The sequence below is a fragment of the Phalacrocorax carbo genome, chromosome 4, assembly GCF_963921805.1.
Source record: "Phalacrocorax carbo chromosome 4, bPhaCar2.1, whole genome shotgun sequence".
Lineage (NCBI taxonomy): Eukaryota > Metazoa > Chordata > Aves > Suliformes > Phalacrocoracidae > Phalacrocorax > Phalacrocorax carbo.
Window position 1 is genome coordinate 59,240,755 of NC_087516.1, and position 72,089 is coordinate 59,312,843.

At 41.8% G+C, this 72,089-nt stretch overlaps 1 protein-coding gene and 1 long non-coding RNA gene across 2 annotated transcripts; one reads left to right on the top strand and one right to left on the bottom strand.

Annotated features, from left to right (window-relative positions):
* Nucleotides 1-9,535: 9,535 nt before the first annotated feature.
* ENPEP (glutamyl aminopeptidase) lies at nt 9,536-46,649 on the top strand. The gene is made up of 20 exons (XM_064450117.1): nt 9,536-10,385; nt 15,311-15,452; nt 18,044-18,175; nt 22,306-22,426; nt 24,578-24,732; nt 25,359-25,472; nt 27,154-27,288; nt 31,458-31,523; nt 32,915-32,980; nt 34,259-34,410; nt 38,124-38,203; nt 39,871-39,998; nt 40,117-40,172; nt 41,003-41,153; nt 41,896-41,969; nt 42,067-42,168; nt 42,279-42,449; nt 44,376-44,516; nt 45,388-45,466; nt 45,718-46,649. Exons 1-20 carry the CDS (start codon nt 9,772-9,774, stop codon nt 45,865-45,867), a joined length of 2,829 nt encoding a protein of 942 aa, XP_064306187.1. The 5' UTR covers nt 9,536-9,771; the 3' UTR covers nt 45,868-46,649.
* LOC135313129 (uncharacterized) lies at nt 14,417-54,118 on the bottom strand. Its single transcript, XR_010372729.1, has 5 exons — nt 53,966-54,118; nt 51,651-51,782; nt 41,106-41,215; nt 14,726-14,810; nt 14,417-14,563 (listed from the first exon to the last, which is right to left on the bottom strand). It is a non-coding gene; the product is annotated as an uncharacterized LOC135313129 (long non-coding RNA).
* Nucleotides 54,119-72,089: the final 17,971 nt, after the last annotated feature.

Sequence of the window (72,089 nt, forward strand, 5' to 3'; positions counted from 1 at the left end):
AGGACTGTGGGGTAGAAATAGGTTTCAGTGTCCTTTTACATTAACAACTTTATAATTGACTACAAAGGCAGTATTGTTTTGAGCCTCTCCGTAACTTGTGATTAGCTTTAGCTCCTTTTCCATTTTTTTCCCTCCTATGGGCCATGTCTGAAGACTTGAACGTCTCTCAATACTAGAGATATTACAGATCAAACTAGATGGAAGGAAGAGGGTGGAAAAAAATGGCTGACCCTCCAACTGGAGTAGGCAGACTGAGATCTTGTACAGAGATGTCCTTATGTCATAGTCAACTCGGTGCACAAATTTTTATGTAAACTTAAGAAAATTATTAAAGTTCTGTCTCTGAGAGAACTTCTTGTTGCTGTGTATCACTGTAGTACAGTATTGTCTTCAAAAAATGTTATTTCCATTGTAAAAATCAGATGGAACTTAAAGATATGAGGGGAAGTTAAGTAGATTACACCTTGCTTTTTTGTTACCCTAAGTATATACTTCTGAAACAACTTTCTTCTCTTTTAAAAGGTAAGGTATGATAATTTTAAAACTATGCTGAACAGTTTGTCCTTTGACTTTTAATCTTTAGACTGACTCACCAGAATTGAAACACTGTTGATTGCACCATAGATATGAGTTCTGATAACTCAGCTGGCAATTGCTTTGTCTGAGAGTCCAATCAATGGAATTATTTCATTTAAAAGAACTTCATTTAAAATCCTGTGTCATCATGTGAAGCAACAGAATGAGAGCCTGCTGTGTAATATGAATTTAATGTAATATGAATTACGTATGTTGGATTGCAAATAATCAAGATGAATAGCACATACCTACCTGCCTACATGGCTATGCTGATGTAATTGTCCTATCACTTCATTTCATTCTCCCTTTCCATTTTTTAGTACCCTACTTTTTTCTTGTTTCTAATACCAGCAGGTGCACTCTCTGGGCAAGGACCAAGCCTCTACTCCATCTAAAAAGATTAAGCTGCTCTTGAGTGTAAGTATATAAATAGAAGAAAGTTCTGGGAGGAAGAAACATCAAACATCTTATGTCCAAACGTTCCCCCAGACATAGTAATAAATGTAGGCCTGCAACTTCTTTGCTCTACTTCTTGGCCTCTCTGCAGTGAATGGAAACATTATTATTGACTTCAGAAGGAACGAGAAATACCCTGAAAACAGCATATACAAGTAGTGATGTGGGTTTCTAAAAGACATTAGGACAGAGGCTGAAAAGTTGTCTTTTATACCCATTCTCATTTATTAAGTATGTTGGTATTCTTTGTGGTTTCTATTGGCAGAAGCTCTTGGAAGGAAGTTCTTAGTAAAGGAAAATTCCTGCTGAAGTCTTTCATTGCAGTTTGAGGAAAAGGAAAATTAAAAAGTAAATTATAGTGAGAAGGGAAAGAAGGGTCTGCAGGAAATACCTGGCTGTACAACTATATCCCATCCGGTAGCTTATGTAAATACCAGTGCATAAACTTCTCCAGGGACAGCAGAGGCAGCAACCCTGCAAACTTAAAAGTGAATTGGTGCGTAAGATCAAATCTCATTTGACATCTGATTATCAGTGGAAGAGGTCTTGGACAAGGATTTAAAACCTTGAACTAGATCCAGATAGTCCAAGACACTATTTGATTATTTCCCCAACTCTAAGCCTTTTTGGCTCCATTTGGTGTTGGATATAAAGGATGTGACTCTGCAGCTGGTTTTAAAAGGAAGATGAAATATTGCTTTGATCATTTGTAAGATCTGAAATTCCTGGGTTTCTTTGATTTTGCTTGTGCTGCTTTTTCTTCAGTGCAATCTTTACCAAGTGCTGAATTTTTCTGGTCTGTTCACTTATGCTCTTGGCAACCTGTACTGCTGCATTCAAGCTCAAAATAACATGTTATATGCCTGAAGAGTAAAGATGCCCTCATCCTTGTGTAGAAACACCTACCATTTTAGTTGCTGCTGCTCATAATAAAAATTAATTTAGATATGAGGACTTACTGTCAGCCAATAAAATTGTACTCCCAGATTAGCTTGCGTTTTCTAAAATAGAACAAAATATTTTATAGTATTCTTTCTGTGTGAAAACATTTGGCTGGTTGGTGTTCCAAAGGACATGACTCCCAAATAACATCAAATAAATATCACTTGTATCAGAGCCCTCCTCCTAATGTGACACCCCCTTTCAGGCAAACTTGCTGACTGGTACTCCAGTGCATACACCTCACCACCCCTCAGATATATACCTGTCTGTGAAAGTGTGTGTGGTGAGTGATTTAGGAACTTGCATGGGAATCAGCTACCTGATCTCTGTCTGTCTCCTGCTCTACTCAGTCACTGCAGCAGCTGTTGGCAGTGGCTGAGGGTAGGTAAGGACTGATGAAAACAGAGCTGGTCCTTGAGAGAGAGATATTCCATGCAGGGCAAAACAGATGAAATAAATGTGGTTGAAGTCCCAAAGACATATCTTGTTCTATTTCCACTTTGCAGGCAAATAGATTCAACTGGGATGGGAGGAAGGGAAAGAAGCCAGATCTATAATTGTGGACTTTCTTTCGTCCCTGTCCTGGTTTGGCCTGGGATAGAGTTAATTTTCTTCCTAGTAGCTGGTACATTGCTGCGTTTTGGATTTAGGATGAGAATAATGTTGATAACATACTGATATTTTAGTTGTTGCTGTGCAGTGCTTACGCTAAGCAAAGGGCCTTTAAGCTTCTCATACTTCCCTGCCAGTAAGAAGGCTAGAGGTGCACAAGAAGCTGGAATGGGAGAGAGCCAAGACAGCTGACCCCAACTGGCCAAAAGAATATTCCATACCATATGATGTCATGCTGAACAAAAAACTGGGGAGTTTGGCTGGCAGGGTGGGGCTGCTGCTCGGGAACTGGCTGGACATTGGTCAGCAGGTAGTGAGCAGTTGCATTGTGCATCACTTGTTTTGTATATTATTTTATCATTATTATTATTTTCCTATTAAATTGTCTTTATCTCAACCCATGAGTTTTACCTTTTTTCCGATTCTCTTCCCCATCCCTCTGGGGGAGAAGTGAGCGAATGGCTGTGTGGTGTTTAGCTGCTTGCCAGGTTAAACCATGACAATCCCCCAGTCTCTTGATTAATTTTCAAGTGCCTTAATATAACTACAATCCTGCTTAAAAGGGGGAAAACCAATTTCTTTTATATAATAGTAAATGAAACAGTTTATTCCACTCCAATTGTTTTCTCTTTTATCAGCTTCATCACCCTGGCCAAGAAAATGAAACAGGTAACAGACCTGGAAGTAACCTAAATACATGTTGACAGACAACTCCCCTGAGATTACATCACCAGCTGAGCAAAAATGTTGAACTGTCATCTTCTCTGCCATTAACTTGGTTTCATTTATGAGACTTTTCTAATCCTGGAAATCATAAGCAATAATTTTTCTGTGACTTGCCATGATTTCTGATGCACCTTCAGCAGAAAAGGACTACATGAAGCAGAACAGATCAGAAGTCTTCTTGGTCCACTTTCTGCTTCTCAGTGGCTTTCATTAGATGCTTCACAAACAGCATCTATGGCCCCTCACTATGAATGCCACTATGAATGAGATATATGTGAGATTAAGGTGAAAGGATTTCTTCTAATCTGTGTCAAATTTACTGCCTTTGAAACCACTATGAGTTTCCTTGCTATTATATTATGGGATACGTAAACTATCTTAATCTAAGCTACTCATTATTTTTCACTATTATCATATCCTACTGCTCTTTTTTTCAAGTTCTCAAGCACCTTGCTATTGACTGTTTTGGAATTGCTTCCAGTACACACAGTTGTAAGACAGCAAGATTCAGCGTCTTAATCTCTTTCAGTGATTAAAAGGATGATTGATCCTTCTATTCTGTTTGTCTTGCCACTTAGTTCAATGCCTTCTTTTATTTCTACTATATCTTTTTCAGTAAGGTGAGAAAACCACAATTTACTGTAAGTGAAAACATGCCTTCAACTGAAAATACTGTTTTCCACAGTAATCTCCATTACCTGCTCAACAAATCTGGTATCATACTTGGATTTAGTACTATTGCTGCATGCTGAGCAGACATCATCACTGGGCTGACTAATGCTTTGTTATCACTTATTTGCCCTCTGAATTTCCCCCTGCTTATAAAGGAGAAAGCAATACAAATAAACCTGCCCTGAAGGTTAACAGTTTCAGGCTGGAGCCAGTTAAGGTAGGAAGGAAATTTTACACCTCTCCTCCATCAAAATACTTTTCTTCTCATGCCCTGCTATCAGGATGTACAAATGGTTCAATATAACTGCATACCGAATGACACAGCAGTGCTCAAGGGCAGAGGTGGCACCTCTGGGAACTGCAACTCATATCAGATAGATTAAAAGTAGTGCCCTGAATTGCAAGTGGAGAGAGGAGGTCTTCTAAGGAACCACCCTCACTCGCAATAACAAGCGAAGAGAGTGGAAAGCATGTTTTTCATTCTAAGAGGATAAAATGCCCCCAGAAATTCATTGAGGTATTTCCCCCTGAATTTCTAAACCACAGTATTTGGTTTTCCTGTGGGTCTGATGGTGTCCCAATGTATTCTAGAGGTTACACTGTAAAAGCTTGTTACTCTTCTCACTTTTGCTTAGAAAATCATTAAACAAGATATATGTTGAGTGAGTTTGAAAAAAATGTCCACATAAGTCAAATTGTATTTTGCTGATCCAGTAGAACTCTCCTCAGGCATGTTTTTAAAGACAAAAAGGAAATTTCATACTGGATGCTAAACTTTGAAAAGCAATAAACTGTAAGTACTTTAATGACCAGTGTTGACAAGAGATAGGGTACTAAAATGTAAAAATAATAAAACATGCTAGAATTGGAAAGTTGGAACTGTATTTACCGGTATCCAGACTACTGTTCTGGTTTGCATTAAAGGCTGATGACTCGAACGAAAGAACCCAAGCAAGCTCATCTTGGTAGCAATGCAGTGGAAGATGAAATGATAGGATAGGATAGGATAGGATAGGATAGGATAGGATAGGATAGGATAGGATAGGATAGGATAGGATAGGATAGGATAGGATAAGATAGGATAGGATAGGATAGGATAGGATAGGATAGGATAGGATAGGATAGGATAGGATAGGATAGGATAGGATAGGATAGGATAGGACAGGATAGGATAGGATAGGATAGGATAGGATAGGATAGGATAGGATATGGCAAAACAAATTAATACAGTTTGACTTGCTTTGCTTGCACAAATAGTACAAAAGATGACATTCACATTTCGAGGCACAGAATTTGGAATTTGAAACAGGAAAAAAAGAAAGAAAGGATATAAAATCTCTTCTAAAGGTAACTCACAGCACTTCCCTGTGAAGAGGCTTTGAGGTAACTCCCTTCAGCCTTGACCCTAGTGATAAATAAAACATGCAGTACTGATCTGCAGGGAAAACACAGCAGAACCCAGGTGGTGGGACTGCACTGTGCTTCAACCAATGTGTTATGGAACTTGTCAGTCTGCAAGTGGAAATAATGCAGTCCTCTCGAGGCACTGCAGCCAACAGTACTCCACACCTGCGGCCAGATTTCAAAGATCTAAGCAGGGAAACAATTATGACTGGAGAAATCCTGACTGTCTTCCTCAAATCAGTTCAAAATATTTGCATTTCCAAACAACACAAACCCAAAAGGACTTGTTTTGTAGTTACAAACTGACATAGAGAAGATTGTGAGTGGAACAAGGACCACTGCACGCCAGTAATTACTAAGGCTTGTGAACTCTAGGGGATTAATGATTGCTAGAGGGTGTTCGCAGCCAAAGATGGAGACAAAATCAGTCATTACAGATGTAGGAAAACACTGGACTAGGGAATTATTTCTGACACAGTTCATTTGTGACCTGGTGGAACACCACAACCAGTTTCCCATTTCTCAAATTAATGTCCTAAATATTTTTTGGTAGAGGGCCACAGGGGAAAAGAGCAGCTTTACCAGAAAACAGTCACTACAGCAGATTGCTTCATGCCTTCTTTTTTTTTTGCAATGACAAATCTAACACGGAGTGTTAGTTTAGCATAACAAGAGCCAAATTCCTCCTGATGGAGTCAGAGAGGGTGCATTTATTACGGTATCCCTAAATCTCATAACAAGGGCAGCTCAGAGAACAGAAGGAAATCAGAGGTCTGTAGACTCTGCTGCCCTCATGTTGCCTCAATACCCCTGGACACAGGGAGCCAAAGACCTCCTTGGCATAGGCCCAGTAATTGTTTCATGTTATTCCAAGGATGGACTTGGCTCGGAGGAGTTTCATTTATTGTGAGTTGCAGTGGAATTTTTTGTGGGTTGGTGTTTTTTTTTAATATACTTCATTTCTTTTCATGTTTTTTATGCTTTCCAGAGCAGCTCTTTTCTCATTGTCAGCTTCAGTTAAGGTTTTCCTGGGACTATGTGACTTCTCCCTGAATGCCAACAGCAGGCCTGTGCTAGTGCTGTTCCTGACTGTCACTTGTGGAAATTTTATTCCATTTTCTGAACTTAAAATTGGAAATTATATTGGAAATGAATGGCTGGAAATTTGGGGATAAGTGTTAGGATTCATTCATATTCCTGGTAGTTGCCTGAGAAGATGTCTGGAAATTACTCCTAGAGGCACATACATGTCTCCACAAGCAATGTCATGACAGAGCAGAGTGACTTCATACTCCCCTCCATTTTAGGTAGCCAAAGGGGCAGAGTTAAGTTAGTGTGGTAAAACTGGTGCAGACTAAGAACTAAATCCTAACGTAAGGTGAAATTTCTTCCATTAAAAATCAACACTAAAAAAATTATAGCAGGTGTTAGCACTGTCCAGGTGACTGATAAGATTTTTTTAATCTCTTTTCAATTTTCTAGAAATTAAAATAAAACAATTTAACCCCCAAGCTTAGCCAGCACTTGCTTATTTTTTGCCAACTCGATCCAGCCAATTATGCTGGAGCAGTCTGGGGTTAGCTTTCTTCCACTTCCCATATGGGGTTTCATCAACTTATGCCCATGGGGAGAGAGTAGACAAATTATCTATACCTTGTTGATGAGGGCTATGGTGCTTTCCTCTCTGGGGAGGCAGTTCCTGTTCCCTGCCCCTTTCTACCTGAAGGCAACCAAGCAGGGACAGCACTGGCATTGCCTTTGGGAGCAATGCCCTCTGTTATTGCTCCTATGTAGAGGAATTAATAGTTTGAGTCTTGACTTGTCCTGGGTCATTGGTCCCTAGCTGTCTTGGCAGCTAGGCAGCTTCTTAGCACTGCTAGCTGACCCCAGTGGCGTCAGCTAGGAACCAAAGCATATTTCTGATATGGGAGGGATAAGTCTGCTCTTAGCTACCACTATCAGAAATATATTAAAACTATTTTCGGTTGTAACTAGGCTTGAACCTCAGTTTTTATAAAGAGAAGATCAATGCTAGAGCTGCACTACTGCTCTTGACTGGCAGAAGACAGCAATAATCTCTGCTACTTGTTGAGCTAATTTGTTTGTCACTCCTAATTAGCTTGTAATGGCTTTTACTGCTAGTGTGGTTGTTAAGACTTAGGATAAGGAATATTTTTGCTGTTTAGGACCAGTTCATCCACATATGTTTTTTAGCTCTTTCTGAAGGATGTAATTGTTACCAGTGAAGAAATCTGGAAGTCTCTTCATAATTACAGTAAATAACCTGCTCTGCAGTCTATAAACTCAAACAGCATTTTTCATCTTCGGATTAAAAATGTAACAGAAAGCCTCACGGCTAAGGAGAATGAAAATGGGAATTATGTAAAAAGCATGTCTGAAATCAAGACACATTTACTGTCTCATCACTTATGGCCTGCTCTGGCTTAAGATGTCTTATTTAAAATCTGTTCTCACTCTTTTTCCTTGTCCTGTCCAATCAGAACAAAAGAAAAGCTGAAATGGATTTAGATGTTAAGAACATGATCTTCCATGCTGGCTCTGTTGCTAGAAGTTAAATTCTTACCCAATCCATTAAAGGGCACTGGTTTCCCATGTCATATCTAGTTTTGATCACAGCAGAGAAATGGGAAACAATAAAAACAGACATAATGCGAAACAGATTTTTATCTTTCTGCATGATTTTTTTTTGCATTTGTTTTTCACATTTGACAATATCTGAGTAAGAGTTAACTTGATGCTGTGCAAAAAAGACCATTTCTTCTCAGTGCCTGTTGGAAAACCTTGCCTTTAAAACAAGATGCTATACAAATAGTAGTTTGCTCTAAGAGTGCCGATGTGGACTGGGTGGCTAAAGTTCCCTGTGGCGGCTGGTGATATTTCAAAGGGAGAATTAAAAAGCTTGAGAGCAGGTCCTTTTCTAAATAGACTGGATGAAGTCTATCCTGGAAAGCTCCTTCCCTGATTCAGTGCATCTCACTCAGAGCATGTGTTGACTGATTCTAGGGCCTAAGTGAGCCCATCCAGGTTGACTTCAAACATCTCAAAAAAAAAAAGTCTAAATAGTCAGAGAGTTGTAATTGAATGTGAAGAGTGATGTTAATCTGTCTCCTAATAATCTAAAACAAAAGGCATGAAGCCAAACTGACATACCTGATTAAAAATCTACTCAAGTGTGCTCCATAAGTGGAGAAAAAGGGTTAAGAGATCCAGGGACGGAGGTTTCTATTCTACACTGTTTTCCCTTAGTTCAGCATCAAACAAGGTCAAGGCTACTGCTGCGCTCAGTTTCATACTGCATTAACAATGTCTTGCTTGCAGGCTTAGCAAGGCCTTACAATAAGTTCTCCCAAGCAGAATCAGGCTCTATTCAACTAATTTGTTTCAATGAAGCGCCACATCTTGATGACATGCAATAAATGCTAAATTAGATCTTTAGAAAGTAAATCATATAACTGCATATTTAGAAGTTTCCCTCACTGCAAGGGTTCACAGGCAGCCCTGCAATTGTGCTGACTGACAAGGCAGTGCTATCCCAGGCTACCAGCCTGCATGCATGGTTATGAGCAATCTCCTGGAAAATTGACCCTATGAGAGGGGGAGAGGAATTAGACATGTTTTAAAGTTTGAAGTGAATGATCAAAATCTATTGTTCCACTGTGCATTCTTCTAACCATGACTGCCTCAAATTACTTGGCAAAGGTAAATGAGCCTAGAAAAGAAGGGAAACAGTTGAAAAGGCCTTGAAAGATATATGTGATTTTTGCTGGATTTTTGAGACTTTGGAGATGTCATTTCACATACTATAGGGTGAAAGTTCAAGGAAATCTTTGCTAGTAAGAGGAAAACGTAAAAAAAAAAAACCCAAACCACAAAAAACCCAAATAAGACAGAGCAGAGGAAAAAAAAGGAAGAGGTAGTGGCAAAGGTTGAGGGTTTGGAGCAGCTACACCTCTATCTGCAAAAGCTGCTGACAGAGCTTTGGCATCTGATCATCTCTTAACTGCTGATTAACATAGCACTGTTTTATATTTAACTCAGGCCAGAGCAGGAGGGGCTGGGGGTGGGGTTGTGCTGCTTATAAGGGGAGCACGGCAGGAACAATGTTCTTCTGTGTTGGTTCCCTCCATCTCCCAGCCCAGCCGCGCTCCTTTTGATCATTCACATTTCCTCCAAATGCATGTTGTCTTTAATTAATTGAGTGTCTTGTGGAAAGCTAGGTGGGGGAGAAGGGCAGAGAACAGCTATAGCTGCACAATTAAAATACAAACCAAGTCTGCTGAGTTTACTGAATGCAAGTGCTGAAGTGACTAATAAGCTTTTTACGGTTAATGTTTTGCTCTGAGAACAGACCCGGGAGCAGAGATGGAGGGCATGGATTTTGAGGACAAGAAGTCCAAGAGGTACTGCATGAAGACAAAGCATGTGGCTGTCATCTGTGGCGTCGTGGTCGTTGTAGGTCTTGCTGTGGGACTTGGCGTTGGATTAAGCAGACCTAAACCTCAGCAACTGCCAGAGGGAACAGTTCAGCCAACAACCCTTCCGTCCCCAGTGGATTTGGGTCCTTGTCCTCCTAAAAATGATGAGACTGGAGACTGGAGACATTTTAGGCTACCCACTTTTGTCAAGCCTGTCCACTATGATCTGGAAATGAAGCCTGAAATGCAGAAAGACATTTACACTGGGACGGTCAGTATTTCTATTGCTTTGGAAAAACCTACCAGCTACCTGTGGCTCCACTTGCGAGAGACCAAGATTACAGAAATGCCCACACTCCGGAAATCCTCAGGACAGCAGATTGCTCTGAATGACTGCTTTGGGTACAAGCCGCAAGAGTACATAGTGATGAAGGCAGAAGCAGAGCTCTCTGTCACTGATGAAAGTGATCCCTATATACTCACCCTGAAGTTTCAAGGCTGGCTGAATGGTTCTCTGGTTGGGTTTTATAGGACCACCTACACTGAGAACGGAATGATCAAGTAAAGCAGTTTTTCATTTATTTATTAAACTTTCTTCTCTATTTCTACTTGCTCAGGCCTGCTCTGTTCGTGTTTCAGCTTCTCAGTCTTGTCTCTCACCAATTTGCTGACATTTCTGGGCTGTTCTTTAATTTTCTCATTCCCTTAAGGAATATGCTGTATTCAAAATCCTTTGGCTGTTGACAAGCGAATGTGGGCTGGAGAGATGAGGGGTTTGTTATTATTATTCTGAAAAACCTTTTCAAACTCTACTGGTCCCAGGTTACCTTTGAGCTTTACGAGTGGCTCCCTCAGAGAGTTGGAGGGATCGAGGCCTGTTTTTATCTCTGTAGTACAATAAATAACACACAGCTCTCACCACTCTCTCCTGTCACTCCCCAAGGTAAAATTTTTGGTATAAAATGCTCTTGTGATAGTTTTCCTGACATCGTGCTTCCTTGATGTTGCAAGCCTGAGGAATATCCAAACCAGAACTTCCCTGTCCCTCCTGCAGCTGGTTTAAATTATGGGTAAAGGTTATGATGAACCAAATGATGAAGGTTATCTTTGACACAAGTTTTTTGTGCTCCAGCTTTTCCTTTTTAATATACCAATAGTTATTGAAAGATTACAAAGCCTCTGCCAGTTCAGTTAATCCATTCCACTTCCAAGGTTTGCACTACGTCAAGATGAAAGCTTGAAAAAGCCATTGTCCGCTGCTCAGAGGCATTTCTTTGCAGTTAACATATGGAGAGGACACTCATCTGTTTTCCAATATTCACGTTTCTGAAGTGACTCATCCCAGCATTTACAGCTAAAAGATAAACTTGGCTAGACTTTTCCAAGGCCCTGTAGCGGGAACATAGAGACAAGCACTTGTTTGCCCTCCTGGGACAACGGTGTTACGAGTGAGAGTCAGCTCCATTCAGCTGCTGACAGGCAATGCCAGGAGTAGCAGCAGTGACAAGCACCAGCAGCAGCAAATCCAAGAGGCAGAGGAAAAAACAAGCATTGATTTTTCATACTTAAACATAGTTATCTGATCTGGGAAGAAGCCATGTAGAGAACAGCTCGAACCCCAGCCAGCTCTTTCCCTCTTGTTTTCCTCCCTCTACCACCTCAGTATTGCTCTGAATCGGAAGGTGCTTTGGTTTTATACTTTGAGCATGTGACATTCCCACAGCAGCTTTAAAGTATAAACTCTTAGCATCCTTCTAAGAAGAGGTGTGTTGCTTCCTTTTAATTGGTAAAGGATGCCTAGATATTAAATTAATTGGCCCAGGTCTGTCACAACAGCAGGACCAGAACACAGGTCTTCTGAGTCACAGAGCAGGAGGAGTGCCCATTCCTCAGATCCAAACAGTGTGGGAAGACAAGGACCAAGCATCTGATGTCAGGAAGAAATGAGAAGTTCATAAGCTAAAGAAAGCATAAAATGTGAGCTCACTTCAAGAGGGTTCCTACTTCTTGATTTGGATGCTGAAAGCTACAATTTCAAGGATGATCCTAGCCAGCAGTCTGAAAACACTCAATACAGAAAGGAACTTAAGCATGTGAGTTAGTTTGTTAGGCTTGAGGAGGGCTCTAATAAATGAGTGAATGGTGATTTCTAAAATGCTTTTCATGTGGTTAAGTTTGGGCAGATTGTTTGTGGGGGTGGGAGAGGCAATGTACATGATAGTGATACGTACAGCTTTGAAATGAAAGTAACCACCAGCCAAGCTGCTGCTATGGGGCGTGAGGGTAGGTGATAGGATGGGGTGAAGAAGAATGGTGAGGGAAGGATTTTATTACTTATTAAAACTGCATTTTCCCCTGGATTTCTAGTCAGAAAAAAATGCTGATTGGAATTAGCTTTTTTATTTTGCCTTTGCCTGAAGCAAACATCACCCTTGGAAAATTTCAACCCGAATAGTTCCTCTTCTTTTGTCATATTGTAAGTAAATACAAATTGAATCAGGTAATAGCAAAAGTCAAGCAAGTCTATTAATAGTGGTTGTTAGAGAGAAGGGGGCTGAGGTGAAAATGAGAACCAATGTATAACTAACCTACTCCCCTATCCCTTCCGGGCAGTGTTAGAAGCAGTGGGACCATTTGAGAGAATTAATAACACTGGAAAGTCAGCTCCCAGGCCTGAGCTGCTCCCTGGCTGGCTGTCTGTGAAGGCAAAGGTTTGCCAAAGCATTGCTATAATGCCTTTTGTTTACAAACTGGGCACAATTCCAGGCTCTGTTGTTGCTTATATTCAAATCTCCCACCACATTTTGTGGAAAACAGGTAGGCGTGTGCTGAACATCCCTGCAAGTCTGGGATCCTGGGGAGGCTCAGGGAGGAGAATGCTTAATTTGGGAATCATGTTCAGACAGATCACACAATCCCCATCAGGACAAAGGTGCTTTTGGACATGCCCAGAACCAGATCTTGAGATACCTTGAGAGTAGAACTATTTAAATTGATGTGCGTGTGTAAGTAGGGAGCAGGAAAACAGAAACTTTGCGAATGCAGATTTTAGACATAGACCTGCCCAGATCCTCCTGTGGGTACCTGAATCCAGCTGTAACCACTGAAGCCCTTTGGTAAAGCTATCCCTCTGTGCATTTCATTTCCCCATTGGTGAAAGGGGGATAACGGTCCTTCCTTACTTTGCATGATTCTGTGAGCATAAATACATTGCCGTTGTGTTATTTTCAGGTATTATGGAAAGGAGCAAAGCAAGAGTCCTTGCCTGGTGTAATGGGTTCTTTTAACTAAGTAGTTCCTCTCAAGGAATGTGCAAAAAAATCCTGTTATTTTCTTCTTAATATTACTGATAATACAAACATGTCACAGCAGCTGGTTTTGATTTTGCATTACTATTAGTGACAAAGTATGGTTTCCCTTTTATAGGAATTCTTTCTGTTCTCCTTAAGAGGAGAACAAGAAGCTTATAAGATGCTCAGCTGGGCATATCTCTAGCAGGGAGAGTTGCATTTATGATTTTATTGATTAGGGAAAGGTAGAATATTCTTTACTGTACACAAGTAACACCCCTGGATTTCTTCCTCAAGGAGAAAATTTTCTAAGCAATTAATCTGAATTTAGAGAAATACTAGGAGAAAAATGCTTTATTAATGCTTTAATTAGCTCAAGGGAAAGGGTTTTTGCACCAACTCCCCATGCTTTGGGGTGGGGGGCGGAAAGAAAATTCATCATGGCTCTAAATGCAGCACTGCTTTATTTTGGGAACAACAGCTGGATGCAGTCTCAGGCAGATCTTCACTTCTTAATACTATGATATTTACAGCTGTCACCTCCAGTTCACATTTAAAGGTCTGGACATGAACAGCAAGTAGAAGGGCAGAAGCCACATAAGTGAGGAAAATTTTATCTAATAACTACATTATACAGTTTGAAAGGAAATTACAACCTTTCACGTTTCTAGTGCCCCTTCTATGCATGCCATAGCCTGGAGTCCTCATCATCTGTCCCATAGGAATGGTACTGCTAAGGTTTTACACTGCTGATGTCTCTCTGCCTCCACAAATATATGAGGGCAGATGGATTATCACCTTATAAATCAACAGAAATATCAGAGTGTTATCAGTCTGTAGGAACAAGATATAAATGTGTCAAAATATATAGCCAAATTTTAAGTAATAGGTGTGAAGCATTGCCCTGGGGACTTGAAGTTAACTTAATCATGAAATAGCTTTCAAATCCTACAAAAAGTAGAGTGACATCAAACGACTTACCAAGCAAAAGAAACTCTATTCAGCCTGAAGTTATGTTAAGGTGAATTTTCATTGTGCTTTCTGCCCACAAACTTTTGAGTTACTATTCCAATGAACATGAATGATATGAACCCAGACATATTACCTCCATCAGGCTTCTAAATGACCCTTGCTGCTACAAGTTCCTAATGACCAGTTTAGTATTTAACCGTCACAAGGAAATGCCAAGGGCAACAGAAACATTGAAAAATAGTTTGTCAAGCGAGCTTGTAGGATTGCTGCAGATCCATAATTTATGATGTACACTTTTAATTACTTTTTGGAAAGAAAAACTACCTTAATATAGTTGGAGCAGCTGTAGAAGTGCTGTCAGAAAATGCTCAACATTCCAGATTAATTGAAGAAGCATCTGTGATCCCTTTCACCATCAATCACTGGATAATATGCACTGCCACTGTATGGTTCATTAATGGGGGGAGCCCAATGCCACTGTGGGAAGCAAGCACATGATATGAACGTTCACAGCCTTCACCTTATTTTTTTTACATGACCCCTATTGTTTAGCTCCTCCAGTTGTTTTTGCATAGCTGAGATGACTTCTAAACGCCCAACATGGCTAGCATAGCATTAGTTATGTACTAGGACGTTCACCTGAACTTTCCATGCTTTCTCCAGCAGTTTCATTAATGAAGTCAGGGGGCCTTAACAGCACCAGCAGAAAAAATGTACATGGTACCTGCAGAAAAAGAAACACACAAGCAGGATGAGATTTTAGGGGCACTTACGCAATTCCCAGGTGTCTTCTCAGGAGATGTTCAAGACTCCAATCCCAAAATATGCTCTAGTGGGTAAACAACGTATGGAGGGACTTAAGTAAACATCCCTATACCAGGACCTTCATTTCCTTTCAGATGATACCACCAGTAGTTTCTTTTAGGCACAAACTCATTGGGAAGCTCACCAGGAAGGTGAGCAAAATTTTTACCGTCCATGAGAGGTTATTCATATCTTATTGCCTGGCTCCCAAAAATATTTGATGACAAGCAATTGACTTTAGCTTTTGCTCTGAAACCTACATGCCTATACGATGTCAGCTTGTGCATTTCTGATGTCACCTACATTTATGAATGGACAAGTACACACAAATATTTGTAGTTGACATTAGTTTGTGAAATTACTAAAAAATTATGCTTAGATAAAAATTTAAAAGGTTTGCCAACGTGTTGTTTGTTTAAGGAGTATTGCAGCTACCGATCATGAGCCAACAGATGCACGGAAATCATTTCCTTGCTTTGACGAGCCCAACAAAAAGGCAACTTACAACATATCTATCATCCATGAAGACACATACCAAGCACTTTCAAACATGCCAGTACAGGTATGTATTTCCCAACTCTGCTGCCTAAGTGGAATGGTTCTGTAAAGCCACTGGAAAGGCAGCATGGATCACAAGGTCCTTGTGCATTCACAGACTCTACAACCCAGACACTGTAAAGCTAGTGGTTAATAAATATTCCATAGAACAGGACTGGTTGGTTGGTCGGGACTCCCAGTGGTCCACCAGCACACAGCATGGAAATACAGAGGCAAATCCAAAGCAGAAATGAAATGTCTCTTCTGTCCCCTGCTAACTATAAATAGGTAATAACAGGTTCTTCAGTCAAACCAGGTGGACTCTGAGAAGGAATACTCCGGAAGACAGCTGCTTCCCAAATGGGAAGTCTAAAATAATCACTGAAACTACGTAATGTTCCAAAGTGAGGGTCTGTTGATCACAATCTAATGACAAAGGATTCTGCTAGCAAGAAAGTCTAGGATTATTATTTTTAATAATACAGGATCTGAAATCCCATCTGTCATCTCATGGGTGTGGACACTTGTCGGTTCACCATGACTGTAATTTCCTAAATAATCTATTTCTGGACCTGGTGGGTCAAATTCCAAGTTTTGTATGAAATTCAATGGCGTCAATTATCTACCTCTGGGCCCTCTGGAAGAAGATTGAATGGCTTTCAGCTGAGAGAGTTTCTAATGAATAGCTTAACTGAATGTGTAGTCCAATGCATAATTTCTAATGAATAAGTTCTGAAATGGGAGATAAAGTGCCAAGATTTAAAAAAAAAAAAAAAAAAGAAAAGATCTTCCAACCTCCAGGCTGTTGACATTTGCATGTTCCCAATCAGACTCCCACCCAGAAAACAAAGGTCTGCTTTACTGTGTACTGTTTTATTTAAGGAGTCTCCCAAACTTTAACTATCCCCTAGCAATGCAGCTGAGAGAACTATTACCAATCTGATACAGCTGCTTCCCAAACCCTTTGCAAATTTAAATCTCTGAGCTATTGTTATTAAAAATATTTCTACCAACACCTAAAAGAGCACCAGGCACTTTGATGAGCAACACATGAAAGGAGGGTGTTTGCCGTACCTTTCCTCACAGACCTCAGACAAGTGTGGATACCAGCAAGGGAGGTGAGGGGATGAGACTAGATGTTATCAAGATTTAGTGGGGTTTGAGATTTGCTTTACACCTTTACATGTGGACCTTGCCTCTAGTATGTACATACAGAAATGAGCTTTCAAAAGGGTGGCTACCGCTTGTTAATTAATTTGCTAAAACCCAAATACAAGTAGAGAAATGTAGATTACACTGAGTTCATACTCAGGTTTGACTAACAGATGATAGGAGGGCACTTTTTCATCTAGTGTGCTCACAAGGTCAGTAGCTCTGTTCTTAGTAGTGAAAGATCTTTGGGAAATCTTTTCAGCACATGGAAATGTAATGGTTTGTAAATGCAAGGCACGTTGTGCATTACTTGTCCTGTAGTAATTTTGGTGGTGTGGAGCTTTATAATCGACATGGTGAAATCAGCTCAGCAAAGTCAGAAACTTGCACATTTCACTTGCATTTTTCACTGCAGTGCTTTTTTTTTTTTTTGCTTTTTTTTTTCACTGAAGTTCTGACTTTGTTGAAAGAACAAAAGATATCAAAATAGAGTCAAAATGAGTCAAATAATGGAAAAGTAGATTGCAAATATCTCTGTGAAAGAGTTTTGTGAATGTATCTGTGGAAAGGGTTTTTTTGCTCATGGAATCGTATTACCTGTAACATTCACTATCTGTGCTTTATTTATATTGTCTTTATAACAAACAAATCTCATAGAGTATTGTATCTCTAGTAGAAGGTTACTGGTGGTTATATGGTTTACTTTTGCCCTATTTAAGTTAGTCATCTAATCAGAAGCATAAAAAATTATCAAACAGGCAATAATAGATAATGATTACCAGAAATAAATATTTGGAGGATGAATCACATACAACAGGTTTCACATTTGGTCATATAGTTCAGCTGAGAGTTAAGGACATTTGGGAAAATCGGGAATGGTTTTTAATTGATTTACAAAATAAAAGCTTTGATCAGCACTAAACCTTATGTACATTTAAACAACCCACCGATTAACAGTGCTATTTTTTATCTGAATTAGTTCAGGATAGATTCATTAGAGTGGTCTTTATCCTAAGTAGCATCTCTGCAGTCCCTGACATGGGGATCCCCAATACATGATGCATGTATTTAAGAGAGGAGAGAATCTACTCTCTTCTCTGATCTGTCCAAAGTGACGTTATTTTATGCAACTATTTCAAGAACCAAACACACTAGCATTCAGTGGAAAACTCCTGTTGGCAAAATTCCTGTGCATGTGAATGATTTCAAATCCTTGACGCAAAATTAGAATCAGGTAAACTTATTTAGTGCAGAAAAACAAAGTCCCATTTCGTGCATTGCAGTATTGCAGAAAAAACATTTTGTCTGTTCTCATGCCATCAGCAATGGGATGCCAGAAGAGGTGAACCTGGAGAGGTAATTTATCATTCCTTTGTAGTTGCAGCCTTCAGAGAAATATTGTACCCTCTTCTGCATGTGTTTGCAATTCCAAAAATCAAATTAATTATTTTTCCATTTCTGCAGCAAACTGTACGGCTGAGCGATGGCTGGATTCAGACAACTTTTGAGAAGTCAGTTCCTATGAGCACTTACTTGGTATGCTTTGCAGTGCACCAGTTTCACTGGGTAGAGAGAATATCCGCTAGTGGAAAACCTGTAAGTCCTGTTGCAGCCTGAACATGGTTCAGATGATAGATGTACTGTGATTTGCATATTTTAAAAAATGAATAATCTCTTTTTATAGTACAAACAGGAACATATTTTTCCCTTTCCTATAACCAATTTTATGCAGCCTATTTTATCAGATTATGTATTCACAGTGGTCCCTCTGACTTTGATACATGCAATGTTTTGCAGTCCTTCCCTGTCTCCCATCTCGGTGAGATCCCAGTCAGTACCTTCCATACAGGCACAGGGGTGAGGAAGGAGCCCTATTTCTCCAACCTCACCCCTGACTTGAACCCTAGAGTCTAGGGGAATGTACAAGTCCAGGGTGCAAGAGAGTCACAGACCATGGATAGAAATAATTCACAGTTTTCTGTGGGTTCTAACATTGTAACACCTTTTAAGGTGTGAATCTATGCACTTGATGTCTTCCTACTTACAGAAGACATAGGACTACAACGCCATGTGCCATTATGTATTGGCGTTAATATTCTTTATTTTACAACAGCGGCTAAAGGCAACTGCCCAGTGTAAGTTCTTATCAAATAAGTAAGAGAAGTGATAGTGCCTGCTTAAACAGCTGGGTATTTGGTAGGTGCCCTAATGAAGTGAGTATGTTTGAATCTGAATCCATAAAATTAAAATAGCTCCTCTATTTAGATGCAACAGGCAGTCCAATCCAGTTCTTGCTTAGATTCAAACCTCCCGAAGGTGTAGCTGACCAGGCACAAGGACTTCACAAGACATTATGTTGAATCACAACCTGAAAACCTAAATACAATTTGCCCCTCAACATAAACTGCTCACTTAGCCTAAACCCTAGTCTGGGTTGCTCAACCCATTGTTAATTATGTATTGGTTTACATCTTTTTTACAGCTGAGGCAGAGGATGATCCCAGAGTTGTATGCTTTTGCTTCTTCCCCTTCCTTTCTCCTTAGGGGTGTAACACATGGTCTTGTGGTTCAGTCGAGCTGTCAGCGCTTTCCTCCTCTACTGGAGGCAGTGACACCAATGGACAGGGAATCTAGAGCAAAGCCCCAGCCAGACCACTGTTCCCCTAGCAAGTAAGCTCTTCCTGAGTTTCTCTAGCCGAAAAAGCTCAGCAAATCCTTCCCTACTTAAGGATGTCCACTGATGTGAAAATCTGCCTCGTATAAATCTCCGAAGTGCAGATCCAGTTCTTAGCAAAGACTTCCTGGCATAGCGCTGTGCTGAGGCCTCTCTCCTCTACGCCCTCACTAGCATCATGCTGTATGCTTATATTATTTCTTGACAAATGACTAAGGCTAAATTACACTTAGCCAAGCAAAAGGAGCCTGGTTTGAGATACGATGCAATATTCTTAGATCCCTGCTGTTTGGCTGAGTAATTTGCAAAACAGGAGAACATTTTAGGCCACCCAGCTACGCAATTTTGTTAACCAGATGCTCTTCAGCACGTCTGCTCCATTTATTATCAGGGACAGGATTTTTGTTATTTGGCCTCAACAGATATTCTCTGGAGTATAATCATTTTAAGAATCATAATTTGTGCAGCTTTCGTAGAACATGTGCGGTAGGGGGAAAAAAAAGTGCTGAAGGTGTATGTAAAACTCTTTATTTTCTAGACGCAAAAGTTAACATTCTCTGCTTGTCCATGCCACGCTCCAGAATAAGGCTCTGAAAACAATATTTGGGATTTATCCCCAAGCAAAACCCACAAAATCCTGACTGGTTGTAGCTTTTGTAAATAAAAGGGAATGTTCCCTGAAACATGGTAATTAAAGTGTGTGTGTAGAAGCAGGGGTATTCATGTCAGTACAGAGGTTGCCTGAAGAAACATCTTCCAGTTCAGGCCTTGATTATTACACATTTTATTAACGCTATTCACTAAACAGTTGTTTGAGGACTTGCCTGTACTAGGAAACTTCGTTTTTATGTAAGGTTAAAATCATAACCATTCCTTTTCTCTTAGCATGGACAGAGTTTTACCAATATAAAGGACAGGTGTAAGATTGTTTTTAATCAAGACAGCCACATATACTCCATCACTAAAATCACCTTTTCCCTAGGAAAACCAGGTCTTTAGAGCTTTTAATCAGATATTTAGAAAGTCCTTCTCCTAACCAGTTTCTTTCCAAAAATTTTGAAGCCCAGCTGCACTGAAACTGCTGAAAAGGACATTCCGCAGTTTGCTGTATAAATTGCTAGCAATAAATCCCTCATCCAACAGAAAGTATCCATGTGATCCGTATATTGCTTTCATAAACAACAGCAACAGCATACAGCTCACTTGACTCAGTAAATTATTTAAAAACTTTGCCGTTCGCTCTGAAAACTGTTGCCCTAACAAAGACAAAGGCATTAATAGAATCGATGGTGGGAAATGTGCCTACAGCTGGAAACAATGCTCCTGAGCTGATTACCTGTCAGGTACCAAATGTCTGGTTTGGAAAATCACAGAGGGATTTTACAAATGAAACCCAAAGTCAGTTCTGATGCATGCTGAAGGTTTTGGAAACCATTAATACGGATCAGCTAGGGAACCAAAGACTGCTAAATTGGGTAAAGAGCTTACTAAAGTGGAAATTGTAGATTGTAATTGCAAACTGACCCTGAGGGAAATCCCCTGGCTGGAATGGAGTCCCGATTGAATTTCATAAGTTTTTTGGGGGGTTGTTTTTTCATTCCAGCTTTATTTCTGACCGCTTACCCATCCTCCCCTCTCGTTGGAGGAAGTGTAATTTCATGGTATTGAAATCAATGTGTTGTCAGGCTCCAAGAGGGCTCCTAGAGCAGGCCAGCTCCTTTGCTCAGTTTGGACCCTAAATCCGTGGCTGAAGGCAGGACTGAGGAGTAAGCAAGCCACACAAATGCAGCCAGGAGAATGTGGCCCATTCATAAGCGATGCAGAGCCTGCAAACTGAGGTGGATCAGTTTTCCCAAAGCCAGAGACTTCACTGTCCATTAAGACCTCTTACTTTCTATGTTGGAGATTTTGGGGGACAGTGGACAACCTACAGCTCCTGACAGTGGCCACTGCAGTGCTATGGCTGTGCTCTGGGGCAGAGATCTGTGTGAGCTTTGGGACAAAGATATTGAGTGAAAGACCCCCAAAAGACTCCATAATTCTGAAGTCAAACTTTGTCTTCACAATGAGGAGATAGCATCCAAAAAAAACTTTTTCAAGCTGTAGGCCTCCTCATCATGGTTATGCGTGCCTCTAGTCCTCCAGGACTTGAGGTTTCCTATTGCTTGACAGTAGTAGCCAAAGCACTCCCAGGCACCAAGACTTAGGGATGGAAAGGTCAGCACTCAACACACTATTTGATGTGTTCAGGAGAAAAAGCATGCTCAGATATGCAAGAGGAGCCAGAAATAGTCACTCAACGCACACAAGGCTACCAAACATGCCAGCTTTCCTGGACCTGCCTGGTGGGAAGAGAGAGAGCTGATTTTTGCCTGGGATTTCCAAATGTGCAGCAGCCCAGCAGGCACTGGGTCACTGTATGGCCTGAGAGGTCCTGGGCAAACAGCCACTCAACCTGCCTGGGCCAGCATGTCCGGGAAGACTTACAGATCTGGAAAAGACACTATCTTCAAATGGTCTGAGATCTTCAAATGTACAAGGACAAGAGAAAATTGGGTAGGAAAGTTAGGAAGAAACTGAAGAATATAAGGTGTTACAGGCTTCAGACACATGTCAAGACAGATGTGCTCCTAAAGATTGGTATGATGGGATCAGTCCAGCTCAATGTACTGCTGAGAACGAATGGATTCCCTTCTGTTGTACTTGCCCAGGTTTCCTTCTTGAGAAAAGCAGGCCTTGGGAAAGGAGGGACTGGTATGCACCCAGGGCCTGCTCCAAGCTTGGCCACTTCTGGACATGGGTCTTGTCAGTTTTGCAGTTTAGGCATACTGAGGAAAACCTGTACGGATTATGCTGACTTGGCCTTTCTTATGTACAACATTCAAAAAACTTTGTTGCATAAATGTGTTAGGGAACAGAATTCAGTGTTCAGGCCAGTCTCCTGGAGAAACCTACAGTGTTATAGGTACGTATGTTAAATGACTTTTCAGTGCTTGCCACCTCCTAAATTCTTCTAACTGAAGACTGTTCTAATTGTCTCTGTATTTTACAGCTGAGAGTTTATGCGCAGCCACGGCAAATACACACGGCAGAATATGCAGCAAATGTAACAAAAATTGTATTTGACTTCTTTGAAGAGTACTTTAATTTGAGCTATTCTCTTCCAAAACTAGGTGATTATTAATACTTATATTTTTCATTTTGTTATTTCTCTTTCATGTTTATGTTTCTTCTACAGGTCTCTGTGCTTTGGAGGAAAACAGAGCATGAAAGCAGTTCGTTGCTAACTGCTGATATTATGTCAGGATGTTTTAAAACTGTACCCGTGTAGTTCAAGATGTTCTTAATTGTCATGAGGGAGGGTTGGTCTCAGTAACAGTGTAGTTACCATTTCTCACAGTTCAGCTTGCTGAACTGAAGCACTGGTCCTGGCATCGTTATTTTAAAGTGTCTTCTGAAAAATCAGGGGAAGTATTGGTGTCATCAGCAAATGGACATCATGAGTTAAATAGAGCCAGAAGAAGTTTGAGAAAAACATGAACCACTTCCATGGGAACTCCTGGACAACAGTCAGCAGTGAGATAAGTGAAGATGTAAACTGCCAGAGAGTACGTCATACCATTTATTAACCTTAGTGCAAAGTGGGTGTGTATCCACTTCCTAGAAAGATTAATGTGGTCCAGCATATAATTTGTAGTTTCTATTGCTGGGCTAAATGGAGACCCAGAGCTAAACAAGAGTGGCACACTATCAAATTCTGCCCATGGTTACAAAATAAGCAAAGAAAAAGTTGGGCATCCTTTCACTTGGGCTATCTGGATTCTGGATCTGATCTGCACAGTTTGAACTAATAAAGTTGGGAACATAATCAGAGTTTTGGAAATGCCCCCTCCTAAGACCTCCAAAGAGGTAATTCAGTTAGGTTCATGAACGTAAAAGGATGGAAAAACATTGACTGCAAACAAGTTAAAGTGATGTAATTAGGAAAAACAAAACAAAACAAAACTTTGAAGACAATTGACAATGTTGTGCAAACCTTTTATTGGCTATTCATACATGCACCTATGAGGCTAACCTGTATTACTTTAACAACAGATTTTTACCCCCTTCTTTCAAAACATCATCTGAGTTTACTGTTAATATCTCTTTGCATTTCAATGACAACTGCATTAGGGAAACCAGTATGATAAGTTGTTCTTTTGCATGCTGGTGCCCAGTAATACTTGGGACTATATATCAACTATGCTTCATATTCAAACCTTCACTTCCATAAAAGCCTCATGATTTTGCCAGGTCAGTGTATGGATAGGGACCAGTCTGTGCTACAGAGTGGAATGGTAACCCCAGGTCAGCAGTATGACAGGGTAGATGCTCTTGTAGATTTTATACTGTTTTTCTCATAATGTCTATTTATTGCACCACAAATCTTGACTTACTATGTTGTTCCCTTAATATTGGAACTCATCTAGATCAAACCTGATGAATCAAATATGTTTCTGCATAATGGTTTATTTCAATATTGTATTTCACATTGATTCATGGTTTCTGGCATTGCTATTCTCCTTGTGATCCTCATTTTGACTGTCAGTGAAGCCCTTGTTAGACTATCAGCTTTGATTCTGTAATTAAGTTTTTTAAATTAAAATAAGTAATTCCTACTTTCTTTTAGGATGGAGTGAGGGTTGTTTGTTCTATTCAGTTTTAAATCCATCTGTACTTTTTCACTAACCCACACAGAAAGGCTGTGGTCATTACTTGCAGAAGCAAATGCCAGTCCAATTGAGTCTGCAATTCTCATTTAAACCTGTATTGATTACTGACCATAAATGAGTGACCCCCCACAAATTGCCAGGAGTAGAAGCAGATGTTGTTCACTGCATGGGGGATTTACTTCAGTTAACATGTCAATAAATATTTTTAATGCAGCAGTGTGACAATGACATGCCTGATTATGCTATAGATAGTTTCAGGAGGTTTACTGCCTACAGCACATCCCCAGACAATACTATTAATTTCTGGAGCCAAAATTAATTAAGGTATGATACGCATGCTCCCAGGAGGTGGCATAACATCACCTCACAGTACAGATCCTTGGCTATCACAACTGATCCTAGCTCTATTAATCTCAGCAGAGCCAGGGTGCTTGCTATCAGCTGCTGTAGGCCAGATCCTTGCTTCTTAAACACAGGTTATAGACTGCAGTCCACAGCAGTAAGACAGAATCACAAATGGTAAGCAAAACAGGCTGTGAATACACAGAAAAAGGACAAGCTAAGTGGCTTAAAGGATACTGCAGTAATCATTTTCTCTTTCTTTCAATGCAGATAAAATAGCTATTCCAGATTTCGGGACAGGTGCTATGGAGAACTGGGGGCTGATCACATACAGAGAAACAAACCTGCTGTATGATCCCAAAGAGTCAGCCACTTACAACAAACAGAGAGTAGCTGCTGTGGTAGCCCATGAACTCGTTCATCAGGTACGTTTTAGGACACAATTCATTTGTATAGTGCTTCAAATGTGTAGTCACAACATTTTAATCTCAAAAATACTGTCATTAACTCCATCTCGGGATCTTCTATGTGTGCTCACAATTTGATTGCAAAATATCATGTTAAAACAGTTCCCCATTAGAGCTTTGAAGTACCATAACTACTGCCTTTGAATTTTTCTCAAGAAATGCTTGGGTCCAGACTGTGAGCCAGCTTAACAAAAATCTGTCTGAAATGCCTTAAAGGAACTAATCTGCATGTGCAGATGTCTCTTTTGGGCAAGAAAATAGGGACAACTATATACTAAGGAGGCTGTCTGAAAACATGTCCTTACAAGCACAAATCATCTAATCAAGAGGAAGAAACTAAAAATATTTTCAGTGGCACATGAATCAGTAACAGTTTCCCCAGTAATATGTAATCTTATAATAAAAGTGATGTTTTAACACAAGGCAAGGCCTGAATTCCTATATAAATCCCAGAATTATGGTAGTTTTCATCTGGCAACAGGAAGAAATGTGAACAAATGAACGTTCTGTGTGGAGATGTGAGATACTGAAATGTATATTTACCATTTTGCTAACACTACATCTTTCAACGTTTATAATTGTAGTGGTTTGGAAATATGGTGACCATGGACTGGTGGGATGACTTGTGGTTAAATGAAGGATTTGCCACTTATTTTGAGTTCCTGGGAGTAAATGCTGCAGAACCAGATTGGCAAATGGTAATTATTTCTGTCCTGTGGAGGGCTGTTGGACTGGGGGGAATATTTTGGAGGGGAGTAAAGATTAGACAAGGATGATGAAGACTTAAAGTATATTTATAGAAAACTAACAGAGTCCAGTGCAACACAAAGAAATAGTTGGTTTAAGCTTTTCCACCTGCCTATGTTATGGTCTGAAACAAATCAAAATAAATTTTATATAGTTAATCTGCAAGGAAGACTCATTCTTTTTTGACAAGTGAGTCAAGAGTTTGGTTATTATTATGGCAAATAATTCCTAGGTGGATTCTGGACAGAGCCTTAGTAATTTTGCCATGTTGTGTAAAGGTCTAACCCTGGAAGACAGAGATTCCCCTTTATTTATTTAGTTGGGCTGTAGTGGCCCTTCACAGGACTTGTCTTAGTATTATCTGACCTGGTGAGGGTTGAGGACCTGGGCCTGTCTCCACAGCTTGGGCTACTGGTCAAGGAAAATATCAGATCCCCCATTCAGCTGCTTCCAGCATTTTAACTGTCATTTCAAATGCCCCAACTCAGACAATCTCTGCTCTGCATAGTGCAAAAATAGGTACTGCTAGTGGATGGCCCACAGTACTAACTGTGCAGCAAAACAACTCCAGTCACTTTAATGTGGTTGCAGGCAAAGAGGGTAACCTTAAATATGCATTAGATGCCCAGGAAAAAAAAAAATAGTGTCTGAATAAAGAGATGTTTCTTGCTCTCTCCTTCCCCCCCTCCCAAGCATATGTGATGGCGCATAGCATGCATATTTCCCCCAGCTGTCCAGGTATAATGAGATTCTGGCTACTAGAAAATATATAACATATGCCAGTGGAAGGAAGCAGGTTTTGCATAGGCTAAGCCTGTTGTCAAAATATACTAGCCCCTGAGCCTAGTCACTTTAGAAACAGGCAGTGCCTACTTGGTGTTTCCCCTGCCTCCCTCCCCATAAATATTTCTTCTCACCCATGTTATGTGAGGCTGAGAACAAAATCATTCCTGGGTCACCTTTTTTACACTTTGAAGTAGAGGATCTGTTGTGCTAACTACATAAGAAACATTTTAATTACTGAGCCTAGAATTTAAAGACCCTTTTGTGTCCAGACACTATGTTCATTTAAGATCTAGAGCAATTTCAGTCTTATCATCCTAGTGAGTATTAGAATAGGAAAACTAAATCGAAATTTAGTTTTTTTCGTTAATACTGATTAGAAGTAAGGGGATTTTAACTACAGGCCACTTAATCTTTTAAAGCAATTATCATCACCTTAAAAAAATTATAAACCTTGGGATGGGGAGTGCTGCCTCTTTTCTCCTTCCTTCCCTTCCTCCCTAGCTCCATTCTTGCAAGAGGAGCTCATAATCCATTCCAGATATTGTCACACTGCTGAAACTGGTAATAGAGGCTCCTTTTTTTTGCCTACAGTGGGGGTTTTTGTGTTATGATACACACGGGAAAATAGGACTTGCAGAAGGCAATTTATCTTAGTTAAGGAGAAAATTTATCCCTCCCCTCTCGGATATAAAGTAAGAGTTTGCAAGTTCTTCTTTAGAGGAGGTGAAATTTCATTCCATTTCCAACTGCCTCCCCCTAGAGAAGCTGCAGTTCAAGCTACTTATTTTGTGAAGTTAGACATATAGTCCTGCCTTTGTTTCTATTTTAACATCTTCTCTTTCTCAGCTTGATCAGGTTTTAATTGATGATGTGCTTCCTGTAATGAAGGATGACTCTTTGCTGTCTTCCCACCCAATTGTGGTTGATGTGTCATCTCCAGCTGAAATCACCTCTGTGTTTGATGGGATATCCTACAGTAAGGTAGGATATCCTCCTGTTGTGACTTTGGGTGCAAAGAAAGTGGAGGCTTGGGAGAGGAGATAAAAGACAGGGGAGCTCGTAAGCATAACTCCTAACCAACTTGGGCTGTGTCTGCGGAGATGTTTTTTTCTGGGACATTCCCAATTGCTGTCAGTGATGATTTGGTCAAAAACAACTGGGAGGAGCCATGCAGCCAGAGCCTCGGTCAGCCACTATATGCCATGCAAAGCTGCTCACAGCATGCAGAGGTGCAGGGAAATCACAGTGTCAGCATCTTCTGCTGCTAGAGTTGTCAGGTTTAAAATTATCCTAAACCAGATACTAAGCACAGTCCTCTCCCATCACCTCATGTGCTGATGCCGCCCAGTTATGTCAAGCCTCACAATCTAATGCAAGGGCAGATGTCCATGTGTCCTTTCTCTCACTTCCCGATCACACCTTTGGGGCAGTATAACTTCTATTTTGAGGAAGCAAGACAAGGATCAGGAAAGCAACTTTCTCTCTCATGATGCTCACAATATCCCAGCCACCCAAGAGGCCTTAGCAAAGATGGGGTACACCAGCCTCTACTGGCATTGGCCCTAAACCGGGAGATGAGTTAACTCCACATTTCACTGAGAGCTTAGGATTGACTTGCAGCACAGTAGCCTGTACCCACAAGGTGGTAGAGAACATGCCATTAGGTGTTTGACAAGCTTTTTGCTCATCCTGGGGCTGTCCCTGTCAGTGGTGGTGGCAACCTGTGCCTATAAAGGCTCTCTCAAGAGCCAGCCAGAAGCGACTGGAAGAATACTCTGAGTCTGAGCAGCAAGATGCCAGGATGCTGGTGCCATGCAACCGCTGTTGTGACCACAACATCTGGTAGTACTAGCTGTGCGGGGCAGCAGCCAGGAGCTCAGCACTTGTGGAAAAGTGCTTTGAGGTCCAGAGCATTAGAGAGGCCAGCAGCTTTTCTGAGGGTCACCACTTTGATGAGGTCAGCAGGATCCAAGCTAGTAGGCTGAAGCCGGCTTGTCTCCCTCCATATCAGGTACAGCCAAAGCCATTTTGTCCTTAGATATGGAACAAAGCAGGTCTCTCCCAGACTCCCTGGTATCTAACCAGGGAGCCTCTTGACTCAAGCTCCCTGACAACACTGTTGCTTCTAGTATTTTTTTCAGTACATTAAGAGGAAAGTCTGAAGAAGCAAGAAGGAAACACCCCTGTCCCTCTTCCTCACCACCACATATGTCATCAAGGTGAGGAAGGAGCTGGGATTCTGCTCACTCCTCAACCAGCTATGTCCCATGTTGCTTCTGACCCTGATACACCACATTTGTGTTGACAGCTTCTTGTACAACTGTCAGTGTTCCCTATCTGATGCCATAACAAGTATCCACTGAACACACAAAATCCACCATTATTAAATCCTGCTTAATGCTTTCCCTCCAAGCTCCCATTATCATCTAAACATAAAGTATGTATTGCATTGCCTTTGGCTTTAGCTGTGCTAGAGTAGAGTCTGTAGCTGTAGATATTACTTTTATTAGCTACACTTGATCCATCCATTTCCATCAGTTTTCTGTTTTCAGTTGTTAAATCCTCTACCCAACAATACAACCAGTATTTATTGCATCATAAATGCCTCACAGTCAAATCATAAACCATGTGAAAACCTGCATTGTGTAACACTGTTCTTAAATCAAACTAACAAAAGTCAAGAAACATGCAGAGCTAAATCAAACACTCTGGACCAAAATGTATTTTAGTGGTGAGCTAAGCAAGAGACATACTTTTGCATGGTCTGAAAAAACAATGGAGAAAAAATTCCAGCTTTTACTCATCACTTTGTGCCCAGATAATTGCTACATGAACTCATTTTTTTTTAAGCGAAAACACTTGAGGACTCATGCATTGTTTGGGAACACTCTGCCTGGGATATAATTTGGCTTGGGATATAATTTGGCTTGAATGAGAAAGTATTCATGTAGATTTAGTTCAAATTACTGTTGGTATTTATATATAAACGCAATACAAAATTAACTTGTTTCTTTTTTTCTTTATTTTGGCTTCTCTTTTGCATTTTTCTTACAAAAACAATCTCCTCATGGTAATATTCATCACTAAACAAATAAAGCATAATTTGGAATGCTCTCCGTTAGTTTTAACAGAGCAATTACAGGGCTTATACAATCCTAGAACTCTAATGAATTGCCTAAGGGTCTGTGGAGTCATTGTAGTGTATTCTGTAAGGGAACCTCGAACTGCTGTATGATCAGTAAGGCATTATGCCCCTAGGAAAGCTGGACTAGAGTAGAGCTGGTGACTACACAATTAATGTATATTATTTTTTTAATCTGCTCTTAAAAAGTAATTGCATCTCACCTCTTTTCCAGTTCAGTCCTCTCTTTTAATTTGAAAGATTTTATTAATGTAGCAATGAGATTTGTTGTGTTTGGGGTTCAAACATTGATTACCTTTTCAGAAAACAGATACTTAAGTAAGTTCTGCTAGAAATTTGCTCTTGGGCCCCAACGTTTTTGAAACCTCCTAGCTAAAGAAGTTTAGGATTAAATGTTCCACATTTCTGCCACATACAATCTTGTCATATACTTGGCAATTACTACACCTCTCTAGGAGAAGTTATGTGGGTGTTGATAAAAGACTCCCCCTTACATCCCCATCAGACAAGGTCAGCTATTCAAATCAAGGTCACTTTCCTGAACATCCCCAAATAGCTGAAAGAAAAGAAAGTTATTAAATCACTGGAGTGCCTATAACTAGTAATTTTGTTAGGATGAGTTTTTCTCAATGCGCTCCATCATGGACTACAGAGGAATGACAAGGGTAGGGGGAAGAGACTGAAAAGCAGTAGTAGAAGGTGCAAGGGGCTAAATATACATTGCAATTTCAAGCAAAAGAAATCTCCTCAGTTCCCAAATGCATGCAGAAGTGTGTATTTCTACTCCGACTTTCAATATAAATGGGAGGGGATGATCTATGAGAGGTGATATCAGATAAGAAGTGGCTTATAGATGAAGCTGAGGAACTGAGGTACCCTAGTGCATACACATGGCCTTCTGATCACCATTAATCGTAAGTAGCCTTATGATTACCACTCACAGATATCTGTTCTAAAGTTTACTGAATCTTTTTTGAACATATTTCATGGCAAACACATTAAATTAATGTATTAGAAAAGAGTCATCTGCTGACCACCTTGACTCTGCAACAATAGTCTGAAAAGCAGTTTGAGGCATATGTGTTCAAACAGTCCCTCTGCCATGGCTTGTGCAGTCAGGTTGTTATTCCCAGACACATAAATAGGGGAGACAGGATTTACTGACAATTCAGATAAAGTCCTTGTTTTCATGGGACAACTGGATTTTTAAACCATTCATAGCATTGGACTCTCAGCTGCCCTTTGATTTAGTTTGGAAAATGAAAGCATGCTAATCCTAAAATCGTATTTTGTGTTTTAGATTGGGTTTGCAATGCTTTTGTTTTTCATCATTTTGTGCCCACTCTGTTCTTTGTTCCACATGACTCTTCTACTTCTCTCTCCTGTCTTCCCTTTGTTTCTTTCTTCTTTCAAGGTTCTAATTGTTTTTCTTTCTGTGATACCCAAGTAAATTCTCTGATGCCAATTGCACTGTGCTTCAGAGGCCAAAGTTCTCACACCAGTCCTCAGCAAAGCTCATTCTGAATCTTGAGATGGCATCCCCAGCATGTAAAGCCTCGGAATTGCAGCATTTTTGGAGTTGTCTACCTGTTGGGCATTCTGCAGAAGTCACTTCACCTCATCAGGCTGTGCTGCTGGACAGGGCTAGTTCCCTAGGTGCCCTTACCCCTGCCCTGTTCAAAGTGAAACAGGGAGCCCTGCTCACAGAAACAGGTAGAGCGGCAGAACAGCAACCTCCAGCAGCAGGGCTCAGGAGTTCTTCCTCTGGCACAGCTGAACTTGGAAACAGGTGTCTGGTCACAGCTAAGGACCAACTCTCACATCCAGAATTAAGCTTTGGCAGGCATGCTGTGCCAAGAAGGAATTAGAAAATCCACTTCCTTCATCAGATGGATGGTTTCTATTTTTGCATTACAAAATATTCATTCATATGTTACTCCTTACATGAACAGAAATCCAGTGTTAGAGCAGCGTGGAATGACCCTCTCCCCTTTCCCTTTGTCCTCAGGGTGCATCGATCCTCAGAATGCTTCGAGACTGGATTACACCAGACCTCTTCCAGAAAGGCTGTCAGGTAAAGGTGGCACCAAAACATGCCAGAAATGTAGCCTATCCTTGTATGACAGTAGCAAAGCCATTATTCAAAAAGTAAATATCAGAGTTCCTGGTATTAGTAGCAAAAGTATTTAATGCATTTCAGTACTGAGTGGATAACATCAAGGGGAAGAAGTTCCATGCTCCCACAAAAGCAGGAATGTGAACTGCATTAAGATTTGATAGCCTGCCAGTGAGGATCTAAATTCACACAGCTTTTAGTAGAGAAACCTCCTCCACCCCACTGTTATCCTGTTGTCAGCTAGGATCCCCTCGTTCGGCTGTAAATTATGTCTGCAGCTTCATATGGCCATGATCCTCCAACCCACCCAAGCCTGCTGTGCAGGGACACTCTTACAGGCATAAACCCTAGGGAGCTGCGGTAATAGGGGGTAGAAAAAGGAGATATTGCACAGTTCATAGTCCTTTCTCATGGAGGAAAAAATGTGATGCTACAAAATTATGGAAAGAAAAAAATGGGAGAAAGGATCCCTCCCAGAAAGAGTAAGGTTATCTGCCTTTTCCTCTGAACCGACATCTGTAATCTGTGAAGTTACAGCACAGGTTTACCACATTTGTTCTTACCTCCCTCTCTCCTGGAGACCACATTTATGGGCTGCTACAAGACAGTTGTATTTTCCTTTATTTTTCCCTTCATATATTCAGTCAGGACAGTTCCACAAGATGGGAAAATACAGCCACCTTGTCCATTTCAAAAGACTAATACTTCCTCTCTACTCAGTGCCTTCAAGAACATTACAGTAGGTAGTTGTGGCTAACAATGAAACAAACAGCACCATCTACTGACTAAACATTACCAGGATCCAGGTAAAAGGGTAGGAAATCACTCATTAAGCAGCCAGGTAAGACACAGGACAGGAGTAGTGTTTAGGAGGTGCAAACACTTAGCTGAATAGCATTATTCCTTGTAACAGTCATTCTGATCACACCTTAAGAGTTGTCTAGACTTTCCTACTTCCACTCTGAGTCCACAGCTAGTGAAATCTCCTGAAATACTTCCTCTTTCTAAACAACCCCTTACATTAGACAGAAATTTGCAACAGGGTATGCTGGTGTCCATACAAACAAAATACAAAGAACTCTTCAAGTACAAATTTATTTCACACTAAAAAGTCACACTGGAAAATGCTGACTTTTAGCATTACGTGATTCATTGGAAAGCAAAGGAACTTCATCAGCTGAATAGTGATCCATTTAGCCTCCTACTCACAGTACTACTGCCCATGGATAGATACTCTGTACAACTAATCTGCCCTCTGTGTATCGCTGCACAACTGAATATGTGTATTTTTTTCATAGGCCAAAAAGAAAGACCTGGTAGTATTTTCACAGTCTTCTACCTCTCTTTAGGAATATTTGAAGAAACACCATTTCCAGAATGCCAAGACGCAACAATTTTGGGAAGCTCTGGAAGCGGTATGTTTTGCAGCAACCCAAATCCTTGATAATAAATGTTTCATATCTTACCCACTGGTTTCAGTTTCCCAGACTTTTTTCTATTTTGTACCTCTCCTGTCAATGAGAGATCACAGGCTAGGCAGCCTCCCAGTATATTCCAACACATCTTAATTCTAGCAAATATATATTATTTCCTCATTTTTCGGCATACAACTGTGGGAGCAGAATAAGAAACAAGGAAGGATGCCTTGATAACAAACAGCCTTCTACTGAAACATTCCCCCCACAACTCAAACTCATCTTATGGGTGAAAACACCCCTCATCCACCCCTCACATGCACCTCACACTCTCCCTTATCTCTAGCCAGATTCAACTGTTTGAAAGCTCTCAACAGTATCCATCCCCAAGTAATTTTGGTGCTTATCTCCATCTCTAGCTTCTGAGTCCCAGCTGGGACATTCTCTGTGCCACCATTTTCTGATTTTCCTTTCTCCTTGAGGCTGGGCTGTTTCTTTCCATTGTTTATCATTCACAAAAGCCCACCTGCATGCTACCAGGTTCTTCCCCTGCTGGTATTTCCTTTCCTTCCACCATTGTGGACACTCACACAGCCCAAGTTGCACTTTTGTGTCTCCTTTCAAGTTCCTATCTTCTCCTTGGTCCTAGACATCTTCCTGCTCAGCAGGACTTCTCCCTGCTGTCTCTCTGGTCTCTGCATCTTCACGCCTGCTGCTTCATCTGAAGAAGGAAACAATGACCTTATCTGCCTTCCCTCATAGGTGGCATCCAGGGGAGGAAGTGGCAGCTTTCTCCAGCTTCAGTCTCTAGGACAGAAGTTCATCATCCACAGAATGGATCAAATTTTACGTTAGTGCAGCTGCTGGTGGTTAATACTGGCTCCTCCTTCACATGCAAAACAGGGCATGCTGCAAGGAGACTTCTGGCTTTGAAAAGTCTCTTTATGTCCTTTCTGTCCTGTTTGGTTATTTCCTCAGAAAAAATGGAGCAATCTTAGAGCATACAAGGGGCCTCAAAAGTTTCTCAGTGTTCCTTGTCCATGTTATTGGCCAGTGTCCTGCCCATATCTCATTTCCTCTGTCCATGTTCAGATTTCCAGCTCATTTCTCCTTTCAGTGACAAGCACAAAGAAAGGATTTAATGGAGTGTTTTTGGTACTGAACCTGCTCTTTCCTCTGCTCCTTTCTGCTCTTCTTCCTTTGTATCAGAGATACTTTTTTTTCCCCTCTTTGGACTGAATTTGCTTTTTCACTGCAACCTTTTTCCATCATTCATAGGCAAGTAATAAACCTGTGAAGGAAGTCATGGATACATGGACTAGGCAGATGGGCTACCCTGTTTTGGAGATGGGAAGTAATTCAGTATTCACACAGAAACGTTTTCTCTTGGATCCCAGTGCAAATGCTTCTCATCCTCCTTCTGATCTTGGGTAAGTTCCTGCTGTAAATGTCTATCCAAAACTGGTAGAAATACTGTACAAATACTCTCTCCAACTGACATACATGTAGGCAGTGTTATACTCATTCTTACTAAACTTACTCTCAGCATTTGTTTTCAAAAAGAAACCATCAGGAAGTTAGATACAAATATTTCAAATTTAAGACAGCATCAGCCCTTAGTCTCAGGGTTTCTTTCTCAAACACAGCAGAGAAGAATTGGACAGGGTCTCCCAGAAAATCTTGCTTCCACAAGACAGCTCAGATGATTGCAAATCATCTGTTGAACAACTGCAAATTATAGTCTGCCAGACTAAGGAAAACTGACACAAAATGTCTCTGTCCAGAAATCAGGTACTTTGATCCAGGTATTTTATACGACAATAGGTTTGTTGTTGTTTTTTTTCTGTATGGTGTAGGATCTATAATACGTCACAAGGTCTTCACATACAATACAAGGTCTTTACATGTCTCAAAAACATGAGTTACTGTGAAATAGCTAGTTGCGTATAAATGTTATTAATCCTCATCAAGAGGTATTTTTTGTCCTGTTTCACTCAGGATGGTATTGCTTAATTTTACCCATCTAAAAGATAGGTATCTATTCAAAGTTAGCCATCTTGGGCTTTTACATGGCCAGACAGCCAGCTACACACATTAATCTACCCTATTCACAGCAGGTGGGATACTGTACAGGAGCATATTTGTTAATTAACAGATGATTAACCTGAAGGGAGATGAACCCTACCTGTGGGTTGGTGGACCTGCACAGAAAAGTGGCCCAGCAGCACCATGACATTAACCAGCTGAAAAACTGTTCAGAGCTGGCATTGTGTATATTCTTAGCCAGCTCCAATTTTGAGGCAATACAACTTTGCCAACATTTCAGTGGAAGAGATTCAAATAAACCCATATTAGGAAGGTTTCATTCTTTGAACTATCCCAATCAGCTAAAGCAGTAAAACTTGCCTGTATGAACTAGAACTAAATCTACCCAAATGCATTTTTCCATTAGCTTCTACTAGTTATTTTAATACAAAGAGCAAGAACAAGGAGAAAATCAAGAAACAGTTGTGGCCACTTTATTGACTTCTGATTAAAAAGAAAAAACTTGAGCAATAGGAAGGCCCATGGTACTGGAAATTTTGGATAGGTATCAAAAGAGTTGGGATGAGATAATTACCCATGTATTTGCAGTGTTGTATTTCTCCCAATAAGCAGAAAAGTTTGCAGGCTTTTGAAGCAACTCTAGCTGCAAACTACAGCACTGTTCCATCTGAAGGCTGGTGTTACAGACCATTCAGGCAAAAACAGTTCTTTGTGTTAAAATTTTTTACTTATGGCACTATGTTCTGAGGTAGCAGACTCAGGAATCCTACTTTTGCTTGACTTCAAGACTTACAGTACATTGTTATTTGTCATTTCTTGAGTAGAAATCCCAGCACTGTTCCTACCTTAACCTGTCAAGAAGCTGAGCTCTGAGAGGGAAATTTGTTTATAAATGGCTTAAAAATAAACTGCAGTAAAATATATTATAATACTGATAATACCTATCCTTGGACAGACTTACTCCCTTGCCTAAAAGCCAATCCAGTGAAAATCAATACCTCCTCCTTCCACATAACAGGACTGGCCTATTACATGTCCGGGTGCAGGGTTTTGATTTGAGCAGTGAAAACTCCAAGCCTTGTGTATGCTTTATTCTCTGAATTCTTTATTGCAGGGATAGCCTCCTGAGCTGCCTGCTTGTTTCAAGCTTCTTCGGCTTGAAAGAGACCCTCCTGCATGCTGGCACTCAAAAGAGATGGAAGTTCAAAAGCTTGTGCTCTTAAAACAGTGCTGCTGGGCAAATATGTAGCTAAAGCATAGCATGTCAGGACCACGTTCTCAATATGCACAGTTAACAGGACACAGCCATTGTATCTTATGCTCAGGAAAAGTATTTATGTATGTAATCTCAGGAACATATAAAGAAAACTAAATAAAATCCCACTCATTACATGCATTTACAAAACCAGGGTTTTAAAGAAAAAAATCTTTTATGGGCTTTCTCTTGGGGAAACCCAATACTGGGGCTTCTGGCCAAACAACCTTTCTAAGTTCCACGGCAGTAATCTCCATAAGAGAACTAGTAAAATCTAGAAGTGCATACATTTATTCAGATATTTTTGTTTAGAAGATACAAAATAATAGCTGATTTTTCTTCCTGGAGGCAGCAGGAGGTACCATAGCCTTCATTTTGGTATTTTCTGGAAGTTAATGACCATTCACTTGATCTAGGGTTGTAAAGATGACTCAGATTTTCCTGTAGCACAGGTCACCAGGGGGTCTAAGATGAAAGAAAAGTCTCCCTGGGATGGACTGTAATATGCTAACATGGAACATCAGCTGACCGCTCAAAAGGGCTTAATAATTTTAGCAGCCATATGCAGGTGGCTGTGCAGGTACGCTCACGGTATGCTCTGCCATCCTACTTCCTTAACTGCCTGGTCACGGTCTTGGTCAGGCTGTGCCATGGCATCCTGCCAGCCCAAATGACTCCGCTTTGTCCTGGGTATGCCCTGGACTGAGGAGCCTGCACCTACCCACTGAGGGTATTCAAGGAATTGAAAAGCAAGAGGTAAGGTCACTTCTGGCTCCCAGTGTTTTATAAGGGGGCAATTAGGGTTGTCTTGGAGAAGGAAAATAGGCTGGAAAAGGCAAGAAGTCCTACTGACTGTATCGCAGTGGTTGCTTAAGCTCTTTCAGTTTTCCCATCTGTGAGAAAGGTTTCATACTACTTAACCACTTATTTCAAGTCAGAGTTGCAAAGATTAACTGCTATCTGCACAAAGCCCTAGACACATCAACATTAACACTGACATCAACCATCCATATATAATCATCTTGTACTAAATTAATTGCTTTGTACCCTGCTAGATTATTATCTGACATGACATGAAGATTTTGCTTAGCAGGGCTGCATGTTCCAGAGCTGTGGTAATAAGCTACACAGTTAGCACAATGGAAATTCATTCACATCATCTCTCTCTGATTATGGGTAATTATTACCATCTCCAGCACATGGAGTCACCAAGAGGTGAAGGCTGCATTCAGAAGGTCATGGCCCTAGCAGTTCCATTGATTTTCAGAAAAAAAAAAAAAAAAAAGAAAAAAAAAGAACCAGATAAATTGTGCAGCTTTCAGACTTAACTTTAGGCATGTAATTAACACAGTCCCATATTAACTTGACTAATCCATCAGCATTGGACACTGGACAAAATCTTACTCCATTCCCTTACTCAGTTCACCAGATGCGTTTTGAGAACTACTGGCAAATACAAAGTATTGAGACAAGGTACCGCTATTCCCCATCTCTAGAGCATGAACATGCTCAGACACTTCATGCTTTTTATTTTGCTTTTCAGGGAATATAACTGCCCCAATCATACCACACTGCCCCAGTTATACCACACCAATATCTGACGTTTTGTTGGCTGAATAGAGTATCATAGCACAGAAACATCTTTACAACATAAGCAACAGCTATTGGTAAAACGCTGCATTTTGTTACAAGGGATATTTGGTAAATGTATATGTACCAACACAGTTGGCTTCACAAAACAAGCTGTTAACATTAAACCAAATAAAAAGATACATTGGAGTTTTATTTTTAACATTTGGTTTCAAATGTCTTTTGATTCTCTTTCCCTTTAAATAATTTCAGTTACAAATGGAATATACCAGTGAAATGGAAACTTGGGAATTCAACAGATTATACTTTCTACAACACATCAGATTCTGCAGGTAAACTTCCCCTTCTCTTTTAACAACAATGAATGGATAAAGGCTTTCAATTTCTGTAACAAGAAATAAAACACAGAATTAACTTTCATGCTTTTCAGTTTTCAGATCTAGGAAACAGCACACAGCTTGGTTGTGCTGGAGTTAGTAGTCATTTCTGCAATAAAATGATTGTTTCCCGTATACACACATTATGTCAGTTTAGGCCCAATTCAGTAAAGTGCTTAAGCATGTGTTTATATTCAGTCTTATTCAAGGAAGCATCTAAGCATGCTCTTAATTATGATGTACTAAAATCAGTGGGACTTAGATGCCTTTTGTCAAGTCTAAGAAAAGAGGTGAAGTGTGAGGCTGCTAAATGCATCTGTGGCATGGTAAACTGGCAGTCTGAGTTCAGTTAAAGAGAAGAGCTACAAATGATTAAACACGTTTTCTAATTCTGATTTCAGGAATGAGGAAATGCCTGCATGGGTTTTTTTTATGATTGCCTTAATTATGCAGTCAAATCTTAATTTCTCATTCTACAACTCTAGTTCCCAAAAATGGGGAAAAAATGGAAAAAAGGAAAGAAATAAATTACTGACTTTCTGAGTTTTTGAATTACATCACATGTTGGATTTTCAGGAATATCATAATCAGCTCTTCTCTTCTTGTACTTTTTTGAATGTTACCTATTTAAAATGTAATTTGTCTTTTGTTCTGCTTTTTTTTTTACCTGGATTCTTTTAGTATCCATGAAAAAGCAAACAAAAAATTCTTATGCCATGATACAAGTCAGAGATTAACACAAAGAAATTTTCCTTCTCTAATTTCCACATGACATTACAGTGGGCTGCAAGGCGCTAGTAACTTGACAAAGCCTGCAAAGGCATGATTAGGTGTTTACTTCTACATCTGTATAAATCTTGGCTAGTAGGGCAAACAGCAACTGTAGGGAAAAAATGCCTTTTGAAATACCTTGTATGGATCATCCAAACAGAAAAGTGCTTTTAATTCCAGCCACCCTCAAACCACAGATCAAAGACCACTGGGCAGCAGAAAAACTTCATAAATAGCAGCACCAACTGGACCAGGCCAAGCTTCTGAGGCAGGAACGTTTTTCAAGGATTCATTTTAAATGGGAAATTCCTTAAACATGAGTGCTTGAGTAAAGTCTCAGCCTATTTTGTAATTCCTGTATATATAGTTACAAAAATTGAATCACAGAAGTGTACAGGGAAGAAAACCCTTTAAAAGTTATTTGAAATAAACCAAAAAATGAAAGGAACAGAGGATAAAATATGAGAACTTTAAAACTAATAGAAATCATGATGGTGAAAAACCTTTTAAAAGAGTTATTTACAAGAGCTGTTTCTTTGCAATTTTTTTTACTTTTCATAATGACACTAATTTTCATTATCCTCACACTAATCACAATGATCTCCATTTTAAATTTAACAAACTAGCTGGTCCAAGCAATTACCACAATTCACTATTCTAAGACAACTGCTGGCATTCATTAAAGTCTATAATAACTCATCTTTACTCACAGCCATTTAAAAAAAAATTAAGGTCTGGATCTTATTTTGTTATTTATTAAAACCAAATATTAGTTTTGGAGTTAAGGAATCTCCAGTGAGTTCTGTATCATAGAAGATGCACAAAGTGATCACTGTTTGTTTGTTTTGCAGGAATTAACATAACATTGCCTCCAAATAATTTTGCAAACATTAATCCAGACCACATTGGATTCTATCGGGTGAATTATGATAGTGAAAACTGGGCCAGGTTAAGCGCTCTTCTGGTCAGAAACCACAGTGTGAGTGTCTTAACATTAATCTGTCTGGTGGGTCTCTTATAGAGACCTGTAGAGGCTTTTTTTTTTTCCTGCAAATAATCTACATATTCTTGATCACTCTTTTCCTCTTTTCACACAGAAATTTTCAGCTGCTGACCGTGCAGGGATATTGGATGATGCCTTTTCTTTAGCAAGGTAAACTAATTCCCTGCAGAGATTTCAACACAAGTTTTTCAGTTTCCGTTGCCTGTTACTTAGAATTAACTCAACACAGGTGGTTGAAAGAAAATGTCTTAATTTGTTACAAATCTTAATTGTTTATCGGCCTATGTTGTCCTACAAAAGGGGCAAATTCATGAATGCACTGGCAGCTTGCAGTGCCAATGCGGTGAAAAGAAATGCTCCTTTTCAGTTCAGTGGCAGAAAAAAAGAGGACTTTAATTGCACAGGTCTTAGAAAGGGGTCTTTTTGCCATGTAAGTAACAATAATAGAAGCAGTCCAGAAGAAGTTGGGTGTCCAGAAAATCAGAGGCATGCCTACAATGCATAGCATGGCATTAGAAAGTTACCACCTCAGCTATCTTATTTAGAAACTTGCTTGGAAACTTCTAGCTCTTGTACCCAGCCACGCTAACACAGATAAACTTTAGCCGACCTTCTGTGACAGCCTGTAAGTCTGAATCTCCTCAGCCTTTCAGGATGTCTCCAGAGCTAGCAGTCTCTTTTTGTGTAACAGGTGTTAATGTAGTCAGCTGAGGGCTACTCACTTCTGGGCACGCTGGGCTGCTGCACAATGTGAGCAGCCTCCTCACGGCAGTGAGAGCTCCTACGGTTAGGCGTTGACCAACAGTGATCCTCAATGGTCTCACTGGAAAACAGCTCCTAAGTTACATTCCAGACTATTTTCCGCCTCCAAACATTTATTATTTCAGACCTTCTAAAGGAAATAGTGTTCTAATATCTTTAAAGAAACAAGTTCTTCAAATTCATTAAAATAATAGAAGTTATGTTTTCTCCTTCCACAGACCTGGACTCGTGAATTACTCTGTTCCCCTAGACCTCACGAAATACCTAACAAAGGAAACAGACTATTTACCTTGGCAGAGAGTAATATCATCTGTAAATTACCTCGCAAACATGCTTGAAGATGATACAAATCTCTATCCCCTGTTTCAGGTGACGAAGCAAAAAAAATCAATCATTCCTGCATGGGACCACTGGATCTGAAAATTCAGGATCTGTAACAGCAAGAATATTGAAGTTCAAGTGATTTTCAGTGTTGCTGAGATATCAGTATTTACTTCTTATTACTGCACTCTTTTAAACATGCTGAAAACTGCTTAGTATTGATCTCTGAATTACCTGGATTCTCAGTTCAGGAGTATGCACTTGAAGGGTAGAAATTATGCCTAATTTTTCTTACAATCCATCACCATAAGTACAGACCTTTGTTAGTCAAGGCTGTCCTCCATCCAATAAAGAAGTATGTATAGGGCAGCAGAATCTCTGACACCTGCCCTCAGCATGAAGGATGGCTCTATCTCAATGTGGCAGTGAGCAGGTTTGTTAGTTGACCTAACATGCTGAACATGATTTAATGGTCACTAAAATGAGTATGCCCTGAACTCAGCATTATCTATGGAAAACAGTTGTGTCAGTGTGTCCTTGCTGTACCCCAACCTTCATTTGGGAGCACAGACAAGGCTGGAGAGAAGCAGGTTGCCTTTATTCTAGCTGTGCATCAGTTTTGCAAGCATTCAGACTTGGCATGCTGTGGTGATCTGGAAAGATTGTGCATGTGTGTGTTTGTGTTACTTTTTGTTTAAGAGGTGCTAGTTCAGGGAAAAATGAAGGAGAATAAACTATGAACACAAATATATTATTATTTAAAGACATCTACACCCTTTTTCTACCTCAGAAATATTTTAGCTACCTGGTAAAACCCATTGTGGATCAACTGCACTGGAATGATTCTGGAAGCCACTTGGAGAGGTTGAATAATCTTTTTTTTTTCCCCTCCTCATATAACTGACAGATTCAAAGAACACTAAGCAGTAGGAAAATATCTCTCTCTCCCTCTCTTTTAAAGGCTTCTTCGTGAGTCTGTCCTAGACTTTGCTTGCAGCATGGATGACACAGAAGCTTTGAACAACGCTTCTCAAAAATTCGAGCAATGGCTACAAGGAGAACCGTGAGTGCTCACAGCCTCTGTGGCTGGTGAAAAACACATCATGTGACTTGGTCACAGATCTCAAGCAGGAAAGGGGGAAGAATATTCAATTACTGTTTCTTCTTTTTTAGCATTCCTGCAAATCTTCGACTCCTGGTATATCGCTATGGAATGCAGAACTCAGGCAATGAGTCATCATGGAATTACATGTTCAAGAAATACCAAGAAACTTCATTAGCGCAAGAAAAAGAAAAGCTGCTGTATGGCCTGGCATCAGTGAAGAACATCACCCTTTTGGACAGGTGATTTAATCACACAAAGATTTTTCTTTCCCTACAGAAGCAACTGGTCGCCATTTGCTCATTCCCCTGTCCTCTCTCCTGTGCTGTCATTTTTGTCAGATTACAGCATGAGGAATGCAACACATTTTCAAGGCCAGTTATCTAACACCCCCCTCTGAGATTGTACTGTAGTAGAAAAAATGTCTTGTTCCTTTAGTGAAAAGATATTAAACACATTGTAGTTTCTGCACACAGTCAACAGCCTTCAGCTCTTCCAACAGTGCCTTCACCCTGTGTAATTTCAGCTGCCTAATACTTAAGCATCAGGAGAAAATTAGTCTTCTATGTTTCCTCTACAATCAGTGAAGGGAGGCAGGACCTCCAGAGAACTGTTAATCCTAGACCAGGAAAGGGACTTAAAATAGATAGGAAGAATTACTTCTGTATGTTGCCAGTCACCCTCCATCAGCTACAGAGGGAGTTTGATTAGACTAGGTGTCTACTTTCTAAGTAGCCAAAATTAGGCAAATAACCATGAGCAATTGTTACAAACAGTCCTATAAAGGCATCCATGTGAAGTGTCAGTGCTCCTTTAAGTGCTGTGTAGAGGTGCCTGATCTAGAACCAGAACTTACGTATTCATGCCACCATGGCAGTGATGGGGAGTCTGGGTACTGCCCCAAGCTTGTCCAGCTGTCAGACTGGGCGAGCATCTCCCCAGGATGCTGCTCTGCATAGACACACTAGCTCCTTTGAGCTTTTCTAATAACTTTGCATGTAGTTGTATCACGCAGCAGAGATGCAGGCACACACTTCACCGGGGCATTCACCACTTTGTTGGAGCCCTGTCTAAATATCATAAGATGGAGCCGTCTCTGCCTGGAAGAGTTCCAAGTTTAAACAAGATGAAACAAGGAAGCATAGGAGATTCAGAAAGAGTAAACTAGTTAGAGTAATTAAAATAGTGGTAGGAGGCAGCTGTATTCCCAAATTCTTGTGACCGCAACAGCCATAATCTAAAGCCATTCAATAACTAATCACTGACATGATCAAGACATTAATTAATTAGCTAGATCAGCCTATATTTACAGAAAATAAAAAATCCCCCCTGAAGCAGGGAGAATTCGTCTCTTAATTTACTATTAAAATAACAAAGAAGGGGAAAAGAGCAAACAGATTGAGAAGATTGCCCCTTACATATAGGAAGAAAGAAGACGATCCTTAATCTCAGCATACAACATCTTAAGTGTGTTCTGCAGCTGCTCCTCATCTCCCTGCAAATATGCGTCCTGAGGGATCCCTTTACTCAGTCAAAATGGTCAGTCAAAACCATTTTTGCTGGAACTGGAAGTATAACTGCAGCACTTGCAGGCATGCTATGCCCAAATGAGTTTTAATTTTGTGTGGATAAGAGTTTCAGAACAAACAGCACAGATTACAGTGTGAGCAAGCCACCTGTATGTGTGCTCATGGTCCCTATAAGATCTTTATAGCTTGGACTACTACTTTTTTGGTGGTTGACTACCCGAACAGGCTGGTCTACTGACTGATCCAATATTGTTTTCACTATTTGATTAGAATAGAGGAATAATAATGGGTTTGGGCTATTTTCAAGCAACTTAGAGACATAGATCCTACTTACTTTCTACAGAGATGCCTAACTGCTTAGATTTCTTTCAATACAATTATCTCTTGACACAGTTATCAACAGATACTTAAGTTTTAGATCGCTGTACTTCACCTTTAAAATGCTGTAGACAAAAATAGTGTTCCTGCTTGGAAATGGACTATAGACTGTGCTGGCAAATACTTGAGAAATATAGATGTTAGCATTGCATTATTTCTCACCATCATCAGTTAAGTCTACACCAAAAGTGTTAACTTACTATTTGCTTTCCATTGTCTTTCATGAAAGGCTGTCATTGATTCTTGTGGCATTTCCCTTAGGTATCTTAAATATATTTACAACACCAGCCTCATCAAAAGCCAAGATGTATTCACAGTCCTAAGATACATCTCGTACAACACCTATGGGAAAACAATGGCCTGGGACTGGATACGACTTAATTGGCAGTACTTAGTGGACAGGTACGCTAATGAACTCATTGCAAACTTTAGGTCTACATCCATCTGTATATCTTGTTATATGCCATACTTTTCTATATTTTCACTATACAGCTGTAATCACTGGCCCTTGCATGATGAAAACTGAAAGCATATTTAACACAATTATATCCATCTGCTGTGAAAAAGTACCTTGCTGCTAACTTGACAACCATTCTTTCCCCAAATGATCACTACCAATAAATGGTGATTAAAAAGTATAAAAAGTTCTACTAAGGCCACAGAAATCTTGTTATTACATGGAAATTGGTCAGTCATGTCTCCACTCTTTCTAGGTTAGCGGTTGGACTCGATGATCTTAAGGGTCTTTTCCAACCTTAGTGATTCTATGATTCTATTGATTTTATAACAAGAACACAGTGTAGAGAATTTTTTTAATTCCTTCTAGTGCTAACAGCGAAGAGCAAGCGTACAGACAAGCAGTGGCAGTAATAGCAAACCTTTTAGCTTTGCTCCTCCCTATCTGAGTGACTCCTCTCTCTTTCTCCTTTCTAAGGGCTTGGTGAGGGCACAGAAGCAAAGCACACCTGCAAGCCTAGGTCTGTGAACTGGACAGCATTTGCATTGCTGAGCAGCAATACACCTCATTTCCAGCATGAGACAATAAGTCATTAAATAAAAAAAACCAAAAATCCCACAGGAGAGATCATTCCATTAGTAAACAGCACAGATATTGTATAGAAGTACCATTTTCAAGTGTTCCCAAAAATGCTGAAATCTGAGTGCATGTGTTTTATTGTAGCACAGTTAGAAGTTTACGCTTCAGATAATTATTTGTGACTTTTCTTTTCTAATCATTTTCCATCAAAAATAATTTATTAAATTGTTTTTCTAGATACACTATCAATGACAGAAACCTTGGTCGAATAGTAACTATCACCCAGAACTTCAACACTGAGCTCCAGCTTTGGCAGGTATGGTGACAGCACTTCTCTTGGTTTTAAGTCAATATATTTAGATGATCTACTGGCCAGGAAACTTGATATTTTATCTGCTAAATGTATAAAGCAGTATGAGTTACTGTACAACTACCCCAGTGCTACTAGCCTGAGCTTAAATATCTCTCACAGCCAAAACTGCTCTTAACCAGGTCCCTTTAAAAAGCCACTTGCCCAATAGCAGTGTTATTTACTTCTTGTCAATTCTTTTTCTCTCTCTTTTCCAGATGGAAAATTTCTTTGAGAAATATCCTAATGCTGGGGCAGGACAATTGCCCAGGAGTCAGTCAATTGAGCAGGTGAAGAACAACATTGAATGGCTAAAAGTAAACAAGGAGAAAATACGAATGTGGCTAGAAGCACAGACAGCCCTTTAAAGCCTTACTTTGTTAAAAATAACAGGCACTAATTCTGGACTTTCAGATCCTCACAGATATTTAGCAATGTGGATTTCTCACCTAGGTACCTTAGAGGACCAAGGCCTAATATTTTTTCTACAAACACTCAGGAGACCACTGCCAGAGCAATGTTTGTGCAGTTGCCGATCCCAGATCCTGCCAGCACTTGTGTGCAGGAATAGCTTTATATTTTGAGAGATTAATTTGCCTAAAAAAACAGGACAAATGTTTAAAGTTACTCAAGGCAGAAGTGATGGCAGAACCGGGGTCTTCGCTGATCAAGTTGGTCTCACTCCTACCGCATACCACTCTGAAAAGCTACTTCTTCGTTCGCACAGAAGTATATCTACCACACTCAGGGATTCCTTTCCAAGTGCCCCTCATCGGAACTTTCTCTTGAAGGAAAGGGAAGTAAGCAGTAATTTTAGCATTGTCTGAAAATAATTTCCTATATTTATAGCTATAAAAAGTCTACATTTAGGATTCAGCTTTGCTTTCTGGTACTACAGAAAGGCCAGTTAAGCCTCCCTCCCCATAGATTTTTGAAGTTTAACTACCAGTACACAAGGAATCAATATTATCAGCTTCTGTTTCAATGTTATTAGCTGGGATTCTGTAGCTTGGGGTAGGGGTTGTCTTGGTTATTTTTGTCTTATTTCTAAATCTTCTAAAAAGAAAAACTTGTGGCAGCCATTACTGCAAGCAAGACATATGGTACTTACTGTCTCTCTTCTTCAGGGAAAATAAAATTCTAAAATATACCTGGAAATCTCAGTCTCTTTCTAATGAAGTGGTAAAACTGCCTGGCATATAGAAAAGCAGCTGTTAGATAGCCCAGCTATGCTATACATATAGCTTCTTTGACTTTTGAGGGGGGAAAATCTATTATTTCCTCTGAGAAAATAAAAAAAAAATATATTGGCAAATTCAGGCAGAGGGGGCATATGAATCCCACTGCTGCAATTCAGTCTACTGCAGAAGTACAGACAGCACCGAAACAACTCTCAGTCCCAAGTCCCTCTACCATTATGATTCTATGATAAGGCAGCAGGGCAGCTCTGCCTGCCCCTCCCAAGCTGGGAACTGGGGTGCCTTGGACACTATATGAGCAGCAGATGTGAGCATCAGCCCCATCCTCTTTGCCTTCTGCCTGGTTTCCTGAGTGCAAAGGTGCGGCAGAAGGGAACCAGCTAGAGCTGGTCCCTGTCCAGATGCCCTGGGAGCAGGACCAGAGAGCATCTCACAGTGGGTAGCCCTGGGAGAGATTAGGCACAGCTGTCAGGAAACTCTGCAGTGAGATAGGAGGACAGAAGCACTTCTCTTCCCTTCATCCTGCAATGCTATTCAAAGGAAAAGCTAGGGAGATTGAGGAGATGGTTCTAATGCACAGAAATCCTGGGGTACAGGCTCTCCCTGCTTCTGGGCCCTGGTACAGCACAGAGGGCTCCAGAGACATTTATATAGTCCCAGATGGAAACACTTTACCCGGTTCCCCCAGGAGATTCAGGGCTGGTACTGTTTCGGGCCTCTCCCTAGATACCCAAATAGCTGCGACAAGCCCAGGCAAACCTGGTGACCAAGTCAGATGTCCTGTCAAAGGAAAATGTCAGTCATTTGCCTCTTGCAAACAAAACATGACAGGTTTTTGATTAACAGGAGTTACAACTTGCTACAGATACCACCTGCTCTTTAAGGTAAAGACGTGGCAAAGGGCCAGGCAATTTATTTCAGTTTTCCTTCTTGCTCAGATTCACACACAGAGGACAGTTAAAGTGAAGCTGCTGCCCACACCCAAACTATGAGCAGCTCAGTACACAGGGAGCCCGCTGTCCTTGGGCAGCTGCCTGTTCGGTACGACACATGTCAACTTGCCTTCACAATTTTACAGTTTTAGTGAGTGAATTGGAGGGGCAGAAGCCAAACAACAGCTCTGTCTGTCGCAAGGTCATGAACTGGTTTGGTAGCACCGCACTGTAATACTGCCTATCAGCATGTTGTACCACTGTGACTATACAAGAGTATGATCAGCTCAGAAATACGTTCTGTGCACTGTCGGTGCTGTATGTTTTAACTGAAAGTGTTTAACTACAGCTGGCCATGTAACAGTGCAACAACAACATGAAGATGTTGAAAACATAGCTCAATTGTTTTCCCTGTCAGAGAAGATTTAAAGAAATTTGGCAGAAAAATACAATGCTGTAATCATTCATAGGCTTCTGCCACAATTGGCTGCAGTAAGGAAAGTATGAGGTACGGGTACTGTGGGAATGACACAAGATTAAGTAGTTACTTTAAGAGATTTCTATCCTTTGCTACATGTAGTCCCTACTACCACTGAGGGGGAGCAGACTTGCCAATGTTGTTAGCTACAGTGGTAGGCTTTCATCAAGGAAAACATACGTAATGAGCATTTTCTATCATGCTGGAAAGGTATAGCAAAAGCAATGTTCGTCCAAATCACACGGACATACCCTATTCAAGACAGGACACATATTGGTAGTGTTGTGCATCACCGTAGTAGAAAAAATTTTAAAAGTCAATAGGAGAGAAACAACTGAAAAATACCACTGAGGCAAAGGGCAAGCTAGAAGGCAAGGACAAGCCTGAACAACTACTGGGCTTGTGACCCTGAGTGAATGGAGGAGAGAAGTGGATTTAAAGTAGTGAACCAAGCAATTGCCACCTGTTATTTGATTCTTGCTCTGTTCAGGAGGGACCGTGTGCAGCTTTTGTGCCTGAGATGCAAGAGACATATGGTTCATGCTTGGATACTTTTGATGTTTCAGAAAGGTTAGCTGGATTTCTACACTGTTCTTAAGTGGGTAGGTGAACATATAAGTCAATCCAAAAACCCCAGAAGAAGGCTGCTTTTATGGTAGGGTAAAGGTTCTGTCAATTTTAAATAATGTTCTCCAGATTATGCAGTGCTCTTGCTACCTTTAAATGGCTCATGGAGAATGTACCGTATGGCATGTGCCTCTTTCAGACTGTTTGTCCTAGACGGATAACAAATCTGGTATATGCTAAATCTTTCGGTCAGGAACTAGTGCATTTACAAATGGTCTGTGATAAGCTTAAGAATGCCAATTTGAAACTGAATCCAAAGAAATGTGAACTGTTTTAAAAAGAGATAATTTTCCCTTGGTCATTCGATCAGCAAGGAAGGAATTTCCACTGATAAAGCCAAGTGAGGGAGTGCAGAACTGGCTGGCCCCTCAGATCCACACAGCTTTCTGAGGCTCTGCTATTCCTATTGTACCACAGCAAAAGCTATTTCATGCAGTGAGGTAGAGAAACGCTTTGAGTAATCAAAGTGCGATGTGGTGGAGTTAAAGAGGGGCCACTTGTGACTGTTGCAGTGTTGCCTTACACTAGCTCTGCAAATCCTTCTCATATCAGCCACAGCTGTGTGTCTTATAGAGCCTGAGCCCATGGGCCCCAGGAGGCTGTAAACCTGATAGGCACATGAAAATGCTTTATCTTGATGATTCAGGTAAAGAAACAACTGAAAACATTGTATTACTGCACAGAACAAAAAGTAATAGCACCAATGCAAATACCAAGCCGTCTACAACTCCACAACTGAGTCAGTTCCTAAAATAGCAGTTAAGATCACTACAAATCACACAGAGAAAAATACATATATATATACACTTATAGTATGTCTCACTGTTGAAATAGGGCATAATTGGGAAGTATTCTTCTAGTCTTCCCACAATGACCAGTGCCATTTCTTGGCTACCATCATTTTGGGTGATGGCGTCTTCCAGCAGCTTTTGGGACTCACGGAGAAAGGGAAAAAGCCAGCTTGTGATGGGTGCAGGATAGACTAGCTAAACAGGGTCAGAAGCATAGGACCTCATCCCAATACTATCAGGAGGAATACCATACTGCCAGATTAAAACTTCATCTTGTGTTATATGTATCCAATTATGAAAGTTAGTCAAACAAGGTTATGTTTGCTTTCCTAAGTATCTAGGCAGAAGCCAGTTGACCTGGAGATATTCAAGCTTCACATTTACACCTATGGCAGCTGAGTGTATGCCTGTATGTGAAAACTGGTGCAGAAAGATATAGCTATATGAGAATAAGGAGATGTTCTCCAGCTCACAGGTACTACAGTGGCTCATATGGCTGCCCAGGAATCTGAACTTTTCCAAGATGCACTCTGGAAAAAAACACAAATCTATTTATAAAAGCATCTGAAATGTATTTGGTCCAGATAAGTCTGAGAATTTCTGGCTTCCCAGCATATATTCTAAAGAATTGTGAGGGAAGAGCAAATCCTGGAAGACATGACTATGACACAGTATCTGAAAGACACCGTTCTTAAGTGACATTCTCTAGTTGTTTCAGTAATCCCTCACCTGCAGAAAACCTTTCCATATTAACCCTCTCTTCCTCAGAAACTGATGTCCAGTGACTGCTATCCAGCTGATATCTTCTTCCTGGTGGCTTAATGATGCTGAAGCAATGTGTAGAGATGGTCTTAAGAACCAGACTGTCAGGGAAAAGAAGAGATCCAGGCATGAGAGAGGACTGGAGCCTAATTCTTCAAAAGGAAGGCTGGAGATACAGGGTCATTATTCTTAGTAAGAATCAGAAGATAATTTGAAATAGATGTTGCAGTCATATATGTGATATCCACCATGTAACCTTCATCCTAACTAAACTGTCAGTGTTAGTTTTCCTTTGGAGATGGATGAAATGGCCAGGTGCTCTCTAAATATCCTTTCCAGCACTTTTGAATTTGTCAAATTTTTTACAGTGAACAAGAGACTGGTCACTGATGTGGTTCTTCCATAGAGCACAAGGCCAAGCACAGATCATGATGTTCTGCCATTCCAGAGTTCCCATTCTGTACTGCTGGCTGTCAAATGCATTCATGCACCACAGGTTGGTGAAGAGACCTCTCCAACAAGGAACTGTATACCACAGAGCTACAGAGCTCATACCTCTAGCAAGTCTGCAGTTCGGGGGTATTTTTTATGAATTTCACCAAGAGGGAGCCTGAAACCAAACAACTGCAGGATGCTCTCTGGAGAGTAGTCAATGTAGCTATTAGCCAGAGCAAATGTTGCACAACATTATGGCAAAAAAAGGTATTAAGCCATAGGTCAAGTTCTTAAGAGCCAAAAGAGTTGCTGTGACAGTCTAAGAAGCAAATTTTCCAGGTGTCTGGTGGGCAGCCAAAACCAGATTTGATTCATTTGTTTTAGCAAATAGTCACTTTCAGCAAATTGAAATTACAGCCCACCCAGGTTCATTAAGCAACTTCAGCTGGAGAAGACACTATGGACCTGAAGTTACAAAATCACTGATGAAAAGTCATCACCCCCCACCTTCTTCTTGGGCTGGAGCACTTGCGAAGAAAGCAAGCAGATCAAGACTCCATTCTGCTTCCTCCACAGAAATGCACGTGAACTTTTCCACATGGCAGTACACGGGGCCTGGTCTTCCAAATTCCCCCATGGTACTTAAATAATAGCCAGGATCAAAAGCAAATTAGTAACTTTCTAGTTTGGTGCTTTGCATGAGCACCATGTGAATGCAGGCTTGCCAGACCTTTGTATTTTTTTATTACTTTAAGTAAAGATGGATGCCTTTAACAGAGGCTGCTAATAACCTCAGATCTGCATTAATAGGCCCTAAGTAATTAGAAATGTAAAGGAGCACCGTTCCATAGTACAGTGGTTTGAGTAACAGCCTGAAAGGGCAGATGTGTGGTTTAAAATTCTCTCCAAGCAGAAACAATAATTCACCAAGTCTTCCACCTCCTGCACAAGGTTTCCAACCACTGCCTGTAAGGGGCGTTCCTCTTCTCCAGTGCTCTTGTAAATGCAGCCCTTCTTTTACTTTAACACCTCAAGGACTCCAAACCAAAAGGCCCAGTCCTGTGAAAGGGAACATTTCTGTGTCAGGTGAGACAAGATTTCAGCTTTTCATTTCCTCAGCAGAAAACAAAGCTTCATTCAAGCTGCACAGACTCACTCTCCTCCTTCCTAGTTCAGGAGGAAAACAAACAAACAAAAATGTGCTCCCGAAATAACACGACTATTGGCTGCACATACAGCTGCTGAGCTCCCCAGCCAGACTGCAACAGAGGAAAGACAAGCTCCAGGCACAAAAGTGAACCAGTGCAAACTAGGAGGTGAACTGGCGCAAACTACACCCTCAGGTATCGCCCTATCCACAAAACAGAAGCACACAATTGCGTAATTTGAGAAAGGCTGATGCAAGCAGGGACTGGTTTTAATGAACATTGAGTCAGTCACCATGTATTACAAAAACGGAACAGCCAGCAGAGCCAACAACGTGTAATTAGCATTGAACCAACACAACTGAGGGGAAGGTCAGCTGCGGCTAAGATCAGATTGCAGGAGGGGGAAATAAGGTACGCAGCCAAACAGCATGTCTTAATTGGCACTAGAGTGGCCCAGTCAGAAAAGTCAGGCCTAGGATGAAGGCTGCTATTCTTGCAAGCACGATGCTATGCTAACATGCTGATATGGTGCCTTCCGTTCTGCTCTGCACCCCGACCAGACCGCTCGCTCCCCATGTGCCCTAGTCATGTCTGCAGATGCACGGCTAGAAGAGAGCAGAGCAGGGCAAGAATTGTTTGGCCATCTTTGCATTTTGAAAGAACAGAGAACATCTCATTCGGTTAAACCAAACTGCTCATTCTGATCTAATGGATGAGTGGGTTTACTGAGGAAAAAGGCATTTTTGGTATACCTTCTGGGCTGTCTGAATGAGCAGGGAAGCAGTGTGCAGGTTGGAGGAACAGAGATGCAGTTTAGTTGCTGAAGCAGGTTGACACACATGTCCTAGTGACACAAAGAACCTGTTTTGTTTGTTTAGACACACCTGGTTTAGGTGTTAACAGTTCTGCACAAAATATTCAAGAGTTCTTTGCAAAATATTGAAGGGATTTTTATTATTTTAGCTAGGACTCCTTACATAGGAGATGAATGCAACCTGTCAAAGACCAATCAGATGGGGAAGATTAAGGACAAAAAACAACAAGCATCAGAAAACGTATTAGTGAGGTATCATTAAGTGCTTACTATAGGAGATGTATTGCTCCAAAAACATATGTTAAACATAGATTTCCTACTATAATTAGGAGATAATTGCTCCAATACTTCTTAAAATGCAAGTCAAAAATTTTGATCTATTTTCTGTGTGAACTAGAAAAAAATTAATATTGGTGGTCTGGGAAATGTGGTTTGTCCACATATTGCCTAATCTCACAGGGTTGTAATAGCTAGAATGATTTTATGGTTAAATGAATGGTTTAGCAATGGAAATAAATAGGATAATCATGCAGATGCATCATGGTGATGAAGTTTTTTCCTCCTGTAAAAGAAAGGGAAAAAAATTTCCTTAATGGGAGATGGAGGACGTGCAGTGACGTTTTTCCCTATTTTTATTTCTCCACAGTGTATTAAGAGCAGCCTCTAGTGACAGTTGGTAGATATTACATTTAATTATACCGGCTTTAACACAGCATGCATGCTTATGGAAACACTTCCGTAATTATTTGTAATACAGCTTAAAAAAACCCAAAGTTGCCTTAGAGATCTTATGAACAGCACCAGTCATTAATCACCCAAGTGCTTCTAAGTAACATCGCATAACTACTTAACCTAGAATATATGGCAATCATTAAGACTAAAGTTTGCAGGCATAGAAAAAAACCCCAACCCATAAAATAAGCTTCTATGTTACCGTTGAAGATTACATTTAACCATTTGAGTCATTAGAAAATGCAAGTTATGTTTCAAAAAACAGTGGGGTACTGCTACAAAGGACCAAGAAGCCAAACACTCAGAACTCGAGGCAGTTGCGACGAGCTTGTATGTGCCCTTCTACGTAGCAGGCGCACTGGACTCTGGCATGAGGCCATTTTACCTCAAACAGTTGTTTGCAATTCAAACAAAAGCTTCCTAGCAAAAACAGGCATGTGTAATTTTCAGCAATCATAAATGCCCATAAACTCCCTTACACCATCCTGAGCCAGGTATCTGTTAGCTTTTTTTCACCTATAGCAACTGAGGCATTAAAAAGATATTACCTCTCCTTGCAAACTTGACTTTCTTTACAGACACACTCACACTTGTGCTTCAAGGGCTTGTGGAAACAAGCGTCTGCCCGCGATCATGCCAGGTAACTCGCTGTGCTCAGCAAAATGCTGAGGGGCCATGGCAGGACCCGTGCTGCAGTCAGGAACAAGCTTTTGCCGCTGGAGGTGTGTCAGGGAACGGCAGGGCCGGTGCTGCAGAGCCGCTTCCCCTCGGAGGCAGTGTCCCCCCCAGGCCTGCCAGTAGCCCGCAACAAAGCCCTCAACATTTCCAAAAGGGGCTTGTGTTTGTTGTTTTTAATCCATTGCTTTTGAAAGTCATATGTTCTTTTATTCCTCGCTGAAACATTAGGAAATACTTGTTTAAGAAACCTCAGCACCTGCCTTTAAGTCATTACTTCATTTACAGAAGAACAAATCATCCACCGCTGCCTGTGGTGGTTGCTCTCCTGCACTCACAGGTCTGCTCGGACCTCCAGAGAACAGCTCCGGCCGGTCAAGCTTATCTTACAGAAAACGGACCCAGGCTCATGCTTACAACTGTGTCTATAGCTCAGCAATTCAGTGACACTTTCATAGCATTAGAAAGGGAGACTGGAGAGCAAGAGGCCAGGAAATGGCGGCCCAGGCTGGAGAGCAGCCAGGCGTTGGGCACCTGCCCCCTCAGCACCGGGAGGATGGCAGCTGGCACAGGGCCCCTCTCCCTCAGGCAGCTGGGCAGGCAGGCCAGGAGGAGAAGCTGCCAGAGGGACAGGCTGCCCTTGCATGGCTGACTTTCCACAGCCTATGGTGAACAAAGCCTCGTGCCCAGCAGCAGGGCAGAGTTCGCCCTGAGAGAAATGAGAGTTCAGAGCATGAAGTCCCTGTATTCAGTCATGACTCCCGTCTCCTCTCACGCCTACCTCATCCGGTGGGGTGGCCTAGCTCTTACACAGTCTGAGGGAGCCAAGACCTCTTCCAGATACTCATCTCACACCAGTTGAGCCCCCATTTTTCTCTTTTAAAGTAAAAAGCCTCTCCCTGAGCACAGCTGGAGGCTTGTCCCTGCCGCTGGGCTCCAGGCGACAGCTGAGTTGGGCCCCCATGGCATGACAGCCTTCTGCAGCTGCGACTGTGCAAGCACCCGGGGCAGCTCTGGCTTCACCTCACGGTGGCTGCTGGGCAGTGAGGTCCCTTCACAACCCCCAGACACATCGCTGCCTCAGCTGTCCTCGTGGGTGCTCCCCACCAGGGTCACCCACAGCCCACCCTGCCGCCTCACCATGGTGGGGGATGGCGGCAGTGCTCGGGGGTGCGCTCAGCCAGAAAGAGGGGATGGCCCCTCCTGGCACAACACATTCCGGGCCCTCCAGAGGCTTCCATTGTGAGGCAGACCTCTCTCGGGGGGCCGGGAGCCTGCCAAGTGTTTGTGTCTTCTCCATGTAGCGGGCAGGGCCTCAGGAGGAAGAAAGAAAGGGCCTGCTGGCACACTGTGTGGTCTGCAGCACCGCGTTCCCCTGTGTATGGTTGGGCAACACCCAAACCTTCGGCAGGTCAAGTCCCCACACCGCTGGCATGTAGGGAGGGCAGGGGCGGGTGGCTGGGGCCTCTCTCATTACAGCCACTCATTGGATGCTAATCCAATCATCCTGCTAATGAAATCAGGCTGCGCTGCTAATGAAATCACCCTGCAGCGGCCAGGGTCGCTTCGCAGCACTGCTGCGCTTGGCGTTGTGTCGGCTGTGCCAGTGGGTGGCCTCTGCTGAGAGACCCCCAGACCCACTCCCGCTGGTGGGGACAGGCAGCAGGTCCACCACCAGCCACTCCAGCAGCACGGGCTCAAGCCCTCCACCAGCAGCAGCCCCTGCCCAGCAGACGGCAGGGAGCAGAGAGCAAGATGGCTGATAATGAGACACCAATTACTGGTTTTCTGCTTCTGCACCAGCACAGTTTTGCCCGAAGAGCTGCCAGGAGGCTGCCTGGGCCAGGCATCCTCTAACAATGGCCTCCCTGGGCCGCATGGCACAGATACTCAGGGAGGGAGGTGGTTTCTGCAGCACTTGCAGTGGCTGCGTGGCCAGCTTCAGGATAATGCTGCTAATGGGTATCTCACATGAACTAGCACAGAAACATCCCAAAGACCTGGTCCTTGCCTCTCTGGGAGTTACTGCTGAGTGTTCCCAGAGTAGGCCTATTAATCAAAAAGAGAAAAAGCACCCATTTTCTTATGAAATGCTTTACTTCTGATACTACAATGCCAACATGGTAGAAGGTGCTGAAAAGAATGTTAATGCTGTTCCTTTTTAATGACTTTTTCCTCAGAAGCCTTTTGAAGATGCCACAAAACATATCATATTAATTTTTTTTATTATTTTAAAAGCTGCTGGATGTAGGGGAGCATCCTGAAGCATCTGGCTCACATTTGGAGTGACGTCTACCTTTAATCAGATTTTTTTTTTTTTTCAAACAACTTGGAGCTGAAAAAACGAAGGAGACGGTGATAACGGTATTGTTTGTATGAAACCTATTCATAGGGAAGGCTTTAGCATTCTGCGAGCTAGTGTGCTTCTCCAAAGGTCTGCTAGTTAATTGGTACGTTGTTTAAGGGAAGGTTTTAATGGTGCAGGAGGCATAAGCCTTTGTAAATAATATTATCTTAAATGCAGGAGACCTTATCATGCACTCCTTGCTCAGGCAAGTCTCCTCTTGAGATCATCTAGAGTTTTGTCTGAGTAAGGAGTGCAGAATCAAATCCGTAATGAGCCAACCGCTTAATTGAGTGGTACAGAAAAACATATTCAAGCAGTTTTCAGTCACGTCTGCTAGACATCAGTACTGCTGTGATCTCACTAGAGGGAGCAATTTATTTTGAAATATTAGTCAATATTAGCTCAGCGCTTAGTCAGGCCACCAGTGGGTCAAAATTAAGAAGGATTTTCTGAAGCAAATATATATTTCCAGATAAAAGGACAAACAAGGAGAGAAACAGAGCAATGAAAGACCGCACTAGTCAAAAATCCTAACTTCTGAAACAATGAGTTGCAAACAGAAAAAGGAATCTATGCAACATATGGAGATTAATTTTATGTTGTTTTTCCTGCTGAAACATCTACAGTAGAGGTTTTGCCCCTGTTTCCAGTAGAGATTCCTGTTTTCAGGGATTGCAGATCATTTTGGTTGGCCCTTGCTGTGAAGTTTTGCTTTTATTTTAAAACATGGATAGAGCTATTCTCTTTTTTATCATAGGCTGTAAAAGGGAATAAATTCCCAGATACATTGAGATTCTTAGAAGTATTGCTAGTGCTCAGGCTCTGTCAACATTTCCATCTTAAATCAGTATTTAATGTTGAGTCATAAACACCTTTCTGTAAACATTTATTTAGTGCCTGACAAGGTCTTCCCTCTAAAGGGGTGGGGGATGGTGTTGCTCAGAAAAACAGAGTTTTAAAATATTTTTAATGATATCTTTAAAGGCTGTGTTCTAAATCTGTCATGGTTCAATACTGTCCTTATTCAAAGTCTATATTCGGGTAAGTTTGTTCTGGACTTGTACAGTGCCTGGCACAGTAAGGTTCTCAGAGACCCGAGGCAAGGCAGCAAAAGCAAATAATACAGATTTAATACTGACTGTGTTTATGCAGTCTGACCCTGAGTACTGCTTAGCTGGGTCCTGCCGTCTGCCTCAACTACGTCTTGACTCTATGTCGGGATGAAATGTGGGAATGCAATTGCTCTGCTTTGCCCCCTGCCTGGTCTGGAGGGAGGAAAGGGGGTCTGTGAGATAGGAGGGAACCAGAGCAACCTCCACGAGGTGTGTTAATGTGGAGCACCCCTGTCCCACAGGCAAGACAGCCACCAGGAATTAATCCCTCCTCACAAAGCTGAAATGACCAGCTTTGTGCATCTATGTAAGCACAGAAGCTAGCTCTTTGTTTCATGTGCTCAGCAAAGAGTTGCTGGATGCAAAATGACCAAGCCTGTTTGCTCTGGTAGGTTTTGGAATCAGCCTTTAAAAGCCCTAAACCTGCCATCTGGTCCACTAAAGAGGAGCCTTCTCTCTCTGGAGCACCAACTGTGTGATATAGTTTGCAGGCTAGGAGGTGGAAAGGTCTACATATTAGTATGCAAGATAACATCAGTGTACCCTACAATATGTATTAGACTGAAGTTATCGTTATTAGCAGAAACTATCAGCATCACATTATGTTTGGTGATGATGTTGGCTCTATGCTTTATACAAACAAAGACCAGTTTTTACTTTCCAGATCTGACATACACAGAGGACAGCTTATGCCCATATCCTCACTTGCATTTCAGGAGGCTGGATGGAGGTATGCGCTCTGCACTAGCCAGCCTCTGGCCACGCACTGGTACAGAGAGAGCACGATGATATGCTTAAGGAAGCCATGCTTGCGGTACAGCAGGATCTGCCTGGATCTAAGTGCCATTTATCACAGGATGACAAACTGAAACATAGTCTGAGGAAGGGAAGAGGAAAAGAAGGGCCATGCAATCTTGATCTCCATCACAGCCTGGAAGAACAGCCTCTCTAATACTGCTGGTGACATTTTACTGTCAAGAAAATAAAATCTCAGTTTTCACTGGAAGATTTTAAAAGAATGGCAAGCACAGTGAGTGCAGGTTTAAGGCTACCCTCAGATGTGATTGAATAGTGGGAGAAAATAACTTTTTGTAGTTTTAATCTCTACTAATCCACTAGGGTTTTTATTTTTGGTTCCAGACTGAGATTTTTCTGGTAATACTTTATAAAAAAATAAAATCAGGTCCTGGTTTATTCTACTTGCCTTAATCTAGAGGCTAATGGAGATTTAGTAGATGTGGCATCAGGCAAGGAGGAATCAAAATCTGACAGACCAACAGAATGTGACTAATAACCAGTTCATACAGAATGTCTTTTTGTTAACACCAGTGGAATTCCTTTGCTGAGTGAGCAGGGAAAAATCTATTTGGTTCTTTCAGCAGAGTACTGAAGCACAAGCCTAACTTTAGCTATGTGAATAATGTCACTGACTAGTTCATATACTTATATGCAGTGTTAGAAATGTTTAAGTATTTGCACCTTCATTTAATTGCTGAGGGATCTTCCACTGCTTTGAGAATATTTCCAGAAAGAAAATTCTGAATGCTAAAGGAGATTTTTAAAAATTAAATGAACATGCCTTCATGTGCCTCCCCTCCAGCTTACAATCATTTCTGGTGACACCTGCCACTGTGTGTATACATATATATTTCTGTTCTCTTAGAATTACTGCAGCACCTATCTTTATCAAATTAGGTCAAATAGTAGTGATGTAACCGAATGGTAGGTAGTACACAGGGGACCACGTCACATCTAAAAATTGCTTTAGCAGTTTAGCACAACTGAGGCAGCAGCAACAGCCTGGGTTCTGAATTGCTTGATTTCTATTAGTGAAAATCCTAAGTGGCCTAAAAACCAATCCAAACAAGTTATGTATGTAAAGTGCACGTAAAACTTTACTATATAATAAATCCATAATATTTAGTTGTCCATCTCATAACAAACTTCTTTATGGTCCAAGGCTCCTTTGGACTAGCAGTGAGGTTAACTGGACAAAGTTAGCCCTTAGCATAACAAATTTATGATTTTATTTGTGTCCCATTAAAATGTGCTGTTGATTTAATGGAGATAGAGATTCTTAGCCTGACAGGCATTTTAGCAAAACTTCAGAGGGCTCTGTATTTCTGTTATTTTAAAATGTTTGGTGTTACATGTAAAACCAAAAATGTTATGTGCAAAAAAATATATATACAGATGTTGTATTTTTTACAATCCTAAACTTAAACACAAATGTCTTCCTTCCCCGCATATGGTTGGAGGAAGGGGGGTTAAGCTTTCACATTCACCGAACTACACCTAATTCACACGACCAGAGTGCTGTACAAAACTCACAAAGGCATCCTGTAATCAATTCTTTGGAGGAAAGTGGGTTCATCTGGTTTCGCTACAAGAAAAAGTTGTGTTTTGCAGAAAGCCCTTTGCTCTTAGCCATGTGAAATAGCAGTGCACTGCTGTTAATCTAAGTGGATTAAAAAAAGGTAAAGACTCCTGGTCCGTGAAAGCCTGCTCTATAGCTAGGTTTTGTACAAGTGTAACTGTGTCGGTTTTGTGGGAGACCTGGTGGGAAAGCACGAGGGGAGTCTTTTAACTGCATCTACAGCTCCTGGTATCAATTCACTTACAGTGGCAGGAAGGTGCTTGCAATTCATTGCTTTTCCTGGACAGGAATAATAATACCAGTATGGGGTCTTTATATTGGTATAATGGCAGTCAGGACATGGGGGATAGGAGAAAGGTTGTGCTGGTGCTCTTATGCCCCAGTGGTTGAAGCGACACGGCTTCTGTATGCAGACCCAGCTGAAATAATGTGTTTCCCAAGGAAGGCAACAGCGTCGTTCTGCAGTTATAAAGCACTGGGCTTAAGAATTTTGCTTGTGAGCATATCTGGGAGCTTGGCATGCTGACTAGATAAATGTTTAAAAATAAGTCTAGTGCCCAAGCTGACAAGCTTGTGCCTTTTTGAATATATTCATCTGAAGAAGAAAATGCATTTATCTGAAAGTCTGTTTCGTTTGACTGAGGTTCTCATCAGGGATGTAATGCTTACTTGCCATTTTCCTTACTCACCTGAATATTCCTCGTATCTGGAGACAAAGAAGATAAAGAGGGTTGTACTCTATTAATCACCCTTCTCTTTGTTCTCAAGCTGCCTCTCTTCCTTCTACCCCTCCTCCAAAAACACCTCCCTCACCAAATATTTAGAAAAAAAATAATCACTGCTATATTCTTTCAGGGACTCTAGCACTTACTGGTACAATTTGTAACACTTGTGCCTGATTTGTTTTGTTGGTCTCTGAATAGGAGCCAATTAAAGAAAAAAATCACATAAAAATGGAACTTTATAAATAACAGATGTGAGCTTTTTTTGTGAAAAAAATGTTTGGTTTTTAAAATGTTCAAAGTTTTTAAGGAAAAAAAACCAATCTAATTCTGTTTGCTTATTTTATTTTCCCTTCTTTTCTTTTGTTCCTGTCACTATTTTCCTGAGGGTAGGAGGCAAATAAAATTTTCCTGGGGAAGAAAAATAGGATAAGTATCGTCTTCATTTTTAACATGGTGAAATGGGCACAGAGTAGCTAAAGTCAAGAAATTTCCACAAATATGTTGGAGGTGACACCCTTATTCTTCAGGTACTCACCGTTACATGGTACTAATCCCACTGGCATTATTTACCTGTAACATGTCTAGCAATTATTTCCATTGGACTAAATGGGGTTTGAAGAAAGGATTTTGCAGAAGAATGTATTGTTCAGTGTTCCCTTAGAGCCAGCACTTCTGACAGCCTCCTGCTCTGTCACATGAGGATCTGGGTGGCACTGATTACAAGCCTCCTCAAACTCCAGCTCCCGACATCTCCCTTCTCTAGCTATCGTAACAAGTTATAATCTCCATGCACAGGTAGAAAACTGCTCATGTATAGATACAAGCTACTAACTGGCAATGCTGACTTGTGGCAGAGCCACTGAGTGCCCTCAGGTCTCCATCCTGGGGCCTATTGCAGCTCCATGCCAGGCATGGGGAATTTTGCAAAGCAAGGTCCTGACCCAACGTGGGCCGGGCACATCGCTGGGACACATACGTGTGCTGTGGAAGTCTAAAGTGATGCCAGTCCTGAGCATCTAGGCACCGTCCCGGGAGCTGAAGGCTGCACCCCAGTACTGCTTTTTGGTTCCCTGTCCCCACTCATGACTAAAGATTAGGCTTGAGGCTTCTCAGCTGTGTAGCAAACCACCATTTTCCTCTCCCAGGATAAGAAGAAAAAGACAGAGGCAGCCCACTTTGCCAGGTGGAGGGAAAAGAAAATGGGATGTGCTGGAACTGGGTTCCTGTGTGCAAAATCCTAGGGATAGAGGCATGTCAATCCCAGTCTGGCTGATGGTGACAGCCCATCTTCCTTGCCAATCACAGCTGCCGCCAACCCAGCCCTGAGCCCTTCCTGGGTGGAAGCAGCAGCCACCTGGCTTTGGATGGTCATGGCAGAGGTGATGCAGGCAGCAGGGCCCAGCCCCTCGGGCAGAGCTGCTTTCCCCAGCATGCTCTTTGCCATGCCAATGAAGAACTCTATCCACGGCCACTGTTGACACCTCCCCTATCCGCACCTGTTGCCTTCTGCTTTTGCTTACTAACTCTGGGGCAGATATAACCCACTGCAGCTCTTCCTAATGCCTATAGGAGACTCTGTCTTTCATAGTCTCCAGCTGGGCATGACCTTCTGCCTGAAGCAGTGTTTAGCTCTCCATCATCTCTACGGAGAAAGCACTCAGTTCTCCCTAAACTGTAGTCTGGCCTGGAAGACTTAATTCTTTTGGCAAGTTCTGCTTTACAAAAAGTGGCGATTCCAGCCACCACTTGGCCACAGACTCTCCTCAAGATCTTCCAAGCTGGCTGAGGACAAGCCTGCCCAGCCCGGTGGAGCCTGGGCTGGAAAGCTGGGGTTCAAAAGTGCAGCCTGCGGGTCTGTTTGACAGATGACTGGGTGGTTCCAGAAAGTGAAGCAAGCAGCAACCCCCACCTCGCCATCATCGCGGGGAACCGGCTGGGATGTACAGCAGCATTTTGGCTTTGTAACACATCGATGCATGTTTCCTTCAGCAGCTGTAGTCTGGTGAGAGCACGTAGGGGCTACAGTGTGTGTAAGCTTCAGAGAATTTAGCTGCCCAGCTCTAACAAGTCTCTCCAGAGTATATCCAAACTAGAATTTCACAAATTTGGCTGATATTATTTATGGTCCTGACACCAGAGTAACCCTGCGAGCAAATTCACATCCCGGATCCTAAGTGCATACAAGCCAGTGCTTTGCAGTGGGATGGAGCTGTTTTTCTCCCTTTAGAAAATGAGCCAAATGACAGATTCTAATTTCATTATCCCTGGAAACACTGGCTGAGCCATTTCTGCTGAATCTTTAACCAAAAGATAAATAAATCATCAACCAAAGATAGACATCCTTCATGGATGTTCTTATATGTGAAGGAAAGTATGGAAAAATTTTAAGTGCCTAAAATAGTCTTTTACAAAAGGCAACTTTACATTCTTATGGACGCAAAGTAGTGCCATGTTTCCCAGTTACAGCATTTACTACTACAGGCATCTATGCCACACCTTTTGCCAAAGTACTTCTTCAAGGAACAGGAAAAATGTTTCACAAGTAGTGTGTTAAAAATAATCCTTCTCTTCTTAACCCATTAGTAGTGAAGTTAAATATGCTTCAGCATGGGATCTTCCCCCAGCTGCTCAGACCCCGTTATTCAAAGTACTTCCTGTGTGCTGTCTTCCTCTCCCCTACAGAGACAAATTAAGCTGTCCCTGTCCCATTCCCACCTTCCTCTGCTCACAGCTATGGTGAGGGAGTTTTACAGTCCAGAAACCAACTGAGCTGCAGGCAAAAATAGCAGCAGCTCCTCTGCTTGCTTGGAGGCATCTAAGAGGATAAAGTGTGGTATGGGGCTTCATCATGGACTAGCAACATCCTACCCTGCGAGGGTCTTCAAAACAGCTGTGACCACCAGCATTCTAGGAATGCAGTTTCCGTGCAATTCTTCTTTTTGATGGCAATGTCTAATCTACTGGATAATATGACCCCATAGGATTCACAGCTCACTGGGCATTACCTGGATTCGTTGAGAAAAAAACTCCCAAAATCTTCACAAGCAGATCCCTGGGAGGGTCAAGGGCAGAGGGAGAGGCATCTTTCTGTGAATTAGAAATCGCTGTTGCCTTTTGCATATGGATGCATTGAGGTGGGGAGGTTAAGTGACATACCCCGGGTTGCAAAGCAACCAGTTGGTAGAGCAGAAGAAGAAAACTGGCACCCAGACTCCTATTTGTCTCTAGTTTCTATTCTTTCATTTGCTGATGCTTTCAAATCTCTAGTTAACATTGCTATAATGCATTTAGAAGTGAACGACAAATAAATATTTTTCCTTGTGGGCAATAAAGATGAGTTGATTTTACACAGTTGTAAAATCCTGTTATGTGTAAAGGATTCTTTATTTTATAATAGCTATTAGAGTGTTTGTTTGTAGGATTTTCTTGGGGTGGAAACTTCAGAAGAAGCATTGCTTTGAGCTAATCATTTAGCAAAGGACAAAGATGCTTTAGATTGCTGAATCGTCCTATAGTTAATGGTTCTCTCAGGCTTTTCTCTGTCAAATGTGGCAACTATGACATCAAATGTTATCTCTGTAAACACATGCCAACTCAAAATAGCACACGGGGTGGGGGGGGTGAGGAGGACGAAGGGTTTCTTATCCTATATTTTAGCCAAGATTATGGTCACCAGCATGTTCCTCTCACCATGGAAAAAAATAGACTTCAGGATAACTATGCTTGCCAAAAGTTAATTTTTAAAAATAAATGACCGATCCAACAAACCATTCCACTTTCACATTAGCCACCTTAGGGGATCATACACCGAGCACATAAAATATGGAATTCTCATTTCTGGCATTTCAATGCCAGAATTTGAGTTCTGATGTATTATTTGCAGAGGATCACTGTGGGCATGAGGATAGCTACAGCTGTTAGAGACTTTTTTCCCAAAGACTTCGCAGGAGAGCAGACTGGCTGTTCAGAGACCCAGACTGTTTTGTTGATCTGCCACTGATCTGCCATGTGACCTTGAGGAAGTCTTTTCACTTTTCTCTAGCTCTGTTTCTCCTCCTACAATTTGCCTTATCTATTTAAATGGCAGCCTTTCTAAGCAGGGAATTTCTCACCTTGTGCTGGCTAGCAGTACTTAGCTGAATATGAACCCGTCTTCCTTGGGATTATGTGTTGCAAAGCTGGCAAGTAACACTACCAATCAAAAGCACTAGTGTAAAATACTAATATGCTATTTTTCCAGAGGGAATCTTAGCCTCAGTCAGAGGAGCAGTAATGCTCCCTTCTCCAGTACTTCACTTCTGCTGCTCTTCCTATCCAGGAGCTGAAGTTGTGATGTGGCATTACCAACACTGCCACTTTAGGGTCAGGTTTTTGGAGGCAAGCTTCAAAACCCCACATCTTCAGTGGGTTGCAGCAGGGTGAAGCAGAGCTGGCCAGCCTGAGGCTGCTGAGCCACGCTTGGCTTTGGAGCAGGTCAAATTTGCTCCCATGCTGGGCTTTATCAAGGACGACGAGTGGTGCTCCTAATCCTGACCCTGAGTGAAAGTGAGCCTGTGGGCCTGCCAAGGTGTTCCTCTGCCAGTGGTGCTGGACCTCAGCCATCTGTACTCACAGCCCTGGGAAGGCGCTATGTGGTTGGGGACCTTCAGCAGTGGCCAGCTCCAGGGAGGGTCAGGCTCACAGGCAACACAGCCCTGCTGAGCCACCCGGACCAAAGTTACAGGCACTACTGTGTGCAAAGCTCTCTCCCTTTAACCTGTGCACCCAGCCTGAAATGGCAGAAGACAAATAAGCCAGATGATTCACAGCCCACCAAGACCCCTGTGCTTGAGGAGGTAATTTAGAAGCAGCTGAACGACATGTCTGCTCAGCAGCAAAGCGCCACAGCCTGTCCTAGTTTTTCCAGTGTGGATAACTGTCACTGGCTGTGTCTCACAATGAAATGCACCATGAATAAGAACAGGTACAAAGTACAGAGGCTTGCCATGCATGCCTTCAGAGTCCTGGGTAACGGGTGCACCTCTCCAGAATTTATATGCAAGAGCCTTAAATGTCCATTTAACAGGGCATTTGCGTGTGCGGCACCTGTTCCTGAATATTGGAAAAATTACAAAATAAAAACAACCCTAAAAGTGGGCTTTTCTTCCTTCTTCATGGCACATTATCATCAGACGTCTCCAGGCAAGCAATCTGTGCAGCCTGGAGGGCTGTATCCTGCCAGACCCTCAGTTAGGGGCTGCAACCTATGGACCAACGGTGCAGGAAAACTCTGTCTTCCCTCAACATCAATGGCATTAAACACAGGTTAGAGTGGGGAAGTTTTCTGAGACTGAATCATGATTTTTGGGTGGAAGGTATGTTTTGGTCAGGGATATAATGTGTGCTGCAGCTTATGTTGACTTTGGCCAAGTGGCTTATTATCCTAACTGGTAGATGTTTGTAAATATGCCCAGAAATATCGAATATATTTTACAAGCCAGGCGCAAGCTGTCAGCCTGCAGCACATCCAGAGCAGAACCTTTTCCTCGGCATTCTTCCTATAAATTAGACAAATGCCCAGACTATTTAAGGCTGCAGTTCACTTCACAGAGCAGGATTTCTTTATATAGGTCCCAGGAGAAATGTGCCTACCTACCTCATCGGCATGATTTTGGGAGCTGAGGCTTTCTCCTGAAAGGGTTGTTCGGCACACGTTCGCCGTCCTCGCAGCATCCTTCTCCCAGCCAAGCAGACGCCTCCCCCCTCCATCTGCAAGCTGGAAAGAGTCAGGGTAGGGGAGTGCAGGCTGTGCCTTTCTCTCGCGCACACAAGGCAAATCCCAGAGCTTTCTGCCTGGAATCCCCCTGAGTCAGCGAACAGCTGGGTTTCTATCCCAGTCAGGAGGCAGCTCTCAGAGGAACATCTGGCTCCGGTCTCTATCTTGTCTGTTGCTCCTTCACACATCTACTTCCTTAAAAAGAGCTTACTGGGGGGGGGAGCGGGAGGGGAAACTGGCTCCAGGTTCTTTTGACTACTTAAAGAGGACCACCCTGTTCCACTGTCAAACAAAAGTTATATATTTCCTACAAAAAAAATGTAACACTTAAATAAGGGAGACAATTAGATGTAGTTGCATTTGCCTATTGCAACTCAGCTCTGACATCTTTGGGATGCCTGGGAGGTTTACGTGCAAGAATGCTGTGTGCCACTCGGCTTCTCTTCAGTTTGAGCTCCCAGGGCATTAAAGAGGGGGGTCTGCACAGAAAGGGCTGAGTGAAACCTTTGGATGTTTGAGGTTGTTGTATTAAACATTAGGCAGGGATGCCTGTCCACCCTGCCTTGCAGATGAAACCCCTGCTTTGCAAATTGCCCCAGAAGCTAGCAGCAATCTTTTCAGAGGCTCATATTGCTTGGTGTGAATAACAGTGTCTTCTCCGACAATTTCCAAATAAGTGCAAGACAAATGAGAGAGGAGAAGAACAAAGGACACTGCTGTGGGGCAATAGATTTGAGGGAAAAAATTGTGATTTTGTGGTCAGTCAAATATGGAATGTGCTGATGGTTCCTTAAGATTTTCTAATGGAAAAATCATAAGCTGCAAATAGTTAAATCACAGTCTCTATTTCTCAGCAAACATCTTAAATTACACATAAAAATCTCTTAAACGCCTCAGCTTAAGGGAGGCCCTGGCTAGCTCTGGATCCTGTGCCTTTTGGGGATTTCACAGCAGACCACCCACAGGGAAAATGAAAAGTTGGCATCTCTACCACCATGGCACTTTTTTCCGGAGACGAGTCTCTAAAATGATATGCTCTTTTCCCTGGGGAGATGAAATGAAAAGGTCTAACCTGGTCATCGTGACTTGCCAAAGTAGGGAGGTATAAATCACCCATGACAGGACTTTCTCTAAACTATTAGGTACTCTATTTACATGTATTTGGACCAAATGTCCTGCTTCACCCCGCTACTTACATGTAATGTAATCAGCCCACACTTGTGCAAATAAGTCTACAATTTCACTCAGAGACATGCTATATGTTGTAGATGCCTTGTCTCAGATAATGAGCAACTTGTATTAATTACTATAAATCTGTCCCAGCCTATTAAAGTCTTTCCTTAATGATGTTGCAGTGAGGTGGCTGCTTCATTCCGAGTCAGTTTCTCCTGCTGCTACGCTTGCCTTTTTGATTGAAACGTTTTGTGGCGCTTAGTGAAGGTAGGCTATTTCCAGTTTACAGGCCAACAAGCCACTTTGTCTCTAGAGACTTTTATGATGATTATGCTTTTTACCTGAGTAAAAGGCCTGGAGTCGGAACTGCTAATCTTATGTATGAAAAAAAAAATTAACAGAAACAAATGCATGCATTATGCCCAGTAAGTGCCCATTGCTAGGTAGATATTAGGGATTTGGTTTGCTGTCTATATATTGAAATGATCTTCCTCACCAAGTTAGCTGAGCATTTCACAACCACCAACGCACTTTTATCTTCACATCACATGGGAAACAATTGTTGTTGTAGTTCAGCTAAGATCTTGCAGGCGAAAGTGGTACCTGACAAAGTACCTCTGAACCAAGGCTGCATGGCGTGTGAACCACACAGGGCTTTCCAGGTGCCCATCTCCCCTGGCACACACTAAGGATCTGCCGAGAACACGTTGTGGTTCCCTCTTACCTTGCCTGCATATGCCTGGTTTCCTTCCCATCGTTGAATATATGTATATGTCTATTCAATATGGTTTTGACTGCTTAAAGCATTATACCAAACTAGACAGCCAGGATATGCACCTGGATCTGAAGGTCTGGAAGCATCCCAGATCCATCAGTTTAAACACAGTCTTAGTGGCTTGACCTTGTCCAGGTACCTGAAACGTGAACTAGCACTGGTATCCTGCATTTCACTGAGTTCAGGAGATGCACAGCCAATTCAACACCTAGTTAGCTGGGCTCAGCTTTAGGAGATGCCATTTTGCAGGATGGGCCAGTAACACCACCGCCAAGGGCCCTACGTATAGAATGGTCCGGGAGACATGGTGTGTCTGTCTGACCTTCTGTGCTAAAGGCATCGGGTCATTTTGCACCCACATGCATAGTATCCCGCAACCACCTCATGTCCTCGGTGCAAGGGACCCAAAACTGACTCAGCCCCAGGGTCCCTTGGGGTTTTACTCTTTGCTTGCAAAGCAAGTTAGGAGGGAAGAGTTCACTTTCAGAGGAGAGGTCCCATCCATGAGCACTCCACAGGGCAAATGGGGTGTGGGAAGAGCTGAAAGATGGGTTAGTACAGTGTCTCCAATCCACAGCAACTCTCGCAGGAGTCTGTCGGCTACAGTCTAAAACAGCAAGAGCCCCTTGGGGTACAGAAGCACATCCAGCACCAGTTACTAAGCTAGATTGCATGACAGCGTTTTAATCACAGAAGCCACAGAGTCAGGTTTGCATATGTAATGTCATGCCCTTAAGAGTTAAGTGGTGTTGGGCTATAGCATTATGCGCAGATGAGTGTCACATGCAGTCTTGAATTTCTTGCCAGGATATCAGTAACAGCTTTTTGTGATTTTATACTTTTCACTCATTTGGCTAAAGTCCATGTTTGCAGCCTCAAATCAGGCATCTCCCAACGGACAGAGCGAGGCTTTTCTTTGCCCGGCTGGGAGACCTCACTGCACTGAGGACAACTCCTGGAGCAGGTACCTTCTCAAAGGGAAGCACCCCATAGTTCCCTCCAATGGAAATGGTGGCAGGACAGGACTGGTGGGTTTCTTCTTAAGGCCTGTGCTAGGCTCTGCTGTTCTCTTTGTAACAGCCTGGCACTCATAACCCTCTGGGACACTCAGTTCTGCCCACAGCGCTCCCCGTGCTCTGCTTGCCTATATGTGTAAACTAAATTTTGCAGTGAAATTAATCAGATGCCATGAAGAATAACAAAGAATAAATTATGAGAATCATCATTGCCTTTATAGAAACTATAGCTGACTCAACCAAATCAATTTAGCTGTCCCGTTTTCCCCCTGCAAGCTCATTTCAACTAGATTTCTTTTAAGAAAGTGACAGTCTGCCATTAAAAGAAGTCAGTAAAACCTAATTGCTTGGGTAACATCACCAAAGAATGAGATTCAGAATTACCACTCCTATAGCATACCACCCCTGAGCTCATCTAGAGAGCACATAGACAGTTCTTAATATGACCACACGCTGGCTTCAGTGACGTTATATTCAACAAAGTTTTCTTCTTGTGACAGTCTCTCCACAAGGCATCTCAGAGGAGCCAGAAATAAGATCTCTCTTCTTCTTCTGCAGCTGCTTCATCTTTTCTTCTTAATCCTCCTTCGGCTTCATTTCTGCAGCCAGAAGAGAAATGTAAGGGAACCTCTGTGATTTCTGATACAAAGTGTTTCTAACAGAAGGCTGCGTTGTTGCCTGCTCATGCCCACAGCCTCCAGACAGGGTCAGCGTGGTGTTCATAGCCTGGGCTGCAAGTTCTCTTCCTCTGGAAGAAACCTCTGATGGATGAAACCTCTGGAGGGTTTCCTCCAATTCTCATTCATCCATTTCCTTAAACATCAGACATAACCTGGCCCCAAACAGGCGATCAATTTCTGTGGCAGGAGATTAAGTTATTTTCTGGTTGGGAATTTTTTTTCTAGGCACAGTAGAACCTGCCCCTGGTTATTCTCCTCCCTCAGCTGCGCGAGATGAAATGAGCCTCTCTAAGGCCATAAGAAGGGAAGCTGTTCCCAGTCTTTTGCCTCCAGCCACGGAGCCTTGTCCTGATTCAGCATGGCCTGCGGGCACATGCTCCGTTCCGGCTCCTGTACAAGAGCATGTGCTAATTTTACCTTGGAGGCCAACGGGATTTAAGCACATGCATACATGCCCCATTGGATTGATGAGCGCATCACAGCGTCCTCTCCTTCCAGTGCTGGGGGGAAAACGCTACACTGACCATCGTAGGCCCATAATATTGCCATGTAAGCAACGCTCGCTCAGGTCCCCGAGCTGTGTTATTTATGTCCCCAGAATTGCCAGTTCTACCAGAGGGGATTTGAGTGGTCTCAAATGGCAGTGCCTGGTCGCCTCAAGAATTAAGTACTCCATTGTCATGGAGAGAATTGTTAGAGCTGCTCTCCAGTTTCAGAAGCCTTTTTGCTAAGAAGACAGAAAAATGCAACATTCCCTGCACCCTAAACAATTGAAAGGAAACACCCTATAAGATACTGAGAGCCTACAACTGTCACTAAGTCAGCAATGAGGCTGCTTCTCAGGGTAATTAATATCCTTTTTTGTTGCAAAAAAAAAAAAAACCAAAAACCAAAGCAACCCTGTCAGTGGGAGCCATTTTCCCTGCTCTGCACCAGGGGCTGAAGTTTTGAACAGTGTCTCAGTTACATGGACCAGAACTTAAAAAAATGGCCTGTGCTATGAAACGGTGTTCCCCACGTCCTTTGCTCAGACTCACTGAGCCATAGCCGTTGACATGTGAGCATGGCTGTCGCCCTGACTGTGTCACATCGACATTATTTGTCAGGGATGTCGCCAGTCACACCCTGATTACAAGCTAAAGTCTCTGACCTCCTGGCTCAGCCAGCAGTTACAAGTGCATCAAGTAGGACAAAGGTGTCCCTCAACATCCAAATAAACCATGAGAATAAAGCCTGACCGCATGTTGGTGTTAACAAAACACATGGAGTATTTTTATCTCTGGAAAGCTATTTCCTATTTGTAATACTACTTGAAACCGCTTCCAAGTCTTCATCTGACGTTACTCGTATTCATGTATTTTATGCATCTTGTTTTTATTTTCCAAACGTGTTTATTAAAAAATGTTCTCAGGGCAGTGGCCCTTGTGGTAGGAATTTCTGTTCTGGGGGAAGAATACCAGAGTCGGAGGTTTTTGCCAGCAGGATGTGAAAACTGAAGGAAGTAACAGTGACTGGGGCTAGAGATTTGTCACAGGGAGTTAGAATGTGAAAATTTACAGTGTGGCCATGAGACTGTCCAGGCAAAGGCCATTAATTTCTAGGAAGCATTGCCAAAAGCTTGATATTATTATTTTAATCAAACTCTGGTTTACTTTGCACTAAAAAAATACGAATTGCCAGGGACTTTGGCTCCGCCGATAGAGGATAAAGGGCGGAAGAGCCACCTCCATCTCCACTGTTCTTCCCATCCCAGCTGAGGGGTGGGAAGCATGCATGACCTTCTCAAGAAATCATGGGAATTCAACTACCCTGAACCTCATAGGGAGAGTTTCTGCTTGCTTGGGAACTCCTCTTGCATGCAGCGCTGCCAGCTCAGGCTCTGCTGACTTCAAAGGAGCACCAAATGGGCTGGGACCCACTATGACACCAGCACGTCATCCTCCAGCCTGGCAAGAAATCACTTCATTCCTTGGCTCTGCATCCATGAAAGCAGATGCAAGAATCTGTGCTCGGGAGGTTAAAAACTGCATAGGTACA

Excerpts from the sequence above, each read along its gene's own strand:
- ENPEP (XM_064450117.1), top strand. The coding sequence starts at position 9,772 with ATGGAGGGCATGGATTTTGAGGACAAGAAGTCCAAGAGGTACTGCATG. Across the intron at positions 24,733-25,358 it reads CCCATGAACTCGTTCATCAG|TGGTTTGGAAATATGGTGAC; the intron begins GTACGTTTTAGG and ends TTATAATTGTAG. Across the intron at positions 31,524-32,914 it reads TCTTCCAGAAAGGCTGTCAG|GAATATTTGAAGAAACACCA; the intron begins GTAAAGGTGGCA and ends ACCTCTCTTTAG.